The sequence below is a fragment of the Bufo bufo genome, chromosome 2 (assembly GCF_905171765.1).
Source record: "Bufo bufo chromosome 2, aBufBuf1.1, whole genome shotgun sequence".
Lineage (NCBI taxonomy): Eukaryota > Metazoa > Chordata > Amphibia > Anura > Bufonidae > Bufo > Bufo bufo.
In genome coordinates this window covers 308,569,420-308,641,508 of record NC_053390.1, presented here as the reverse complement: position 1 = coordinate 308,641,508, position 72,089 = coordinate 308,569,420, and the positions used below count along the sequence as shown (strand labels likewise).

Sequence of the window (72,089 nt, the reverse complement as noted above, 5' to 3'; positions counted from 1 at the left end):
AATACCCCCTTTTAATGCCCCCAGTTAAGCTAATGTCCCCATAGTGCCCCCATAATGTGCCAGTATAAAATACCCCTATATAGTGCCCCCAGTAAATGCCCCATAGTGCTCCTCTCCCCCTTCTTCCTAGTGCCCCTCATAATGTACCAATATAAAATGCCCCATATATAGTGCCCCAGTAGATGCCCTTAGTGTCCCCCATAATTTGAATAAAAAATACCCCTTCTTAGTGCCCCCCATAATTGAGCCCCTAGTACTCCTCTCTCCCCTTCCCCATAGTACCCACCATAATGTTCCCCAGTAAAAAATACCCCTATACAGAGACCCCCATATAAAATACTCCTTCTTTGTGGCCTCAGTAGAAGCCCCCATAGTGTTCCTCTCCCCTCTTCCCCCATATAAAATACCCCTTCTTTGTGGCCTCAGTAGATGCCCCCATAGTGCCCCCAATAATGTGCGAGTAAGAAGTGCCCCATAGATGCCCCCATAGTGCCACCCAATAATGTACCAGTAAAAAGTGCCACCAATAATGTGCCAGTAAGAAATGCCCCCATAGATGCCCCCTAATAATGTGCCAGTAAGATGTGCCCCCATAGATGCCCCTCAATAATGTGCCAGTAAGAAGTGCCACCCAATAATGTGCCAGTAAAAAGTGACATCAATAATGTGCAGGTAAGAAGTGCCTCCATAGATGCCCCCACAGTGCCCACCAATAATGTGCCAGTAAGAAGTGCCCCCATAGTGCCACCCAATAATGTGCCAGTAAACAGAGCCACCAATAATGTGCCAGTAAGAAGTGCCCCCATAGATGCCCTCACAGTGCCCCTTAATAATTTGCCAGTAACAAGTGCCCCCATAGATGCCCCCCAATCATGTGCCAGTAACAAGTGCCCCCATAGATGCCCCCCAATCATGTGCCAGTAACAAGTACCCCAATAAATGCCCACCAATCATGTGCCAGTAACAAGCACCCCATAAATGCCCCCCAATCATGTGCCAGTAACAAGTACCCCTATAGATGCCCCCCAATCATGTGCCAATAAGATGTGCCCCCAATCATGTGCCAGTAACAAGTGCCTCCATAGATACCCCCTAATCATGTGCCAGTAACAAGTGCCCCCATAGATGCCCCCCAATCATGTGCCAGTACCATATAAAAAAAATAAACACTTATACTTACCTCCATCAGGCTGGCAGTGATGTGCGCCTCTTCCGGCCTGTGTCCTGCGCTGTACGGCTCAGGCGGCGATGCCTGCAGCCTATCAGAGGAACGCGGAAGGGAGACGCCTCTCCCTCCCCTGCAGCACTTCTATCTGTATCACTGTCCTGATGACGGCGATGCAGATGACTATGGAGATGAGCGCTTCCACAATGGAAGCGCTCATCTCCCTGTGCCCTGCCGCCGCCCCCTACGTCACCCTGGCCAGCGGGGCTCAAGAGGCAGCTGCCTTGGGCCACTGAAAAGAAGCAACTGGGCCCGGGGCAGCTGCCCCTTTTCCCCGCGTTAAAGAGGGCCCTGGTAATCTCCCCGTCATGCGGATGAAAACACTCAGCGTCGGGGGCGGGGGGAGCCAATAGCAAGTCGTGACAGGAATGAGCCTTTCTAGCATCGCTGGTGACACTAGGGAGGCTCGTCCCCGTCACGGCCTGCTATTGGCTCCCTCCGCCTCTGAGTGTTTTCATCCGCATGATTGGGAGAAGTGTAGTGCCCTAGAGCAGGGAGTATCTTGACATTTGGACATTTGCCTATATCCCCTATGCAAAGTTAAAACTTCTTACTTTATTTCTCTTGAAAGGGAATACTGTTTACTGTGTACCTGCATTTTTATCTATGTTGTGATATATATACTGTTCATTATCACTGTATTTACATGGCTCTGTGGAAAGGGTTAATGAATACTGAAAGACTGTAAGGGCTTTGATTGAGAAGCTGGTAATTTTCCACAGCTGCCATAGGGTTTAACCCCTGAAAGACCTATGACGTACATGTACGTCATATCTGGCCGTGACTTAAAGACCAGTGACGTACATGTACATCATGCTGATCGGGCGGGTGCAGGAGCTGCACCCACCCGATCAGTGGCAGCCTTCCGGCAGTCACTGATAGCCAGACCACTGCTATATGCCAATGCTGGCTGACCGCGGCACTTGCGGAATCCTTCCGGGTGTGGGGTGGCCAGCGGGGGGTGGCCATCGTGGCTGCCTTCTGTAACAGCCTGTGAGATCCAGCCCCCTGGATCTCACAGGCAAACAGGCTGTAAGCATATTACACTGTGTAATACACTTACAGCCAATGCATTACAATACAGAAGTATTGTAATGCATTGTAAAGGGGATCAGACCCCCAAAAGTTGAAGTCCCAGAGTGGGACAAAAAAAAATTGAAAAAAGAAGTAAAAAAAAAAGTTTAAACCAAAAAATTCAAGTTTCAAGTAAAAAATAAAAAAGCATCCTTTTCCCAAAATAAAGTAAAAAAAATAGGGAAAAATAGGGAAAAAAATAAATGTAGACATATAAGGTATCACTGCGTCCGTATCGACCGGCTTTATAAAAATATCACATGACCTAAGCCCAGGTGAACACCGTCCAAAAAATTTAATAAAAACTGTACTAAAAAAATCATTTTTTTGTCACCTTACATCACTAAAAGTGCAACACAAAGAGATCAAAACGGTGTATGCCCCCCAAAATAGTACCAATCTAACTGTCACCCCCTACCTAAGACAATCGCCTAAAAAATAAAAATAAACTATGGCTCTCAGACTATGGAGACGCTAAAACATGATTTTTTTTTTTTTCAAAAATGCTTTTTTTGTGTTAAATGTAAAAAAAAAAGTATACATATTAGGTTTCGCCGCGTCCGTGACTAACTGCTCTATAAAAATACCACATGACCTAAACCCTCAGATGAACACCGTAAAAAAAAAAAAATAAAAACGGTGTCAAAAAAGCCATTTTTTGTCACTTTACATCACAAAAAGTGTAATAGCAAGCGATCAAAAAGTGATATGCATCCCAAAATAGTGCCAATCTAACCGTCATCTCATCCCACAAAAATAATACCCTACCTAAAACAATCCCATAAAAACTTAAAAAAATCTATGATTCTCAGAATATGGAGACACTAAAACATGATTTATTTTGTTTAAAAAATGCTGTTATTGTGTAAAACTTAAATAAATGAAAAAAGTACACATATAAAAATGGCTGCTGTATAAAAATATCACATGACCTGACTCCTAGGATGAACACCGTAAAAAAAAAAAAAAAAAAGTGTGTCAACACTAAAATAGTACTAATCAAACAGTCTGTCACGGCCTATGGTGTATGCCGTGACACTGTTGCCACGCTCGCTGTTGCCGGTGTTGCTGTTTTGGCATGTTGTGGCAGTGTCACGGGTTTTGCTGTGTGAGTTGCTGGCCACGCATGCTGTTGTCTGCGGCAACCTGTTGCCTTTTGCCTGTGTGTGCAATACCCCTTTAACTCCGGACCGCTGTACGCACAGACGCGTCCTGGAGGTGGTTGATTCATTCCGAGTGGACGCATATACGCGTCATCTCGCGAGACGCGAGATTTCCTGTGAGCGCGCGCACACAGGCGCGCGCGCTCACAGGAACGGAAGGTAAGAGAGTTGATCTCCAGCCTGCCAGCGGCAATCGTTCGCTGGCAGGCTGGAGATGTGGTTTTTTTAACCCCTAACAGGTATATTAGACGCTGTTTTGATAACAGCGTCTAATATACCTGCTACCTGGTCCTCTGGTGGTCCCCTTTGTTTGGATCGACCACCAGAGGACACAGGTAGCTCAGTAAAGTAGCACCAAGCACCACTACACTACACTACACCCCCCCCCCGTCACTTATTAACCCCTTATTAGCCCCTGATCACCCCATATAGACTCCCTGATCACCCCCCTGTCATTGATTACCCCCCTGTCATTGATCAACCCCCTGTAAAGCTCCATTCAGATGTCCGCATGATTTTTACGGATCCACTGATAGATGGATCGGATCCGCAAAACGCATCCGGACGTCTGAATGAAGCCTTACAGGGGCATGATCAATGACTGTGGTTATCACCCCATATAGACTCCCTGATCACCCCCCTGTCATTGATCACCCCCCTGTCATTGATTACCCCCCTGTAAAGCTCCATTCAGACGTCCGCATGATTTTTACGGATCCACTGATAGATGGATCGGATCCGCAAAACGCATCCGGACGTCTGAATGAAGCCTTACAGGGGCATGATCAATGACTGTGGTTATCACCCCATATAGACTCCCTGATCACCCCCCTGTCATTGATCACCCCCCTGTCATTGATTACCCCCCTGTAAAGCTCCATTCAGACGTCCGCATGATTTTTACGGATCCACTGATAGATGGATCGGATCCGCAAAACGCATCCGGACGTCTGAATGAAGCCTTACAGGGGCATGATCAATGACTGTGGTGATCACCCCATATAGACTCCCTGATCACCCCCCTGTCATTGATTACCCCCCTGTCATTGATCACCCCCCTGTAAAGCTCCATTCAGACGTCCGCATGATTTTTACGGATCCACTGATAGATGGATCGGATCCGCAAAACGCATACGGACGTCTGAATGAAGCCTTACACGGGCGTGATGAATGACTGTGGTTATCACCCCATATAGACTCCCTGATCACCCCCCTGTCATTGATCACCCCCCTGTCATTGATCACCCCCCTGTCATTGATCACCCCCCTGTCATTGATCACCCCCCTGTCGTGATCACCACCCCTGTCATTGATCACCACCCCTGTCATTGATCACCCCCCCTGTCATTGATCACCCCCCTGTCGTGATCACCACCCCTGTCATTGATCACCACCCCTGTCATTGATCACCCCCCCTGTCATTGATCACCCCCCCTGTCATTGATCACCCCCCTGTCATTGATCACCCCCCTGTCATTGATCACCCCCCTGTCATTGATCAACCCCCTGTCATTGATCAACCCCCCTGTCATTGATCACCCCCCTGTCATTGATCACCCCCCTGTAAGGCTCCATTCAGACATTTTTTTGGCCCAAGTTAGCGGAATTATTATTTTTTTTTCTTACAAAGTCTCATATTCCACTAACTTGTGACAAAAAATTAAATCTCACATGAACTCACCATACCCCTCACGGAATCCAAATGCGTAAAATTTTTTAGACATTTATATTCCAGACTTCTTCTCACGCTTTAGGGCCCCTAGAATGCCAGGGCAGTATAAATACCCCACATGTGACCCCATTTCGGAAAGAAGACACCCCCAGGTATTCCGTGAGGGGCATATTGAGTCCATGAAAGATTGAAATTTTTGTCCCAAGTTAGCGGAACGGGAGACTTTGTGAGAAAAAAATAAAAAATATCAATTTCCGCTAACTTGTGCCAAAAAAAAAAAATTTCTATGAACTCGCCATGCCCCTCATTGAATACCTTGGGGTGTCTTCTTTCCAAAATGGGGTCACATGTGGGGTATTTATACTGCCCTGGCATTCTAGGGGCCCCAAAGCGTGAGAAGAAGTCTGGTATCCAAATGTCTAAAAATGCCCTCCTAAAAGGAATTTGGGCCCCTTTGCGCATCTAGGCTGCAAAAAAATGTCACACATCTGGTATTGCCGTACTCAGGAGAAGTTGGGGAATGTGTTTTGGGGTGTCATTTTACATATACCCATGCTGGGTGAGATAAATATCTTGGTCAAATGCCAACTTTGTATAAAAAAATGGGAAAAGTTGTCTTTTGCCAAGATATTTCTCTCACCCAGCATGGGTATATGTAAAAAGACACCCCAAAACACATTCCCCAACTTCTCCCGAGTACGGAGATACCAGATGTGTGACACTTTTTTGCAGCCTAGGTGGGCAAAGGGGCCCATATTCCAAAGAGCACCTTTCGAATTTCACAGGTCATTTACCTACTTACCACACATTAGGGCCCCTGGAAAATGCCAGGGCAGTATAACTACCCCACAAGTGACCCCATTTTGGAAAGAAGACACCCCAAGGTATTCCGTGAGGGGCATGGCGAGTTCCTAGAATTTTTTATTTTTTGTCACAAGTTAGTGGAAAATGATGATTTTTTTTTTTTTTTTTCATACAAAGTCTCATATTCCACTAACTTGTGACAAAAAATAAAAACTTCCATGAACTCACTATGCCCATCAGCAAATACCTTGGGGTCTATTCTTTCCAAAATGGGGTCACTTGTGGGGTAGGTATAATGCCCTGGTATTTTAGGGGCCCAAATGTGTGGTAAGGAGTTTGAAATCAAATTCTGTAAAAAATGACGAGTGAAATCCGAAAGGTGCTCTTTGGAATATGGGCCCCTTTGCCCACCTAGGCTGCAAAAAAGTGTCACACATCTGGTATCTCCGTACTCAGGAGAAGGTGGGGAATGTGTTTTGGGGTGTCATTTTACATATACCCATGCTGGGTGAGATAAATATCTTGGTCAAATGCCAACTTTGTATAAAAAAATGGGAAAAGTTGTCTTTTGCCAAGATATTTCTCTCACCCAGCATGGGTATATGTAAAAAGACACCCCAAAACACATTCCCCAACTTCTCCTGAGTACGGAGATACCACATGTGTGGCACTTTTTTGCAGCCTAGGTGGGCAAAGGGGACCATATTCCAAAGAGCACCTTTTGGATTTCACTGGTCATTTATCTACTTACCACACATTAGGGCCCCTGGAAAATGCCAGGGCAGTATAACTACCCCACAAGTGACCCCATTTTGGAAAGAAGACACCCCAAGGTATTCCGTGAGGGGCATGGCGAGTTCCTAGAATTTTTTATTTTTTGTCACATGTTAGTGGAAAATGATGATTTTTTTTTTTTTTTTTTTTTCATACAAAGTCTCATATTCCACTAACTTGTGACAAAAAATAAAAACTTCCATGAACTCACTATGCCCATCAGCGAATACCTTGGGGTCTCTTCTTTCCAAAATGGGGTCACTTGTGGGGTAGTTATACTGCCCTGGCATTCTAGGGGCCCAAATGTGTGGTAAGGAGTTTGAAATCAAATTCTGTAAAAAATGACGAGTGAAATCCGAAAGGTGCTCTTTGGAATATGGGCCCCTTTGCCCACCTAGGCTGCAAAAAAGTGTCACACATCTGGTATCTCCGTATTCAGGAGAAGTTGGGGAATGTGTTTTGGGGTGTCTTTTTACATATACCCATGCTGGGTGAGAGAAATATCTTGGCAAAAGACAACTTTTCCCATTTTTTTATACAAAGTTGGCATTTGACCAAGATATTTATCTCACCCAGCATGGGTATATGTAAAATGACACCCCAAAACACATTCCCCAACTTCTACTGAATACGGAGATACCAGATGTGTGACACTTTTTTGCAGCCTAGGTGGGCAAAGGGGCCCACATTCCAAAGAGCACCTTTCGGATTTCACTCGTCATTTTTTACAGAATTTGATTTCAAACTCCTTACCACACATTTGGGCCCCTAGAATGCCAGGGCAGTATAACTACCCCACAAGTGACCCCATTTTGGAAAGAAGAGACCCCAAGGTATTTCGTGATGGGCATAGTGAGTTCATGGAAGTTTTTATTTTTTGTCACAAGTTAGTGGAATATGAGACTTTGTAAGAGAAAAAAAATAAAAAAAAAAAAATCATCATTTTCCGCTAACTTGTGACAAAAAATAAAAAGTTCTATGAACTCACTATGCCCATCAGCGAATACCTTAGGGTGAAACATGACAGGTGCTCAGAAAGTCAGAGCTGCTTCAAAAAGCGGAAATTCACATTTTTGTACCATAGTTTGTAAACGCTATAACTTTTACCCAAACCATTTTTTTTTTACCCAAACATTTTTTTTATCAAAGACATGTAGAACAATAAATTTAGAGCAAAATTTATATATGGATGTCGTTTTTTTTTGCAAAATTTTACAACTGAAAGTGAAAAATGTCATTTTTTTGCAAAAAAATCGTTAAATTTCGATTAATAACAAAAAAAGTAAAAATGTCAGCAGCAATGAAATACCACCAAATGAAAGCTCTATTAGTGAGAAGAAAAGGAGGTAAAATTCATTTGGGTGGTAAGTTGCATGACCGAGCAATAAATGGTGAAAGTAGTGTAGGTCAGAAGTGTAAAAAGTGGCCTGGTCTTTCAGGGTGTTTAAGCACTGGGGGCTGAGGTGGTTAAGTAGTGTCTCCCTGCTGTGTGGCGTGTGTGGGGTTAATACTCTGGCTGGAGCAAGGTGGTGAGTTGGGTGTGGTCTCAGATCTCCTTATATACTCTTGCTTGGAGACTGAGATCAGTTTTGGTTTGTCTGCCTTGCATGTGAGATGCTTGATCTGTACTTGGATGAGATCTGATGGCCATCCAAGTTTGACATCAAGTTTATTAGCGATGTCATCCTGAGTGTTTCCTCCTTGTCTTCCTTCCCCTCCTGGTGTGTCATTTACGGTGCGGGTTTAAGTTGGAGATTTGGTGTACGTCTTGTTTGTGGTTGCATGTCTGGGATGTTGTTGGTGTTTGTCCCCGCATGTGTGTAAGACGTCTCCCTTGTGTGTGGTAGCTCCGAAAGGGGGTCCCATTGGTTTCCTGGAGGGGTAAACCTAAAGACATTAGCAGCCTTACCTGGAGCCACCTTGCTTCGGTGTCCGCATGGGGGTCGAGGTTGCTTTGGTGTGGTTATTCCATCTTTGCTGCGGCAGGTAAGTGTTTGATGTTTCGTTGTTACATTGTGTTCTTACCTGCCGTGCAGTTGCTGCATTGTCTTTCTCACTGTCAGCTACTGGGCTGCTGGAGACGCCTTTCATCCATGGTGATGGATGAACAGGAGGTATCTGCCCTGTCACGATGTTGAGGGCGATGCAGGGATTCCTAGACTTCTAGGTTTGTGGGTATGAGCCCCCTTACCATTGAAGGCGGCTCATACATCCAGGAGACTAGGGCTATTTTAGGGAAGCTTTAGGAGTTGACCAGCTCCCTTTTCCCTGCCTATGGCTTAGTACTTGGAGACATTGTACGGTGGGGAGTTTCCCCCACTCCCCACCGTGACACTGTCATCTCATACCAACAAAAAAAGAGCCCCTACCAGGGCCAGTGTCATAACCCGGCATCCCCGGGGCCCAATGCTCCTGGGGGGCCCACTGAGCTGCTATGAGCACTTCCATCAATACAGATGGAAGCTCTCACTGCTGTAATTTCACTTACGCAGTACCCCTTTGGTGGGCCTTCTGAGTCACATGAGGCCGGCTGCTGCAGAGATTCAGAACACGCCCCTTCTACACAGGACATGCTGCCTGAGGAGAGACCGGCAGGGCTGGAGCAGAGAAGTGTGAAGACAGTCTGTGAGTAAGTCTGCACTGTGACTTTCTCTTATCTGTGGGACAGGAGGGAGGGAACTATTAGTGCTGCTGCTGGATGCTGCTTCATTCTATTTAGTTGTTTTACTGTTTAATTAAGCAATTTGCCTCCATGACGTCCCCCCCCATATCCTGTCCTATCTCATCCTCATGGAGCCCCTGCTGTCTCCTTTCCTCCCTCATGTATCCAGAGCTCCTGTTCCACCCTCCTATCGCTGCCCTGCACAGACCTCCTGTCACTACTTCTTGTATGAATCCCCCTCAGAGCCCCTTCCAACTACTTTCTCTGTCCACCCCTCCTGTCCATCCAGGACCCCGGGCCCGTGTCTCACTCCTCTGCCTCTCATTATGGTGGCATCTGAACTGCATTCACCATAAGAACCTTCTAACGTAACAGGGTCATGTGATTGTGCCCCCCACCCAGTACTGTGCTCCTTTATACCCTGCATTGTGCCCTCTTACCACACCCTGTGTAGTGCCCCTAGTCATTCGCTGTACTGTGTCCTCTTATACCCTTTTATTCAGTCCCTGTATGGTGGTTTTATCATTGTATGGCGGTGGTATCCAATAACTGTATCCCCTTACCTGCTCACGCCACTTTTTTTTAGACCTGGCATGTGCGGGAAAGATACAGATTGCAGTGCTAAGGACCTTAGGCATACAAAAATTTGCTGTGGGGCCCAGTCAGTTCTAGCTACATCACGGCACATCTCCTTCTCTCCTCCCGGCCCAGGGGTGACGTCATGACGTGCGTCTCACTGCTGCAGCGGGCCGGAGGAGAGAAGGAGCGCAGGGAGCTGCGGTTAGTGAATGACAGGACCGCCGGCTCCACTACGCTCCAGCAATGATGGCTATGTGAGGGGGCCACTGGGGGGGTCATTACACTGTGCGGGCCCCTTGCACAGTATAATGACCCCCAGTGCCCCCCATTTAGTATAATGATCCCCATTGACCCTCCATTTAGTATAATGACCTCCAGTGCCCCCTCCATACAGTATAACCCCCAGTGTGGGGTCATTATTCTGAATGGAGGGCCACTGTGGGGTCATTATACTGTGAGGGCCCTTTAGATAGTATAATGACCCCCTGTGTCCCCCATTTAGTATAATGATCTCCAATGACCCTCCATTCAGTATAATGACCCCCAGAGCCCCCTCCATACAGTATTCCCCCAGTGTGGGGGCTACTGGGGGTCATTATACTGTATAGGGGCCACTGGGGGTCATTATACCGTGTGGGAGCCACAGGGGGACATGTAAATGTAAAAAAAATGCCTCAAGGGGGCCCACTGGGATTTATCGCCCCAAGGGCCCACATGAACCTGGAGCCGGCCCTGGCCCCTACATAAGACAGTTGCCCAAAAAAAAAATATATATATGGCTTTCAGAATATGGAGACACTAAAAAATCATTTTTTTCAAAAATGCTTTATTATGTAAAACTGAAACAAACAACTAAAAAAAGTTGTCATATTTGGTATTGTCGCGTCCGTCACAACCTGCTCTATAAAAATGCCACATGATCTAACCTGTCAGATGAACATTGTAAATAACAAAAAATAAAAACCTGTGCCAAAGCAGCTATTTTTTGTTACCTTGCCTCACAAAAACTGTAGTATAAAGCAACCAAAAATCATATGTACCCTAAAATAGTACCAACAAAACTGCCACCTTGGCCCCTAGTAGTTTCCAAAATGGGGTCTTTTTTTGGAGTTTCTACTCTAGGGGTACATCATGTGAAATGGCAACTTAAAATTATCCCAGTGAAATTTGCCTTTCAAAAACCAAAATGGGGTCACTTTTTTGGAGTTTCTACTCTAGGGGTGCATCAGGGGGTCTTCAAATGTGACATGGCAAATTAAAATTATCCTAGCGAACTCTACCTTCCAAAAACCATATGGCTTTCCTTTCCTTCTGCGCCCTGCCGTGTGCCCGTACAGCAGTTTACGACCACTTATGGGGTGTTTCTGTAAACTACAGAATCAGGGTAATTAATATTAAGTTTTGTTTGGCTGTTAACCCTTGCTTTGTTACTGGAAAAAATTGATTAAAATGGAAAATCTGCCAAAAAAGTGAAATTCTGAAATTTCATCTACATTTTCCTTTACTTCTTGTGGAACACCTAAAGGGTTAACAAAGTTTGTAAAATCAGTTTTGAATACCTTGAGGGGTGTAGTTTCTAAAATGGGGCCATTTTTGGGTGGTTTCTATTATGTAAGCCTCACAAAGTGACTTTAGACCTGAACTGGTCCTTAAAAAGTGGGTTTTGGAAATTTTCTGAAAAAGGTCAAGATTTGCTTCTAAACTTCTAAGCCTTCTAACGTCCAAAAAAAAGAAAATGTAATTTACTAAATGATCCAAACATGAAGTAGACATATGGAAAATGTAAAGTAATAACTATTTTAGGAGGTATTACTGTCTGTTTTAAAAGCAGAGAAGTTGAAATTTATTAAAATATTTTTTACAAATTACTGGAAGATCCCATTAATTGGATGCAGAAGCGTCTTCAGAGCTTTCTTCATAAATTCGAGAAACGGACAGAACATTTTTAATAAAAACTATTTTTTTCTGTTCAAAATGAATACAATGCAATATTTTTTTTTAAATGGCCCCAAAGGTGTTAACTGACATCTTGTACAGATTTTTTTGCCTTTTTGTCTAAATTCTGTGTTTTTCCTTAATAGAAAAAAAAAAAAACGGTTATGCCTCAGAGGCGTGCACAAGGTGAAGATTACACACGTGTTTTTTTTTCTGCTTAGATTATTTGTGGGAAAAACTGCAACATAAGGGCCCATGCATACGACTGTAGTTTCTGTCCGCATCCGATCCACATTTTTAGTGTTTCGCTGACAAGGATAGGACTTTTGAAGTTAAAAATAAATGGTGGAATTTGTGAGGCAGGCCTAATACAGTACCATGTACACTTTGGTCACTATTCTTAGGTGTGGTAATTTTGAAATCTGCAGCATGCCAATACTCCCCCATTAGTACATTAACTCCATGTTGAGACTGATTCCCCACATGAAGTGAGGGATTCATGACTGCATGTTATTATATGCAAATCAGCCTCTAGGAGCAATGAGGTCATTGTGGTTACTCCTGGAGGTTACACCTTCTGCACTTTGATTGACAGGGCCAAGTGCAGATGGCGCAGCAGTTGCAGAGAGATCAGAGCCTCTAGATGTAACGGCAACACCTCTGTTGCTCCTAAAGGCTCATTTACATATATTAAAATTTCATTTTTCTCAGCAATGCGGGCACATATGAACATGGGACCAACACAGATGCCTTCAGCTGCCAAGCACACATGCAAAAGGTCAGCCAGTATCATAGGTACAAACAGTGCTTTAAGTGGGCCAAAAGAGGTGCCGGTACTCTATTAGGCGCCGGTGCTCCCCCCCCCAATACTGAATTAATGTGTGTGTGTGTGTGATGAGGGGGGGGTCTGATGTGCAGGGGGGTACTGGTTCAGAGAGGAACGAATGTGCGGTGGTGGGGGGGGGGGTCCTGGTACATAGAGGAACTAATATATATATGTGTGTGATGGGGGGGTCTGATGTGCAGGGGGCCCCTGCACATCAGACCCCCCCATCACACACATATATATTAGTTCCTCTATGTACCAGGACCCCCCCCCCCCACCACCGCACATTCGTTCCTCTCTGAACCAGTACCCCCCTGCACATCAGACCCCCCCCTCATCACACACACACACACATTAATTCCTCTCTGTACCAGTACCCCCCTGGCAGGGGGGTACTGGTACAGAGAGGAATTAATGTGTGTGTGTGTGATGAGTGGGGGGGGGGGGGGGGGGTCTGATGTGCAGGGGGGTACTGGTACAGAGAGGAACGAATGTGCGGTGGTGGGGGGGGTACTGTACTGGTACATAGAGGAACTAATATATATATGTGTGTGATGGGGGGGTCTGATGTGCAGGGGGCCCCTGCACATCAGACCCCCCCATCACACACATATATATTAGTTCCTCTATGTACCAGTACAGTACCCCCCCCACCACCGCACATTCGTTCCTCTCTGTACCAGTACCCCCCTGCACATCAGACCCCCCCCCCCACTCATCACACACACACACATTAATTCCTCTCTGTACCAGTACCCCCCTGCCAGGGGGGTACTGGTACAGAGAGGAATTAATGTGTGTGTGTGTGTTATGAGGGGGGGGTCTGATGTGCAGGGGGGTACTGGTTCAGAGAGGAACGAATGTGCGGTGGTGGGGGGGGGGGGGTACTGGTACATAGAGGAACTAATATATATGTGTGTGATGGGGGGTCTGATGTGCAGAGGGGTACTGGTACAGAGAGGCACTAATGTGTGGTGGTGGTGGGGGGGGGGGGACTGGTAAAGAGAGGAACTAATGTGTGTGATGAGGGGGGGGGGGTCTGATGTGCAGGGGGGTACTGGTACAGAGAGGAACGAATGTGCGGTGGTGGGGGGGGGTCCTGGTACATAGAGGAACTAATATATATATGTGTGTGATGGGGGGGTCTGATGTGCAGGGGGCCCCTGCACATCAGACCCACCCATCAGACACATATATATTAGTTCCTCTATGTACCAGTACAGTACCCCCCCCCACCACCGCACATTCGTTCCTCTCTGTACCAGTACCCCCCTGCACATCAGACCCCCCCCCCCCCCCTCATCACACACATTAATTCCTCTCTGTACCAGTACCCCCCTGCCAGGGGGGGGGGGGGTACTGGTACAGAGAGGAACTAATGTGTGTGGGGGGAGGGGGGGGGTGCCTGTCACTCACCAGTACTCTTCAGAAGTTGGATTCCAAAGCAAAGTCGATGTTCTTTGCTGCACCGTCCGACTCCTGACTCCAAGGAGGACCAGTCACTGGTCGCCGCACTGATCGCTCCACACAGGCGCGCGGGAAGGAGTTGACGTCACCTAACGTGAGGTCAACTCCCTGCCTGCGCCAGCCTGAGCCGTACTCTGCAACGACCCGCCCCCCTCCACTAGCTGCCCAGCCAACGACATTAGGGAGGAGATACTGCCAGCTCTCCGCTGCGCTCCGGTACCGGAAACCCACGTACTGGGCGCACGGAGAGGTGCTGGTACTCTCCAGGGCAATTTTTGGAAGTGGCGGTACTGAGTACCGCCGCGTTCCGGCCCACTTCAAGCACTGGGTACAAATCTACTGACAGATGCCCTTTAATACTCGTGGCACTATAGGGGCATTATTACTACAGGGTGCACTATTTTTTTTTTTTTTTATGTAGTATAGTATTTGGAGGCATCGGGTAGCACAGCAGCCACAGTATAGGGGGAGGCAGCAGTATGACACTGTTGGGGTGCAAAGATGGGGAGGATGATTAAAAAAATGAGGAACTGAAGATATCTGTGTGGAACGCTCTGCAGAGACAAGAAGTGGCTCAAACAAGTCATCATGTTGGTCTCAGCCAAACTGAGAAAATGAATAAAGAGAATGTCTACAACAGAGGAGATCACTGGATGTAACAGGTATGTAGTGCAGTATTCTCCTGTATGTTTGGTAGCACTGAAAGACCAGACAGAATGCTGAAGGTAGGGCTTTAAAGGGGTTGTCCGGGTTCGGTGATTATTAGTAAATAGGCTGCTTTTCACTAACAGCCTACATATATGTGGGTTCTACCTTTATTTCTTTATTCTGATGCCCCCTTTCCTCAGACTGGATTTGCGGACCGGAAGTGTTATTTTTGTTCAGCTGGTGACGTACCGGACCCCTTACTGGTGTGCTAAGCCTCGTCTTCCGCTTAGCAGAGAGCCCGGTGACGTCACCGGCACAGAGAGGCGTTCTGGAGTGCTCAAGGAGGCTGTTTTGTAGGAGGGAACTGGCATCGCTAAAGAACGCCCCTCTGTTACGTCACCGGGCACAGAGGGGCGTTATTCTGGGCTGAAGGAGGTTGATTTGGAGGCAGGGAACGCTGCTGTTTAAGCATAGTGCACGCCTCTCATCTGCATGTACACCGCATGAATTTGGTAAGCACGCCTCCCATGTCCTGTAGACATGCCTCCCATGTCCTGTAGACACGCCTCCCATGTCCTGTAGACACTCCTCCCATGGTTGGGATCGAGACGTCAATCTACAGAGTCGCACTGCCTTGCGGGACCCATAAGGCAGTGCGGCAGGAAATGACATAGAGGGAGCGCTGCAATGTAAACATAACCGAGCGCAGCTTCGGGGACCCGGAGGAGTGAAAAAAAAAAGGGGGAACTTACAGATACATTTAACGGTGAATACTAATGTTAGTTAAAAAGACTGTGATCCCGGACAACCCCTTTAAATAAATATATATACAGTACAGAGCCAAAAGTTTGGACACACCTTCTCATTCAAAGAGTTTTCTTTATTTTCATGACTATGAAGGCATCAAAACTATGAATTAACACATGTGGAATTATATACATAACAAACAAGTGTGAAACAACTGAAAATATGTCAAATTTTAGGTTCTTCAAAGCAGCCACCTTTTGCTTTGATTACTGCTTTGCACACTCTTGGCATTCTCTTGATGAGCTTCAAGTGGTAGTCACCTGAAATGGTCTTCCAACAGTCTTGAAGGAGTTCCCAGAGATGCTTAGCACTTGTTGGCCCTTTTGCCTTCACTCTGCGGTCCACCTCACCCCAAACCATCTCGATTGGGTTCAGGTCCGGTGACTGTGGAGGCCAGGTCATCTGGAGCAGCACTCCATCACTCTCCTTCATGGTCAAATAGCCCTTACTTTCAAAGTTTTCCCAATTTTTCGGCTGGCTGACTGACCTTCAGTTCTTAAAGTAATGATGGCCACTCGTTTTTCTTTACTTAGCTGCTTTTTTCTTGCCATAATACAAATTCTAACAGTCTATTCAGTAGGACTAGCAGCTGTGTATCCACCTGACTTCTCCTCAACGCAACTGATGGTCCCAACCCCATTTATAAGGCAAGAAATCCCACTTATTAAACCTGACAGGGCACACCTGTGAAGTGAAAGCCATTTCAGGGGACTACCTCTTGAAGCTCATCAAGAGAATGCCAAGAGTGTGCAAAGCAGTAATCAAAGCAAAAGGTGGCTACTTTGAAGAACATAGAATATGACATATTTTCAGTTGTTTCACACTTGTTTGTTATGTATATAATTCCACATGTGTTAATTCATAGTTTTGATGCCTTCAGTGTGAATCTACAATTTTCATAGTCATGAAAATAAAGAAAACTCTTTGAATGAGAAGGTGTGTCCAAACTTTTGGTCTGTAGTGTGTGTATGTGTATATATATATATATATATATATATATATATAGAAAAAACTGTTAACAGTTCCTGCTATGACCACTTCATGGTAGAATATTTCAGATTCAGTTTTTACAGTGAAAAAAGCTTAGGTGCCTCTAGAGCTGATTTACTTATTTATTTTCTTCTACAGATGGAAGCAGTGCCCCCTTATCTTTTGATTTTCACCATATGATTTGTACAGGCCATTTATATAAGCTGAGTGACACTGCATGTTTTTAGTCTGTGATCTACAAATACCCCCAAATCCTTCCTCTACAAGTGACTCTCCCAGTGTTACTCCTCTAGGCCTTATGATGTGTTATGGATCAGTATGTGTGGCCCCACTGTGCCAACTAACTGGTTAGGCTTTGGGCTAAACCCTAAGGCCCCTTTCACACGGGCGAGTATTCCGCGCGGATGCGATGCGTGAGTTGAACGCATTGCACCTGCACTGAATCCTGACCCATTCATTTCTATGGGGCTGTGCACACGAGCAGTGATTTTCACGCATCACTTGTGCGTTGCGTGAAAATCGCAGCATGCTCCTCTTTGTGCGTTTTTGATGGGGACCCGATCATTATTATTTCCCCTTATAACATGGTTATAAGGGAAAAATAATAGCATTCTGAATACAGAATGCTTAGTACAATAGGGCTGGAGGGGTTAACCATGGTGATGGATCATGTGATTAACGCAGTGACATCATCAAAAGGTCCTATTGCTCACAGTTAAAGACAGAAGAGATGCCGGCTGCGCGAACAAGTGGATTAAGGTGAGTTAAAACATTTTTTTTAACCCCTCCAGCCCTATTGTACTAAGCATTCTGTATTCAGAATGCTATTATTTTCCCTTATAACCATGTTATAAGGGAAAATAATAGCAATCTACACTACAACTAACCCAAATCTGAACTTCTGTAAAGAAGTTCGGGTCTGGGTACCACAGTCTGTTTTTATCACACGCGTGCAAAACACATTGCACCCGCGCAATAAAAACTGAACATCCGAACGCAAATCGCAGTCAAAACTGACTGCAATTGCGTTCCTACTCGCGCAGGTTTGCCGCAATGCACTGGGACGCATCCAGACCTAATCCGGACACGCCGTGTGAAAGAGGCCTAAAGGTGTTATTCCAGCACTTCCCTTTAACGACTGTACAGGGATCTGGACCGCTACCTCTTGGGATAGTACCAGTATAGTTGCCAGATGACTCACTGGGATCAGGAACTCTAAAGAAAGCACCAGGAGCCCACAATAACAAACACACAGGCCTGAACAGTCACTTAGAATTGAATGCTGAATTTGAGGTCCAGGACGCACACTAGAAGTGTGGATGTATACAGACACAGGATAAATTGGTAGTCATGGTAGTAGTACAGACACAGGCAAGCTCAGTGTTTGGCAAGTATACAGACACTGATAAACTAGGTTAACTTAAAATACATTCAGAGCAGGTCAGGACTGGAGACATACTGGATACACAGACAAGAGATCACGTAGGAAAATCGTTGAAAAAACGCTAAAGAATCACTGAAGCACAGGACTTCAGCACATGTTTGCTGGTCGCCAAGGAACCTTGAAGCTTAGACACCCTCTGTCTGGAGAGGGTACCTTAAATACCCAAGGATTAGCATTGGCCTAAGTAGACAAGAGACTGGAGCACCGGGCAGCAGCACATAGGCAAATCACCAAAAAGGCACAAAATTCATTTTATTACATTCAGAGACAATAGATCCTAAATAAAATAAAAATATATATAAAACATGTAGAGTATTCTGGAGAATTAACACCTGGTAAATAATCACCCAGAGATCCCGGAGTGTGACTAGAACATTTGGGTAGTAAGAGACTGGAGTGCCCTCAGGAGGTTATGGTTAACCACAGATTTAAATTGAAATAAGGACCAATGTGTCCTAGAACAGTCTGGGGAAGGAGAACCTGAGACCACAGTGACCTCCTTTGTAGCAAGTCGCACCTTTAGAAAGCTAGAAAGTCCACATGTGGCCTGCAGAAAGTTCAAGGAGTAATTTTTGTGGAGGTCTCATTTAGCAGTGAATGTTATTTTGGTGATGCCATATGAAATGTTCAATACTAAGCAGCAGGGTCATGGAAAGAGCGCACAGGCAGTTGATCAGCGAACTTTTCAGGTACCTCAATCCAGCAAATGTAAAGTCCATTGTGGCTCATCATGAGGAACAACCTATCACTTGAAGCCTTAGAGGTTTGCTGGGGGTCATGACAGGGACACACTTAGAGCTTAGATTTCCTATCACAAGGTGCATAGACATTAGGTCATCAGTTAGGCAGAGCAGTGTTGCATTTCCTTTTGTTACCCACCAGGAAAACTAGTATATTATTAAGGGCACTGTATGTAGTGGTGATAAAAAGAACGGTTCAATAGTACAGAAGATATTGAGCTACATAGAAACAATGCACAACTGCATATGTAACAAATACAATTACGTAGCACTGACTTTAAACCGAGTGATTGTACCCTGGGACACCACTATTACCTGAGGGCAACGGAGACAAGAAGTATAATGACCAGCATAGTCTATGTGCACACTGAGGTGCACGCACACATACACAGATACACCACGTTCCATCCACAGTATGGTCCTGACAGCAAGGATTTTTAGGGGCAGTGGGATTGGAGTGAAAGCTCAGCAGAGGTGTAAAGGAGCTCAGTCGTGAGCACCATCTCCAGCCTCAGACCCTGGCTTATATATTGGAGCTCTCTGCTCTTTTGTCTCCTCGCTGACATCTTCTTCTTTGTTGTCCATCTGAGGATAAACCACCACACATAGCTTCTGGCCTCCACGTGTCATTGCATCTGGAGAAGGGGAAACACAGAAGAGACTACACTTACTACACTTTCTATGCAAAGTATAAGTACATGTCCAAGTAACAATATATCTAACACTATGGACTGAGATGCCATCAAGTGCTCACCAACAAAGTTATTGAAGCATTGGGGCTTATTTTGCCAATGAACCCCAAGGAAGTAGACAGGGACTCCAGTCAACATGATGGCTAGGCCTATTCCGCAAACGATGGGTTCCGACCACAGGCTGAAGATAAGCAGAAAAGCCCAGAAGAGGAGGTAGATCACTGGAAATATGAGGTTAACCTGCGGTAAAAGAAGAGTATTACTACAAATCAAGCCACTGCTTCTCTTCCTTTTCTTTCTGCTTCTCTAAATGTGTCTCTTCTCTCCTCTGCTTCTCGTGACATTTCTGACCACGCTTCCTATTTTCTAATGCAGAACTTCATGTTTCTCTAAAAGATACATTAACTTACCTTAATGATCTAATTCTTCTGAACAGTTTTACTTTTTTACTCATATATTTAACATTCTCAGGTAAGTAGTAAAGTTGTCCAAGTACCCCAAATCTCCACCTTAAAGGGGTTATTGAAAGTCTAAAACATGCCCCCCAATGCCCGGGCCCCTCATAGATTATACTTACCCCGCTCCACAGCACGCGCGTCAATCCTGATCCCTGCATGGCCGCCACTGCATCTTCGTCACCTGCGATGCTACAGAGGAGATGCAGCGCAGCCATGCAGGGATCAGGAGCGACGCAGGCACTGGCGACCAGGGTAAATTTAATCTACATGAGGGGCCCGGGCATTAGGGAGGGGGCATGTTTTAGACTTTGGATAACCCCTTTAAAGGGAATGTGTCATCCATTTTTTAGATATTCTCTTCACTTGTCCATAAATATGAAAAGTTAAATAACATTTCATATTTCCCACTGTTGACCAGCAGAGGGAGCAGACATGAAAACTTGATGAAATCAAGCTACCTGTAAACTGGCTCCTTGCAAAATTAGCCCCTCTCCTTGCTGGTGACCTCACCCTTCCCCTGTTGCTGTGCACACACTATTTTGTTGGTGAAGTACAGTGAATGTTCAGGACAATGTCTTAATATATCAAAGCTGTTCTCTGTTCAATATTCAGTCAAGACCGTGAGGGAAGTATTTAAACTTTTAGCAACAGAATGCAGTGTGAGGTGTGTTTTAGGTATTCTCTTTAGGACACATCTACATGGCAGTATCTACAATAGCAGCAAAGTGGACAAGATTAATAAATCTCATTCACACACTGCGGGAACAAACTTACATAAATCTGCACTATTTATCTCAGTTTTGGTAAAGATTTTTTGTTTAAGTTATGAACCCCACTGAAGTTTATGGAGAAAACCTCTACCCAAGGTGCGGAATCGCACAAACAATTGCTGCAGATTTTCAAAATCCACATGGCAGGTCAATTTCCACACGGAAATAAAACGCAAAGTGTACATGAGATTTGTCAGTTTTCAATCACTTTGCTGGTACTGTACTATATTGAGATTTTTCTGCAAGAAAATCCACACCTGAGGAGAACTTGATTATCGGAAAGGAAGTGTTCCTTCCCGACAGTTGGCTGCTAGCTCAGTGGAGGTGAAGATCTGTATTTACATGCAGCAATCTCCTTCACAGTATGAGAACAAGCGATCGCTAATGTCATCACTCGTTATGTTACAGCTGCATTGTTTTTGGGTAGCAGATCGCCATTTAGACGCCACAATCTGCCACCCAGAATCGATACTTAAAAGGAGGAGTTCTCCAGGAATTAAAAAAAATGTATACTTAATTATTTTATAATATATTCACAAATACCTTTATTTACTTAGAATGGCTTGTTTTGTCTAGAGAGCAATCATTAGGAGAAATAAAATGGCCGCCGTCCTATCAGTACACACAAAACCTGTCCTAATCACACAGGAGGACAAGTTACTTCACCACAATGAGTGCTGCCTCATTTTCCTCTCTGCTTGTCAGGAAACAGGATCCTGAATACAGGTGAATCTCTGTCGGAATGGAGATGATGAGGAGACATGAGAGGAGGGTGAGGTGTGGATAATGAGCAGCAGCACTTGTTTACAGTCTCCATTACTACAGCAACACATTACCAGTCTGTCCTGTTCGTTCCCTCTGTACTTGATGTCTCCTCATGAACTAAATTCCCCAGAGATTCAGCTAAAGTTCTTCTCATGTGTATTCAGTATCATACTCCCTGACAAGTAGAGGGGAGGAGGAGGCAGCTCTTTACCTCAGTGTTGTGAAGTAACTTGTCCTCATGTGTGATCAGGACAGGTTTTGTGTAAACTAATGGGACAGAGGCCATTTTGTTTCCCCTGATGATTGCTCCCCAGACAAAACGAGCCATTAGAAATAATGAAAGGTATTTATGAATATATTTATAATAAAGTAATATTTTAAGTATTTAGATTTTCTTAATTCCCAGAGAACCCCTTTTAGGTGCCTGCATGAAAGACTGTTTCACCCAATGAATGAGCTTTTCACCCGTTTATCAGGTGATTGGCTGCACCTTTAGACAGCCAGATTATTGGGAATAAGCATTCGTCGAAATGATTGTCCCCGATTATCTGCCCAACAATTGGGTCGTGTATACCCAGCATTACTGTACTGTGCATTACTGCTGCAGCCACAAAAACAAAGACTCTGCTTTTAGTCATTTTGGACATCCCCTGTGGACTACTCTCTTATAATAAAATACTTCAAATCCACATGGTTGCATAAAGCTTTAGGAAATTTGTGAATAAGGCCTCATGTATACAGTACAACCATATTTCAGATCCTAGTCTGATCCGCATTTTTTTTTGGGGGGGGGGGGGGGGGGGGGGATTGGGCAACGACCTATTCATTTTTATGGGTCCCCATAAAAAAAATCTGATTTCATCCGTGTGCTGTCTGCATCCGTACATCTGTTCCACAAATTACAGAGCAAGTCATATTCTTGTCCGTGTAGCGGACAAGAATAGCCATTTCTATAAACGAGACTGGCAAAAAATGTGGTGTTGCACACAGAAGGTATCTATATTTTGCGGATCGTTGGTTTGCAGATGCAAAACAGATATGTTGTATGCATAAGGTCTTACTAGGAAGATATATTCTCAGGAGACCATGAATGCTAGATGACACTTTGCTTGGATCTATAATGCTAACTGTATAGTTATTACCACCCAACTTTCCAAGGACCAGATATACTATAGAAATGTATATCTTCAGCTTTCTACAGCATTTTTAGCTACCTTCTGCATGATTTAACTAAGAAACTGTTGCTAATTTACAACTTTGATATCTTCTCTGGATGAATGGAGTAGTTAGGCTACTTTCACACTGGCATTTTGAATTCCGTTTGTGAGATCCGTTTCAGGGATCTCACAAACTGTTCAAAACGGATCAGTTCAGCCCCAATACATTCTGAATGGATAAGGATCCGTTCAGAATGCATCAGTTTGGCTCCATTCCGCTCTGGATGCAGACACCAAAACGCTGCTTGCAGCGTTTTGGTGTCCGCCTGGCCATGCGGAGCCAAACGGATCCATCCTGACTTACAATGTAAGTCAATGGGAGCGGATCAGTTTTCACTGACACAATATGGTGCATTGAAAACAGATCCGTCCCCCATTGACTTTCAATGTAAGTCAGGACGGATCCGTTTTGACTTTGTTTCTTCATAATGCAAACGGATCCGTTCTGAACGGATACAATCGTTTGCATTATAGGTGCGGATTAGTCTGCGCAGATACCAGACGGATCCGCACTAACGCAGGTGTGAAAGTAGCCTAAGAGTTATTATTATTTATTATTAAAGCGCCATTCATTCCATAGCGCTGTATGGAAGAGGTGTACATACATAATACAGACAATTGCACTAATCATACACAAGACAGGTTACAAACTGGTACAGAAGGAGAGGGCCCTGCCCGGCAGGGCTTACAATCTACATGGTATAGGAGAAGGACACAGTAGGAGAGGGTAAAGTTGATCATGGTGGTATAGAGGCAGCAGGGTCACTGGTTGTAGGCTTGTCTGAAGAGGTGGGTGTTAAGGTTTCTTTTGAAGGATTCCACTGTAGGTGAGAGTCTGATATGTTGGGGTAGCGAGTTCCAGAGTGTGGGGGATGCACAGGAGAAATCTTGGAGGCGATTGTGGGAAGAGGTGATGAGAGGAGAGGAGAGAAAGGAGGTCTTGTGAGGATCAGAGATTGCATGTGGGGATGTATCGGGGAAAGTAGCTCAGAGATTTAGGGAGGGGACAGGTTTTGGACAGCCTTGTATGTATTTGTTAGTATTTTGAACTGAATTCACTGGGCTATGGGGAGCCAGTGAAGGCATTGGCAGAGGGGAGAGGCAGAGGAGTAACAGGTTGAGAGGTGTATTTGTCAGGCAGCAGAGTTGAGGATAGATTGGCGAGGTGCAAGAGTGCTATATGGAAGGCCACAGAGGAGGATGTTGCAGTAGTCTAGGCGGGAGATGATTAGGGCATATACAAGCATTTTCGCAATATCAAAGTTGAGGAAAGCGTGGACACGGGAGAGGTTTTTAAGTTGGATGCGGCAGGTGGTGGAAAGGACTTTGATGTGCGGTCGGAAGGAGAGGGCAGAATCCAAGGTCACTCCAAGGCAGCGGACTTGGTTGACCGGGGAGTGTGTAGCCATTGATTGTGATAGGTCTGTTGGGGGTTGAGCAAGATAGGGGAAGATGATGAATTCTGTTTTATCCATGTTTAGTTTTAAGTGAGAGAAGGAGGAAATGGAAGATAGGCATTGTGGGATTCTGGATAGTAAGGTGGTGATGTCTGGACCAGAGAGGTAGATTTGTGTCGTCAGCATAAAATTGATACTGAAAGCCATAGGACTCTATTAGCTGTCCCAGGCCTAAAGTGTAGTTAGAGAACAGAGCCTTGCGGGACACCAACAGAGGGAATGAGACGACGAGGAGGTGGTGTGATGGGAGACGCTAAATGTCCGCCCTGTGAGGTATGATGTGATCCAGGAGAGGACCAGGTCAGTGATGCCAAGAGATGAGAGTTTGTAACAAAAGGGAGTGGTTGACAGTGTCAAAGGCAGAGGACAGGTCAAGGAGAAGGAGGACAGAGTAATGTTTTTTGGTTTTGGCTGTTAGTAGGTCATTGGTGACTTTGGTGAGGGCAGTGTCAGTTGAGTGGTGGGGTCGGAAGCCAGATTGTACCCGGTCAAAGAGGGAGCAGGAGGAGAGATGAGAGAACAGTTCAGAATGGACATGTTGCTTAAGTAGCTTTGAGGCATATGGAGAAGTTAGGAGTTAGGGAGAAGACTGCAGATGCTGGCTGGAGCAAGTGTGTATAACAAGCCAGCAGAGCTCCTTGGCCATGTAAGTGTCCAAGTCATGCGGAGTGTTGGGCAGCAGGTCACAGCTTCCAGATTTCAAAGTTATGTAGTCAGGCTCCCCCTCCCAATGGGATCACAATGTCAACTTTGCATTCAATAGAGTAGGCGGCGTGCACTGCTGCTACAGCTCAGGCATAGGAAATAGGGTCGTCTTCCACCCGTACTCTATGCCCTGTGTGTGCGCCATACAGAATCTGTGTAAGTGTCGTGAAGAGAGACACTACACAGATGCTGTTACAAATGGTAGCCCCCATAAAAACTTTTAATAGTCCTGCTAACCTTAATTGGTCGAAAGATGTCTGGCTTCTTCCATCTCAAGACAATCTGTCCAGCAACAGTAACACCGTAGAACAGGTAGTTGATGAAGCCAACATAATTGATCAGAGTATACATGTCACTAGTCACCAACATGAGTAAGGTGGAGAGGCACTGTTTGGGAGAGAAACATGAGATATTGGAATATTAGAGAAAATACAAAAGGCTTACAAAAAGACCTGCTGTCCCATTTTACATGTCTGATTTAGTAAATGATTGTAATATGCTTAAAAGGGATAATTAACTGATCATTGGGGGTCCAAATGCTGTAACCCCCACCGATCCCATGGGTCACGTGATATGATGGATACACAGGATAGGTCATCAATATCAGACTGGCGGCAGTCCAACATCCAGCATCCCTGCCAATGAGCTGTTTGAAGAGTAGGCAGAGCTCCATGTGAGCACCGCTTCCTGTTCATTACACTGCCCTTTGTCTCAGAAGTGCAGTCTAAGGGTCCATTCACACGTCCGGCACCCCAATAGAAATGCCTATTCTTGTCCGCAGCTGCGGACAAGAATAGGACATGTTCTATTTTTTTACGGAGCCACGGACTGGAAGTTCGGGGCCGCGGACCGAAAATGTGGATGCGGACAGCACACTGTGTGCTGTCCGCATCTTTTCTGTCCTCATTGAAAATGAATGGGTCCGCACCCGTTTCGTATAATTGCGGAACAGATCCGGACCATTCATACGAACGTGTGAATGGACCCCAATACAAATATTTGCTCCATTCACTTAATAGAGCGAGTACTTGTAATTACACTATGCCACCGCTCCACAGGACACGACGCGTAGTGTAATGAAGATGAAGAGGCACTCGCATGGAGCGCCATCTCCTTGTCAAACAGCAGGGTGGGGTGTCGGACCTATGTTGATCAGACACGGATGACCTATCCAGAGGATAGGTCATCAATATACACTGCTCAAAAAAATAAAGGGAACACTTAAACACCACAATGTAACTCCAAGTAAATCCCACTTCTGTGAAATCAAACGGTTCACTTAGGAAGCAACACTGAGTGACAATCAATTTCACATGCTGTTGTGCAAATGAGATAGACAACAGGTGGAAATTATAGGCAATTAGCAAGACACCCCCAATAAAGGAGTGGTTCTGCAGGTGGTGACCACAGTCCACTTCTCAGTTCCTATGCTTCCTGGCTGATGTTTTGGTCACTTTTGAATGCTGGCGGTGCTTTCACTCTAGTGGTAGCATGAGATGGAGTCTACAACCCACACAAGTGGCTCAGGTAGTGCAGCTTATCCAGGATGGCACATCAATGCGAGCTGTGGCAAGAAGGTTTGCTGTGTCTGTCAGCGTAGTGTCCAGAGCATGGAGGCGCTACCAGGAGACAGGCCAGTACATCAGGAGACGTGGAGGAGGCCAACAACCCAGCAGCAGGACCGCTACCTCCGCCTTTGTGCAAGGAGGAACAGGAGGAGCACTGGCAGAGCCCTGAAAAATGACCTCCAGCAGGCCACAAATGTGCATGTGTCTGCTCAAACGGTCAGAAACAAACAGACTCCATGAGGGTGATATGAGGGCCCGACGTCCACAGGTGGGGGTTGTGCTTACAGCCCAACACCGCGCAGGACGTTTGGCATTTGCCAGAGAACACCAAGATTGGCAAATTCGCCACTGGCGCCCTGTGCTCTTCACAGATGAAAGCAGGTTCACACTGAGCACATGTGACAGTCTGGAGACGCCGTGGAGAACGTTCTGCTGCCTGCAACATCCTCCAGCATGACCGGTTTGGCATTGGGTCAGTAATGGTGTGGAGTGGCATTTCTTTGGAGGGCCGCACAGCCCCCCATGTGCTCGCCTAAGTGGACAGTTTGATTTCACAGAAGTGTGATTGACTTGAAGTTACATTGTGAGACCATATGCTGGTGCGGTTGGCCCTGGGTTCCTCCTAATGCAAGACAATGCTAGACCTCATGTGGCTGGAGTGTGTCAGCAGTTCCTGCAAGACGAAGGCATTGATGCTATGGACTGGCCCGCCTGTTCCCCAGACCTGAATCCAATTGATCACATCTGGGACATCATGTCTCGCTCTATCCACCAACGTCACGTTGCACCACAGACTGTCCAGGAGTTGGCAGATGCATTAGTCCAGGTCTGGGAGGAGATCCCTCAGGAGACCGTCCGCCACCTCATCAGGAGCATGCACAGGAGTTGTAGGGAGGTCATACAGGCACGTGGAGGCCACACACACACACACACACACACTACGGACCCTCATTTTGACTTGTTTTAAGGACATTACATCAAAGTTGGATCAGCCTGTAGTGTGTTTTTCCACTTTAATTTTGAGTGTGACTCCAAATCCATGGGTTGAAATATTTGATTTCCATTTTTTATTTTTGTGTGATTTTGTTGTCAGCACATTCAACTATGTAAAGAATAAAGTATTTCAGAAGAATATTTAATTAACTCAGATCTAGGATGTGTTATTTTTGTGTTCCCTTTATTTTTTTGAGCAGTGTATATGGCCAGACAATACCTTTAAGTTGTTTGAAATTACAGCAAAGTAAGGACTTACCGTGAAGAGAAGTGCTGGGATTGGGGTGCATCGTTTGATGTGGATCATGGCTAAGATACTTGGTAGATGACCCTCTCTAGCCCCAGCAAAAAACAACCTGTTAAAGGAACGAGACCATTTATGTATTTTTCTATGCATGTCTACCATCGTTGTATGGGATCCAATGATATGTATGGTAATAACTCCTACCTGGAAGAAGTAAAGAGAGATCCATTGACTCCTCCAAATGTGGAGAGAGCGACAGATATTGGCATTATCCAGGCCATGACACCTAGCAATTTTTCACCAAATGTCTAAATATTGGAAAAAAAATATATAAATAAAACACACACACACACATGAGTGAATGGCTAGCTATATGTTAAAAGGTTAGTTTGGCAACACAGGACATACATGACACCACACCATATGTAAGTAGTGAAATGATTAACACTGATGTAGTAATACTCACCACAGCCACGGCATTGGAAGCCAGTAGCTCCTGAGGGGACATAGCTGTCACATAGGCAATGTTTGCAAAAACATAAACAAAGGTGACAAGTGGAATAGAGATGAAGATGGCACGTGGGAGATTCCTGGTGAAAGACACAAGAATTAGCCAGGTCTTGCCACTAGAGGGAGACCTACACATGTTCATATTCCATGAATGTGACCAATTCTACAATGGCCATGGATTTTCGCATAGTTCTGAGAAATACTACAAATGATGTATGAACAGGTTACTGGTGTCAAAGGTGAATGCAGAGCGGTGACCTGTAACCTGTACAAGCACCGGCATAGTAACCTGCGTCACACATGTGACATGTTGTGTATAAATCACATGTACATGTGCATGTGCATTTACTGTGGCAATGAAATGTGCTATATTATAACTGAGATGAACCAGATGTATGTAAGCTACAGAAGCAAGCATTGCAAAAATAGAAAAGAAAATTGCCTGGACAAAAGAAGCCCCCCATTTATTTAATATCATCTTTGCTGGATGCCAACCAATAAATTCACAGTTCTGATAGGGGTTATTCCTTTATCATACTCTTTAACGATAAATCAAGTTATGCATTATCTGCTTTCATATAACAGCACATCACAATTGATTTATCATATTACACAAGAGCAGCTGAGTAGCCCTACAGCAGCAGTGAAGTACCTGCAGCTCCCATCTCTCCTACTTGGCGAACTCTAAGAATTATGGAGGAAATTTGCAAACCCTGTATACTTATTTCCTGCCATAAAAAAGTCACAACTTATCGGCGCTCCCCTTTTTTTTGCATAAAAATGTTATTTTTTATTTTTTATTTTACTCCCTCCAACACTTTTTAAAATGTGGGCATCCTTAAAGGGGTTATCCAATTTTAGAAACAGCCCCCCCCCCCCCCATGTGCCAGGCCCCTCAGAGGGAATATACATACCCCGCTCACTGCGCTGCTCCTGGTCCCCGCACCGCCGCTTCTCCCTGTGCAGGGATTAAAACATCGCGGTTGACGCTAGGTAGGCTCGTCCCTGTCACCACCTGCCATTGGCTGCTCCCCCATTCCAAAACCGGATGTACAGGGAGAAGCAGCGGCGCAGGGAGCGGGGTAAGTATATTTCCTCTGAGGGGCCTGGCACCTGTGTTTGTGAAATTGGATAACCCCTTTAAGTTAGGTTCACACCTGCGGTGGGAATTCCGGCAGCGAACAGCCTGCTGGAATTCACCGGATCCGGAACTGCAGAGGGAATGCCCACCAGTCCCATTCAGTATAATGGGGACTGGCAGAGATCCGGCCACATTCCAGCAGACTGTGCAAAGAATTGGCCTGACAAATCGCTGCCGGAATTCACACTGCAGGTGGACGAGTGGGTGTACACTAGATTTATAAAATGCTAATTAAGTCAAAAAACATTCAGCAATATCACTCCAGTAGTGGGTGGTGAGGAAAATAGAGTAACAAGACAAGTGTTAAAAATTAAGACGCACCAAATTTATCAAATAATATATGTGACATTTGATAAATTTGGTGCAAATTATGGCAAAGCAGACCCAGGCAGAGCTGACAGTGATCAAGCTCACCCCATGTCTGATCTGTTTTAGAGGCGGCATCACAGAGTGAGCGGTCACCTCATTTGGAGGAGACTGTAGCATGGGAGAGGTAAGCTATTCTACTTCAAGGTAAGAAGGGCATGTTCATATTGGGCAACAGGTTTCACTGTATGATGGGCATGATGCTGTACTCTAAATGGGGTCATATGCCTGCACCTGGGCGAGTTATAGGGGTTTTCCCAAGACTAATACTGATGACCTATCCTGAAGATCGGTCATCAGTATCTGATAGGTGGGGGTTAGATACCCACCGATGAGCTGTTTGATAAGGCAGTGGCGCTCCTGCGAGCGCCGAGGCCTTCTCACAGCTTTCCTGCAGCTCAGGTGAGTGCAATACCAAGCACAGCCACTAGACAATGTATAGCACTGTGCTTGGTAAGCTGGAGAGACAGAGGCACTCACAGGAGCATCGGTACCTTCTTAGCTGATCTGCGAGGGTCCTGGGTCGTATCCCCACTGATCAGATACTGACTACCTACCCCAATGGGTCATCAGTATTCAAGTCTTGAAAAACCCTTTTAAGTTGCAGCAATCTTGAGTTGGGCAAGCAGCTGCACTCCGGTCTCCGGAAACATGGTTGTGCTCTGCATGGCGAGGGTGGCAGCACAAAGGAGGCCCATGCAGCATGCTTGTACTGTATAAGGGTGCACTCACAAGCAACATCAAGACGTCACTCATGTTGTCCTATGCGGCTGAAAATCATCTATCCCTGTGTCGTGTTCTGCTGCAGAATATACAATCCGCAGCATAAATGTTGTTATGTTGTGGATTTTCTGTTTGAGAATCTATCTATTCAGTTCAATGGGAAATTGATTCTAAAGTGGAAAACCCTGTGGAAAAATCCACATAATGGATAGAGCGTTTTCCACTGCAGAACAAACGTTCATACAAAACAAAATGTTTGTTGGGTGATCACATCTTTCATCTAACACCTAAAAGATTATTTTGCTGGCAGCACGTTGCCCTGTGTAAACAGACAATATACAGAGTGAATTCACTTTGGTATCGAGCCTTCTCAAATGCACACAGGCGACAATTGACTTGTATACTGTTGATCATGCTTGTTTATTGCCTGGTGTTGGCCCATGTAAGAGGACCCTTAGGGCTCATTCAGATGGACGGATGTTTTTTGCGGTCCACAAAAATGTGGATCCGTTTTTTTATGGTCAGTTCAGCATGTCCACAAAAAAAACGTATTGCATTCTGCATTTTTGCAGACCCATAGACTTTAATGGGGCAACGTCCAGATTTTCACTGACAAGTATAGGACAGGTTTTATTTGTTTTAAGGGGCAGTGGAACGCAAGAAATGATGCGGACAGCACAAGGAGTGCTGTCCGCATCTTTTGGGGCCCCATAGAAGTAAATGCAGAAAGCAACATACGGCCAGCCATCTCAATGAGCCCTTAGGCTAAGTCCATAAAGCTCAAAGCTCAAGTATATACTGTATTTTTCCTCAGATGCATCCCCCCCCCCCCCTAAAAGTGTGTGTGTGTGTGTGTGTGTGTGTGTGGGGAAAATGGCAGTGCGTCTTATGGATTGAATACTGGTGAGCGCTTCCATAATTATGGTAGTGCTCACTAGTACAGAGTAGGACCGGGAAGCGGTGCATACAATGCTCATGAAGCTGGCTGTACGCAACACTCCCTGGTCTTCTTTGGGCACCGTGCTGCACTGTCCTGACTGCGTACAGCGTCAGGATGTAGTGCGCACACTATGATCTGATGTCACAGTGCAACAAGGTGCCCGGAAAAGACCAGGGAGCGGTGAGTGCAGGTGTCTGATGAATAATTTTTTTTTTATTATTTTCTTCCTTTAAATGCTAGGAGGGTCTTACGGAGTGAAAAATACTGTATATTAAACAAAAAAATGAAGAAAAAAAATTATATTGGCCACCAGGACCAGAATGTTATCTACATTGTAGACTAGTCACCAAACTGTATCTACGCTAAGAAAGTTATTGACCGTGAACAATGTCATTTGAAAGAAATACAAGATATGTACCTGAAATGGTATGAAACATATCTTTCAAATAACACAGAATTTTCCATTCCACCATTGTAAGGCCAATGGTTGGCACTGCTTGTCATTCTTACTTGTAGGGATTCACCAGCTCCTCTGTGACGTAGTTAAGAAAGTTCCAGCCACCGTACGCAAAGGATCCTTGAAGGAATGCCAACGCAATGAGACCAATGTCTGGCTCCTGGAAATTCTCAAAAGCGTTCTTTGGTTCCAGCCAGAAATATTCCCCTGATGTAAAACAAGCAGCATGGTAAGGCATGGTAACAGAAACCAAACTAGCCAATAAATGACCCTTCCACTCAAAGTAGATTTTCTGGCCTGTTTCAGAATGAACCAATATTTCTACCTCCAGCATTACCTATGCACTTACATTACTGTCCGAGACTCCATCCACTTGGCAAAACCATCTAGTTATAGATGGCACATATGCACTTTCTGTGCAGAGATATGGTGCCTACATACGGTACTATATAGTTGCAATGCTTCTAGAAGAGAATACCTCCATAATCTATGTGGCATCTGATGGAGCCTGACATCTGTTTAGATTCATGTAAAATCTGGAGAAAAAAAACAAACTATGTCCCCATATAAAATTTGAAGCTAACAGCGCTGTATTAGCACAACACAAGCCCTTATAGTGATATAATTTAATCTAAATATATTTCTGATACCATAAAAAAATGCAGTAGGATAACTTAAAGGGGTTTTCCAGGCTTCTGATATTGATAGGCTATTAATATGGGCAGCATGGTGAATATTGATGAGCTGGGCGGCGCTTCAAAACGGCAGTTGGGGCGAGGCTGGCTGGGCGCAAGTGGAGATGAAACACCGCCCCTTGGGCAGAAAGAAGACGATTCCAGCAGGTTATAAAACTTCATTTTACTGTATTTATAAGGTGGACAGGGGGGATACTTAGATGATTCTAATACACTTTATAAGACCTGTACTGTCATATATATATACCTAAATATGCTTATTGGGCCTGTCAGTGTCCCTTTAAGTTCCATTTACATGAACATTCAAAAGAGGGTCCAATCATGGCAGTAACTTTTATGTGGGCATCATTGTCGGCAGCACATCTCCATATGTAAACAGGGATGTGCTGCCAACAATATACAAACTATAAGGTGAGCGAACGATCATCTTTATCCCCATGTGGGAGGCATCAAATGAGCGCTGATCGACTTGTTAGAGTGACGATTGGTGCTCATTATGGCCAAGCATCGGCCCCTGTAAAAAGTCCAGAAGAATAAGAACCCTTACCTTTACAGATCTGGACAAGTCCCATGATTATAATCAGTCCCAATGCAAGCAGCTTCCCAGCTGTGAATATGTCTTGAACTCGGGTGGCCCATCGTACGCTGGCACAGTTCACCCAGGTGAGCAGCACTTAAGAAAGAACAGACAAATGGTTGGAAACAGATCGCTAGCACAGATGATGCTGACAAACAAACAGTTTTACTGCCTATTCCTGCTACTACTTCTCCGTAACATATGGCTTCATTCACTTTTATTGTATATAGGTGCAACATTTACTGAGATTCACAGCAAATGAGTCAAAACTAGCCTTTATTTACTTAGCGAAGCTTGAGTGAGGGCCGGCAGGTCATCAATTACTTTACTGCATATTTTGCACCTAAATGCAATGTTTGCAAAGGAGCCATAGTATACAACACTGATGTAGTAAATGTGAACCGCATCTGGAGGCCACAAACAGAATAATGGCCAGAATTGATCATTTCTACACTAATGCTAAAAGCTGCATGTGGTCACGTTCATTACCTGCCGTTTCCCTCCCAATAATGTATACTTGCATAGGAAGAAAAAAAAACAAAAAAAAAACACATACTAAGTAAATCTCCCAACTTTGGAGAAATATAAGGAAGGGAAAACACCAGCGGCAGGCATAGCTACAATTTTTTTTTTACTTTACGGCAAGCTACACCTTTAGGCCTCGTTCACACGAATGTGCGCGCTCCGTGGCTGTATTGCAGACCACATTTGCAGATCCGCAATACACGGGCGCCATTCCGTGGGCATTGCGCATCACGGATGCAGACCCATTCACTTGAATAGGTCCGCAAATCCGGAGATGCGGAACAGAAGAACTATGGAGTGCTTCCGTGGGGTTTCGTCCCATACTTCCGTTCCGCAAAAAGATAGAACATGCCCTATCTTTTTGCGGAATGGCCGGATCGCGGACCCATTAAAGTGAATGGGTCCGCGATCGGCTGCCCCACGGACGGTGTTCGTGCATTGCGGCCCGCAGCATGACCACGGGGCGCACAAGTTCGTGTGCAAGAGGCCTTAACCTCACCCAGTCCCTATCCGTATACACACACACACACACATATATATATACTCAATGAAGCCCAGTCCCTAGAAGCCAGAAGGGCTTCCATGTGCCTCCGGATCTGTGTGGCAGCACCGCAAAAGATAGGACATATCTTATGTGGCTGAAACATGCAGATTGCGGGTCTGCACAGCGATGTGGGGTACACACGGCCAGTGTCCGTGTTTTGCAGTTCTGTGGTTTGCATGTGAATGCACCCTAAGAAAGTCCCCTTAGATGATATCAGTGTGCTGTCCGCATCCATATGTCCAATCTGAAAATTGTTGAACATTTCCTATTCCGGTCTACAAAATGCAGTCCATGGACCCACTGGAGTCAGGGGGGCACATTTACTAAGACCAGCTTTTTACATAGTTATTAGTTTCCTCCTTCACTGCCGTATGCTTCATCTAGTTTATGACAAGGCATAAATGTTAGCCCTGGCATGGCCCTCGACATGACCCGATTCATCCCTGTCCCACCCAACTGCCAAACAAGGTGTGAAACAAGCAGTGTGACTAAATATTGTTGCACGGCTAATAAAAAAAGGGACATCCGACAACTATTTTTGTCTACAATAGTTGCAAGTCACTTAATAAATGACCCCCAATGCATCCTGTAAAAAATGCAGATGGGACATGGACGGTATCCGTGTGAATGTAGCCTAAGAATTCTGAGACCTTTGGAATAGTAAATCTGCCCCATTGTCTCTGATCCTCTATAGGTCCTCGCTGAACAATTTGGACAAACCTAACCGAGGGAGAGGATCAGGTGCATGATATAGCAGTGCCAGAAGGATTGAAGGCTTCCATACACATTACTGTATCGTTTGGCAGAAGCCACCATTTTCATTGTGACCTGCTGACAATGTATATGTGGAGCTCTCGACTCTCCCTCGTCAGATGTCGGGCGAAACAAGGATTGGGCACATTGGATTTGAATGCCCCATCCCTTTGTTTTTCTAGGACAGTGATGGTGAACTTTAAGAGACAGATTGCCCAAACTGCAACCCAAAACCCACTTATTGATCGCAAAGTGCCAAAACGGCAATTTACCCTGAATACTTCAGTCCAATATATTATATCTTCCATGTACTTTATCATTTAGCTCTAATAGCATGCCTACATTCAATGTGCTGCCTGTGCAGTTCATAGTGTGCCCTGCGCCGATGAATGGCAGGAAAAGTCTAAGGCTACTTTCACACTTGCGGCAGAGAGATCCGGCAAGCAGTTCCGTCGCCGGAACTGCCTGCCGGATCAGGCAAAATGTATGCTAACTGATGGCATTAGTAAGACTGATCAGAATCCTGATCAGTCTTAAAAATGCCTGATCAGTCGAAAAAATGCATTGAAATGCCGGATCCGTCTTTCCGGTGTCATCCGGCAAAAACGGATCCGGCATTTATTTTTTCACCTTTTTTTCAGTCTGCGCATGGGCATACCGGAAGGACGGATCCGGTATTCCGGTATTCTGAATGCCGGATCCGGCACTAATACATTCCTATGGGAAAAAATGCCGGATCCGGCATTCAGCCAAGTCTTCAGTTTTTTTAGCCGGAGATAAAACCGTAGCATGCTACGGTTTTCTATTTTGCCTGATCAGTCAAAACGACTGAACTGAAGACATCCTGATGCAAACTGAACGGATTACTCTCCATTCAGAATGCATGGGGATTAAACTGATCAGTTCTTTTCCGGTATAGAGCCCCTGTGACGGAACTCTATGCCGGAAAAGAACAACGCAAGTGTGAAAGTAGCCTAAGGCATATTGGTACACCATAGACTTTTTCCAGGGCGTGGGTGCCCACAGAGAGGGCTCTGAGTGCCGCCTCTGGCACCCGTGCCATAGGTTCACCACCAATGTCCTAGGAGATAATGCATGGAGGAGTTGGCGAGACAGGCGTTGTCGATCACTTTTAAAGGTGTATGGGCATCTTTGGGCTAGTGCTAGCTGGTGAGGTCTGTATTGAAGCAAGGCGACGCTGCCACTTTGCATCTCACTTGACTGCACACAAATGAGATCTAATACCTGTGCCATGACCAGAAACGCAATCTATGTCATCTTGCCTATCAAGCCTTGGCTCAAAGCTCCAAAATAACACTTAAGTGAATTGGAAAGAATATTTATCATTTAGAACTGAATGTGCTCTATAATTCTAACATCAGTAGCAATGTCATCCTCCGGCCAAATGTTGCTCAACCCTCAGAGATGCACTGTGTTGCGGCAGAGCACACAATGGCATACATACTGCTTGGCTGCATATATTCAGTAGAATACCGCATAGCCTAAGAGGAATTGGATCAGATTCACATATTGATGCGAATGCATCATTCTGTAAGAGCCCAGCTCTACAGAATACATAGCAGTACATGAAGCACTTCTTACAGTTTCCTAATTCCTTCTGAAGAACTGCACAGAAGGGGTGGCATCGCGCCATCCTACTAATCATTTATGGCCCCTTTCCAGTGCCCATGTTCAGACAGGTGAGACACGCCACCCTGAAATAAGGAGGAAGTCTGAAAGTCAGCAAGGACGCTTCCTAAGTGTCAAGTCTGTGCATGGTGTGGAAGGGCAAACCCCATATGGAGGCTAAAAACTGTTCTTCCATGCCTCCACCCAATAACGTGTTCCTGTGACATTGAGATAATGAGTATGAATTGGGAGAGCCCAGTTACTAGGCGATAACATGTATGACGTGTGTGTATAGAATACTATGTGCACAGACTGATAAACTGAGATGGTAATGGGGGAAGGGTTGTGCCATTCCCACCCCCGACACTTCTCTATCATATCCTTTGTAGGATGCAGGAATAGTCATCCTGTTATTTACTGTCCGCATCTATTCACTGCTTTTCTGCTCATTATCCATGTACATAGTAGCTACATTTTATACTATATTAGCTAACGTTTTTTTAAAGACATTTATAATGCATAACCTAAAGGACCCTACATGCGCTGTACAAGGACTAGCAAAGAATACATTGGTATGCAGCCTCTGAATGAACAATGGGTTAATGGGCGAGACCTTTTCTGAATCTTTATATGGTTCATATAACATGTGTATATATAAATTACTACATATGGCAAAGGAAAACTGCAACCAGATTTCTTCTTGTGACTCACTGGGTACGATACTATTCCAAGCCGAATGCATGCAATCAGACTGAGAAAAACACATCACATCTGTAGACCATAAATGCATCAATAAAACAAAAACAAAAAGGACATTTGGGCAGATTTACCAAGTTAAATCTGGGCTGCAATCTGTGGCCCCCCTCACAGCATACCAAGCACAGCACAGTACATTGTATAGCGGCTTGTGCGTGGTATGGCAGTACAAGGTCCAGTCACTTGAATGGGACAGAGCTACGGAGAGGCCACGTGACTGGCCTAGGAAGAGGCTGGAGCATTCACCAGTACGCCATGGCTTCTTCAAACATATGATCAGCGGAGCCCCCACTATACAGATACTGATGACCCCTTTACCTACCCGTTCCATCTCTTTTCATAGTGAGAATTTAGATGGTATAGAAATGTACACATACAGATTAGGAACGCTTGAACTAACACAGAAAGTTATCCAAGGGTCAATCTGTAGAACAATGTTGACCATTTGCCAAAGAAAGTTTCCAAGGAATTGACAGAAGGATTGATTTTGGCAGCACCGAGCCATGTTTTTAGCAGCCATCACTGGTCTATGGGTCATTACAAAGGCTTGTTTTCTTTCAGATCTGCTTTATGGTTGCTTTATGTAAAGTTGTGATGTCTCCTGCCATAAGGATACATACCAAATGTATCTGGTGAGGATAAGGGGTTAAAGGCCGCTTACATTGGCCGCTTATCAGTGACTGAAGCATTAACTGCTCTGTGTGAATGGAAGGGAAGATGGAGAATACAACCATAATTTATTGTTGAACTCGATTAATTGTCCCACCATAAAAATCACCGCTATCGGCACAATCAGTGATGTTTACAAGCTATTGCGGCATAGTGTATAACTCTAGGCTGTTAGGCAGCATTTATGGTTCCCATTGGCAGTGAGGATTAAAATGATGGAAATATCCATTGCAACCTCTGCAAAAAAAAATTAGATCGAGGATCATTCGACGATGATTGCAAAATAACTATGTAAATAGTCCTTTAGACCTATCTACTTCTTGTGTGCTTTCCTAGAAAGACAACTGGAGGACAGGTAGTGGTCACACACTTGTAATACCACTCCATTCAAAGTCTATGGGATTGGCAGAGAAAGGCAAACGATGTCTTTGTTTCTGAGGGGGAAGGGAGACTGCAGATGAAATCTTTACCTTGGGTGAAGGGAAGCCTAGCTATACTTCTAACTACTCATACTTTACATGGTGAGCCATAAACATAAAATATTAGATTAAGTCCCCCATGCACATTAGTGTAATGTCTTGTCAGCCAACAGTCTAATGTTTATGGGGAGCTCCTAACTGTTCCCGGACAGTAGTTGTGGGAGAGAATAGGACAAAGTGAGTATTTTCTTCTCCCAGGAGATAGGTTTCTCCTCTCTCTCCATTGTGGAAGAACTGAACCAAACATGTATCTGTTTGGGAAAGTCAGGAGAGATAGCCATCGGCATGCTCGGACTGGCCCACCGGGGAGGCAGGGGATTCCTCGGTGAGCCCCCAGTCTCCTGCACCCAGAGATAAGGCAAAGGAGTAATTATTTATCTTGTTTCTCAGGAAAGATAATTATTGTAGCCACTAGGTGGCAGTATCGCACAGTGATGAAGCCTCCTACTGGTGTAAATTGTACAGGAGGCCATGCAATATCTTCTAAATTTCAGGGCGGCTGGCAGTGAAGGAGGAGAGAACATGTCTGGCCATCCTCCTGCCCTCCCTGCTGTCAGAAACTGGTTGCTGGAGAGAAGGACTCCTCTGCGGTGCTGGGCTGATTTCTCAGGTGTGTGACAGTAGTGAGCTATAGGAGACTAAGGGGGAAATAGGGAATTTGTTTATAGTAGACTCAGATTTGTGTATATGTACTGCTCTCTACAGAGTTCAGAGTGGCATTGGGGGGACTCTTCCCTAGGTCCCCCCCAATGCCTCTGCTTTAGGTACACCCCCATTAGTGCCACAGCTCCAGATGCCCCCACTCTAAATGCACCGCTAATATTGCATCTTCTCCAGTTACCCCTGCTCCACAATCCCCACTACCACCCTACCTCAGGTGACCCTAATGCCTCTGTTATGACCCTCCGTTTGTGCCCTTTGCTTGGGCTTTGTTAAAGGTTATGACCTGCTACACTTAATAGGGCTATGCATAAATGTCTTGGTGTGTTACCTTTATGGAGGGAAGCTGCTAGACATCTTGGGTCAAACAGATGAAAAATCTAGATATATTGGTATCAAATAGATCTGCAGACAAAAACCTCATGCCTGTGGCTAACTCTACAGACATTGGTCACTAGGACATTTTTAAGAAGGAGTTTGATCATTCTCCTTTGTATTAGGTAAGAGAGAATGACTGATCTCAGGATCCCTGCATACTATCCATTACTTTTCATCATCATACGGGCAGAAGTTCAGCTGAATTAATAATGTGTGAATGGTCACCTGGGGTATGGATGTGCAGAATATGTTGGATTGTTTAGTTCAGCTGGACACTATATATGAATGGACTAATACTTATAAGTAACATTACCTCCTGCAGTACAATGGAAATACGCCGATAAGGTAACATGTATTACATAATGCTCTCTTCCAAGTATTCTCCTCACAAGAGTCGCTGTATGACCTCAAGTAGTGATTTGTTTCTCCTGCTCCAGTTTAAATAACACAATAAAGTTCTCACTAGGCTGCATGCATAGCTGCTGGTGATGTGATGTCACTGGCGCCCATGGTTTAGTTTGTCCTATCCATACTCCAATACTTGGAAATCACTCATGTATGTGTACAATGTCCTGAGGATCACGGCATTCTGCCAGGCCAGACAACTTGTTTTCAAGCTCAGAAGAAATTGGAAGACAGATGGGAGGGAAGAGAATATTAACCAAAAATAACCTGTGGGAGAAGGAGGAGGAGTAGTAACTCAGAAAACTGTACAAAAAACACACTTGAAAAAAAAAAAAAAAAAAAAAGAAGTAGAGCATTGAAAACAAGGACAAAAGAGGAGACGAATAATCTCAAAAACACTGACTACAATAGATACGACTGAACCACCTCTTCAGACAAGCCTACAACCAGTGACCCTGCTGCCTCTATACCGCTATGACCAGCTTCACCCTCACCTACTGTGTCCTTCTCCCATACCATGTAGATTGTAAGCCCTCTCTCCTTCTGTACCAGTTTGTAACTCGTCTTGTTCATGCTTAGTGCAATTGTCTGTATTAGGCTACATGCACACAACCGTATGTGTTTTGCGGTCTGCAAAAAAAACGGATGACGGATCAGTTTTTTTTGCGGATCCATTGTAATCATGCCTATCCTTGTCCGCAAACTAGAAAAAAAATAGGACATGCACTGTTTTTTGAGGAGCAACGGAATGGACATACTGATGCGGACAGCACACGGTGTGCTGTCAGCGTTTTTTGCGGACCCATTGAAATGAATGGGTCCGCATCCTATCCGCCAAAAAAACGGATCGGACACAGAAACAAAATGCGGTCGTGTGCATGAGGCCTTATGGATGTACACCCCTTCTCATATGTACAGCGCTATGGAATGAATGGCACTTTAATAATAAATAATAATAATAATAATCATCAACTCAGAAACAAAGTGGCTACAACAAGTACATCACATGTGTCGCCATGCCGAGCTTCATATACTTTTACCTTGAAGTTATCGGACAACCTATGATATCTCCAACAAAAGTACACTGCTCAAAAAAAATAAAGGGAACACTTAAACAACACAATGTAACTTCAAGTCAATCACACTTCTGTTAAATCAAACTGTCCACTTAGGAAGCAACACTGAGTGACAATCAATTTCACATGCTGTTGTGCAAATGAGATAGACAACAGGTGGAAATTATAGGCAATTAGCAAGACACCCCCAATAAAGGAGTGGTTCTGCAGGTGGTTACCACAGACCACTTCTCAGTTCCTATGCTTCCTGGCTGATGTTTTGGTCACTTTTGAATGCTGGCGGTGCTTTCACTCTAGTGGTAGCATGAGACGGAGTCTACAACCCACACAAGTGGCTCAGGTAGTGCAGCTTATCCAGGATGTCACATCAATGCGAGCTGTGGCAAGAAGGTTTGCTGTGTCTGTCAGCGTAGTGTCCAGAGCATGGAGGCGCTACCAGGAGACAGGCCAATACATCAGGAGACATGGAGGAGGCCAACAACCCAGCAGCGGGACCGCTACCTCCGCCTTTGTGCAAGGAGGAACAGGAGGAGCACTGCCAGATCCCTGCAAAATGACCTCCAGCAGGCCACAAATGTGCATGTGTCTGCTTAAACGGTCAGAAACAGACTCCATGAGGGTGATATGAGGGCCCGACGTCCACAGGTGGGGGTTGTGCTTACAGCCCAACACCGTGCAGGACGTTTGGCATTTGCCAGAGAACACCAAGATTGGCAAATTCGCCACTGGCGCCCTGTGCTCTTCACAGATGAAAGCAGGTTCACACTGAGCACATGTGACAGACGTGACAGAGTCTGGAGACGCCGTGGAGAACGTTCTGCTGCCTGCAACATCCTCCAGCATGACCGGTTTGGCATTGGGTCAGTAATGGTGTGGGGTGGCATTTCTTTGGAGGGCCGCACAGCCCTCCATGTGCTCGCCAGAGGTAGCCTGACTGCCATTAGGTACCGAGATCAGATCCTCAGACCCCTTGTGAGACCATATGCTGGTGCGGTTGGCCCTGGGTTCCTCCTAATGCAAGACAATGCTAGACCTCATGTGGCTGAAGTGTGTCAGCAGTTCCTGCAAGACGAAGGCATTGATGCTATGGACAGGCCCGCCCGTTCCCCAGACCTGAATCCAATTGAGCACATCTGGGACATCATGTCTCGCTCTATCCACCAATGTCACGTTGCACCATAGACTGTCCAGGAGTTGGCAGATGCTTTAGTCCAGGTCTGGGAGGAGATCGCTCAGGAGACTGTCCGCCACCTCATCAGGAGCATGAACAGGCGTTGTAGGGAGGTCATACAGGCACGTGGAGGCCACACACACTACTGAGCCTCATTATGACTTGTTTTAAGGACATTACATCAAAGTTGGATCAGCCTGTAGTGTGTTTTTCCACTTTAATTTTGAGTGTGACTCCAAATCCAGACCTCCATTTTTGTGTGATTTTGTTGTCAGCACATTCAACTATGTAAAGAACAAAGTATTTCAGAAGCATATTTAATTAATTCAGATCTAGGATGTGTTATTTTTGTGTTCCCTTTATTTTTTTGAGCAGTGTACAAGACCTCAGATCTTTAGGAACATGTATTCTAGCATGTGTCCTATAATTTTATAAAAAAAGAGCACTTATTTCTCTTCGGAAAGGATTGTATGGTGTAACATTTATATGATTAAATGTTCATTTCAAAAGTACATGAATTCGTAAGCTTGGTGCAACAATCGGAATGGGAACCTCATAAGCCCACCAGAGTTCTGCACATCAGGCTCCGTGCAATGGTTTCCATTCTAAACAGCAGCCACAAAACATAGTAGATCAGGGCTATACTCATTAATCCAGAACACATGTATGTGGTGTACGTGTGAGTTTACGGCTGGCCATAGATAAGATTTATGTTGGCTAAGTCCAAAGGACAAGACGACCATCTAATGCAGTGTTTCCCAACCAGTGTGCCTCCAGCTGTTGCAAAACTACAACTCCCAGCATGCCCACACAGCCTAATGTATACCGGTCATCCCAACTTCCCACCAATATATCTGTAAAGAATAAATCAAGGCAACTGGACTTACTGTAGAATTCTTGAAAACGTTTCACTCATTCTTCCAACGAGCTTTCTCAATTCTGAGTGACTCTACAAGAATTCTCTGGTAATAAATATGTAACTGAATCAACATCTGGTAATTATACCCAGCATGAGGTCAGAGGTGTGGATTCCACTATCCTAATTGGAGTCAGTAGGTGATAATGACCTACCAGAAAAAGGTGTCAAGACAGCATTGTATGTGGCAGACAATAGATGTCTCCTCCCCCCCCCCACCTCTATTCAAGCTTGGCTTCTCCATTTTTACGTAGATGGCCTCCTTCACACCTCGTTTGTACCAATCAGCCTCCTTATCCAAAACACGTACTTGACTGTCTTCAAAGGTGTGACCTGTTTCTTTTAGATGTAAGTACACGGCTGAATCTTGACCAGAGGTTTTGGCTCTTCTATGCTGAGCCATACGCTGATGTTGTTGTTGTTTTGCCGATATACAGTTCTGAGCATTCCTCATTGCGCTGGACTGCGTGCACAATGTTGTCCATCTTGTGTTTAGGCGTTGGGTCTTTTGGGTGAACCAGTTGTTGCCTCAGTGTGTTGCTGGGTTTAAAGCAGACAGGGATGTGATGTTTATTAAAAATCCTTTTGAGTTTCTCAGACACCCCAGCTACATATGGGATAACCATATTCTTGCGTCTGTCATGCTTCTCGGCCTCACTGGTAGTCTTGGTGCCCTTTCTTCTCCTTCCTTCTGTTTTGACAAAGGCCCAATCTGGATATCCACAAGTTTTAAGTGCCCCTCTGAGGTGTTTGAATTCCTTCGCCTTGGCCTCTGTGATGGTGGGGATTTTCTCTGCCCGGTGGTGTAGAGTCTGGATGACTCCCAGTTTGTGGTCTAGAGGATGGTGGGAATCAAATAGCAGGTACTGGTCTGTGTGTGTTGGTTTTCGATAGACCTATTCCCAGCTTCCTTCCCTCTTTCACTGTTATAAGACAGTCCAGAAACGCCAGTTTGTTGTACTGCATATCTTTCCGCGTGAAATTGATGGTATGATCCACTGAGTTGATGTGGTCGATTAAAGCCTGTAACTCTTGTTTATGAATTTTAACCCAAGTGTCAACCACATATCTAAACCAATGACTCGGTGTAATTCCCATGAAAGTGGTCAGGGTCATTATCACCTACTGACTCAACACCTTTGACCCTATGCTGGGTATAATGACCTCTGACCCCATGCTGGGTATAATTACCAGATGTTGATTGTTACATATTTATTCCCAGAGAATTCTTGTACAGTCACTCAGAATTGAGAAAGCTCGTTGGAAGAACGAGTGAAATGTTTTCAAGAAATCTACAGTAAGTCCAGTTGCCTTGATTTATTCTTTACAGATATACCATGACCTGGATAAATGAGAACCTTCACAGACACTTCCCACCAATAGAACAAAGGGTCAGGCACATTAAATTTTACCAATCCTGATCTTTTTGTTCTCAAGGGAGATAAGAGGCTGTCAGAGGAGCTGACTCACACACACTGAACACACATGAATGCTCTGCCAAGCATGCATGTATGTGTATGGAGGAAGCTGGGAAGGGTAGCCGTCAGCCTTGGTCTGTACTACAGATAAGTGAATCGATTCTTCACTTGTCGGGGGCTGTTCCCGCAGGCAAAAAAGGCACCCACCTGCCGCAAGATTGACAGGGCCGGACATTTAGTCCCGCCCTGACAATTTCCTGCCTGCGACGCTGGCCTGATTAGCAGAGCACGGGCACTGGCTCTGAAAACTGAAGCAGCAGCGCAGGCAGGAAAGACAGACCCCCAAAGCTTAAGAAGTCCTGCTAATGAGATTAATAGATTCATTAGAATTGACTCACTCATCTCTAGTCTGTACAGATCACTTTACTACAGTTATCTGCTTATCATTACAGGCAGGATTATGATGTCAGATATCACCTACATCTAGTTAAGACCGGATCCACCATTCACAATAGGTGATATCACGGCTTCACTACTCCCTCCTGACCTCTGCTCCCTCGCTGTAAACATCCAGTTTGAAATCTCTGCATCCAATCACTGGCCGCGGTGGAGACCGGATGCACTATCCTCTGGATAGATCTGTATCTGATAGACGGGGGTCCAACACCTGGCAATTAACTGTTTGAAAAGGCGGTGGGGCTCACAGTAGCAGACTGTAGGGACACACCATGTTATACCTTTATTCATAAACTTCTAGCAGGAATAACAGAGGAATGACCAATATACAAGTATAAGAACAGATGCTACAGAATAGCCCTTTTATGTGGAATACAGCTATTTACTAAAACAGGCCTGTCAGGATAGGCGACAGGTTCACTTTAAGATTGTGTGCGTCACTGTTATTATCAGTTCCCGGAGATACAAAGAACTGGAGGACGGAAAGAAGCCACATCCACCAGAGCCGTAATACAGGCTGGTTATAGAAGGAGATCCATATACGTGCTGTCACTGGCAGATCTCATGCTGAGCTGAACACAAACACGCGTGACGCTCCTGCCTCAGACAGGCATTATCTCCCCTCACTTCCCTTCCTCTACCTGTCTGCTGACTCAGCCCTGAGTAATCAGCCTGTCTGAATAAGGGCACTTGAGGCCCAGCTGTGCTTGCACAATCCACTCCCCCCTTCCTCTATGTTTTCAGCTTCCATGGAACCAGTTTAAGCAGGATCGTCTCCTCTCGGCTGCCAGGCACTATGTCTAGAGCACAGTCCAAAACAACCCATCCCCCTCATCATCTGAGACAAGGGCTGTAGCCACAACCAAAGCCCAGTCCTTGCCTAGTAACTGCTCTCACAAGTATGTGAGCTGAACCCTGACATCTTGGCCTCATCATATCGGGGGTTGTTTATTAACAGTTATATGCCAAGTCACAAGACCCCTTTTTTCCGACTTTTCCAACACTCTTGCGACAGTATTTTGGAGTGGCCTGACAGGGGCCGGTACATCTGCCCTGAAAAATTTACTAACGTTACCAAATATTCACTAATGTTTGCAAAAAACCACTCCAGTCAGGCAGGGGCAGGAATAGTTTTCACTAGAGGCGCACGGACTGCCGAAGCTGCGCCTAATTTATGACACATTATACGCATCTCAGGATCAAACGGCCATTGTTCAGTTCCAGTTATCGCCCCATTATGGTGTCTGGAAAGTAGAGTCATAGGACGCTGGGCTATGTATACGTTGTACCTTGCATGTATGTACTATGTCATGGCGTGAAGCTTCCTATGTGCTAGGTCACGGCAATGCTCAGGGAAGTTGATGCCTTCTCCTGTGTCCTGTACGTGAAAGCTAAAGAATCTGATGATTTCCCCATCTTACTCTACCACTACAATGCACAAGACCTGACTTTATTAATATACACCACCAATGTGTCTAACGAGTGTATATATTAGTACGGATTACCCATGTTAACACTGCCCCATTCCTGTGTTACTACACCGCAGGAGAAATGCTAGCACAGGCTTCCAGTATCCGTAGTTTCAGGTGCTGCACATCTCGTATCATCTGAAGGCAATTGTCTATGCTGTGAAGATACGAGATGTGCAGCACCTGAAACTACGGATACTGGAAGCCTGTTCTAGCATTTCTCCTGCGGTGTTGCTATCAGTGTGTGAAGAGTGGGAGAAGAGGGTTGCATTGACAATCCAACACAATGGGCAGCACATTGAACACATTTTATAAGTGGTCAGAAACTTGTAAATAACTCATGAAAGAATAAAGTTACGTTAAAACCAAGCATACCATTGTTTTTCTTGTGAAATTCCCAATAAGTTTGATGTGTCACATGACCCTCTTCCTATTGAAAAAACTAAAGTTGGATTCAAAATGGCCGACTTCAAAATGGTCACCATGGTCACCACCCATCTTGAAAAGTTTCCCCCCTCACATGTGCCACAAACAGGAAGTTAATATCACCAACCATTCCCATTTTATTAAGGTGTATCCATATAAATGGCCCACCCTGTAGAGTTAATATCCCACTCTAGAACCTCCATACTAATGGATGAAATATCTGGAACTCTAGATTTCCATAATTGCTTTATTACCACACAGATTATTATTAACAGATTATTAACACAAAAGCTCATAAAAAGGGCATTTGTAATCTACAGGTAAAAGAGCACAGAGAGGACTTCAGCAGACAACACAGGTAGCCCTTATTATACTCACATAGACAAACCGCTGCCAACAGACGGAGTCCCGACTCCGGTGCGAAACAGGTTGGGAAGAGAGGTTGTAGTACATAGTTTGAAAAGGTCAATGCAATGACTGCCTGGTTTGTAGGATAGATGACCAAAACCGCAATCCAGAGTCGGAGGAAACTGCAGAGCAAAACACATGTGGTTTAACACTGAAAATCGGAATATTGGCTTGTTCTCCATTTAAAATGCGAACTCTTACCCCGCTAGTCCACCAAAGATGTCCTTAACATATGAATAGTCTCCTCCAGATTTGGGAATGGTGACTCCAAGCTCGGCGTAACATAGGGCACCCACTGCAGTGATTACTCCAGTGACAATCCACACGATGAGGGCCATACCCACTGACCCAGCATTTTCAAGTACTCCCTTTGGAGATACAAATATCCCAGAGCCGATAATATTTCCTACAAGACAGGATTTTATTGCATGAGTGAAGTCATGGGGACGACGATAATCAAAGTTACAGAAATGGAAAAGGTTGTAAAGGAAATTATGATAAAGACAAACCACTAGAAGTCTAGCGCATATATATGTTACCACTACACACTTATGGGGTCATTTATCAAACTGGTGTCAAGAAGAAATGGTTTAGTTGCCCATAGCTACCAATCAGATTCCTCCTTTCATTTTCCAAAGGAGCTGTCCAAAATAAAAGGTGGAATCTGATTGGTTGCTTTGGGCAACTAAGCCAGTTCTACTTTACACCAGTTTGATAAATGACCCCATTAGTACACATACTTCTACTTAACCTCTGGCCATGTCACCATAGAAGATTCCTCAGGCAATCTTATAAAAGTTTCATTATTTTTTTTTACATTTCGGATGAGACATGTAATTAAAGGGAATCTGTCACCTGCTTTTACCATTTTAAGCTGGCACCATCGCTATGTTGACTAAAGTACCTTATTTCCAGCAGTCTTCTTTTTACTTTATTTCGTTTTGATATAAAAGCGCTTTTTATGTTATGCTAATTAGGGTCCAAGGAGCCCAGAGGGGTGTTTTTTTCACTCTCCGGAGCCCAGTGACGCCCCCCCTGCAGTGCCCAGCCCGCCTTAATTTGAATTCCAAGGACGCCTCCTGATCATCAAATAACCTCCCACAGCCCCGTCAAACGGTTCCACCCCCTCCCCACGTCATAGTCTACCTTATAGAAATGCCCCGTCCTTCTTCCTGTCGGCGGCCAGAAAACTCGCGCAGGCACAGTACTGCCAGCGGCCTGCGCGATCATCAACCTCCTGAGGGCAACAGCCTCAAAAGTCTCACTTGGCATGCGCCGAGCCCAGTGATGTGACCTGAGCGCTGTTGCCCTCAGGACGTTGATGATCGCGCAGGCCGCTGGCAGTACTGCGCCTGCGCAAGTTTTCTGGCCGCAGACAGGAAGAAGGACGGGGCATTTCTATAAGGTAGACTAGGACGTGGGGAGGGGGCGGAACCGTTTGCCGGGGCTGTGGGAGGTTATTTGATGATCAGGAGGCGTCCTTGGAATTCAAATTAAGGCGGGCTGGGCACTGCAGGGGGGGCGTCACTGGGCTCTGGAGAGTGGAAAAAACGCCCCTCTGGGCTCCTTGGACCCTAATTAGCATAACAGAAAAAGCGCTTTTATATCAAAACTACAAAACGAAATAAAGTAAAAAGACTGCTGGAAATAAGATACTTTAGTCAACATAGCGATGGTGCCAGCTTAAAATGGTAAAAGCAGGTGACAGATTCCCTTTAAGGACTTATACATTTTCAGCTTGACGTACCAATATTTCCGGTTAATTGCCTCCTAATACCAATATGAGATTTGCTGACTTACATTTTTCCAAAGTATATAAAAAGGTTACATTGGCATTAAAGTACTTGTCATGGAAAAGTTCAAGAAAAACTAAAAAGGATTTCTCACTGCTCCCAGAGAGCACAGAATCCTATTAAGGTTCAGCATGCCATTAGATCTAAACCCAGACAGTCTTGTGACAAGAATTAACAGCCTACAGCTTGGGCTATCATAAGACTGACTTTACTTACCTGAGGATAATCCTAAAAGCTACAAACCTACAGAAACCAAAGTAAAATATACTATAAAAAAAAGCATGGGAAAAGTTGTCAAAAATGTTGGATGCTCAGCTGAGAGTTATTTCTTATGACCCCCCTCCCCCATATACATTAGACGCTTGGCACGTTATTTTAACTCCCTAATATACCAGTTGTCTGCTTTCAGATCACTTAGCACAAGGGTTCATTTACACCGGCAGATCAATTGCCCAAACTAGTGTGAGAGAAGACATATTGGAAGTTGATCGGTGCTCGCGTTTACTTTCATTTTTAATTGCCAATTATCAGGAAGGGTTTGAGCAAACTACTGTTCTAGTGATTGTTCCAACCCATCCTCCTACAGTAGAATTACATTAATTGTGGAGATGTGCTGCTGATACATGATAAAAGATGCAAACACATGGGCATTCTCTGGTTTGTTTCCTGATCTCTGGGCAAGCTTACATGGGGCAATGAACAGGAACCAACGTTCATTCAGCCAATCATACACTTGCGTAAAAGGTTTAAGAGGTCCATACACCTTCAACTATTTTTCCTGACTCCTCCATACATGTGTATGCTCGGTTCAGTCAATGCCAAGAGAGGAGAAAGCTGCTGTCAAACACCTCTCATGGTGCCTCTTATCTCCTTCCAGAATGACAGGATCAGGCAGTAAAATTCAACTTGTCCAGTCCTTCTTTCCCATTATATCATCTGTTGGGGAGAGTCAGGAGACCCCACCAAAATCGGCACAGTTGACTGACGATAGTCTATCATTAGCAAATCTATACCCTTGGAGAAAAATTAAAAAAAATTCTGCTGGCCATTAATACACACTAACAAAAAAATAATGCACCAAAAAGAAAAGAGTTTATTGGGGAAAACTGTACAAGTGAAAGAAGGCTGTTATACCTCCCCTAGCCTGGATACAGGATGATATATGATTGGGCATGGAGGCACACAGGTTCTGTATGGTATCCTGCAGCACATGGTCTCCCAGATGTTACAGCTGGACCTGTAGATCCTGTATATTCATAAGGTGCTGGAGCTGGAATCCCTGCTGTGTGTGGGTGAGCATTGTCCTGCTGATAAGCCAGTTGGAAGCCCTGCCACAAGAGGCAACACATGGCATCAGGATGTCCTGCACATATCGCCAAGCTGTTAGTGACCCTTGTATCACTACTATGGGGGACTAATAGTAAGGTAGGATGGCGTGGCACTCTTGGATGGGTGCTTGGGTTGTGGGTTCCTAGCCCACAGAAATGTCGACATGGAAACTTCAGCACTCCAATGCATATGGTGATATTAAGGTGTTTTTATTTTGTATTGTTCTTATGCAAGGCAACTTAAAGGTGACAGTGTGACATTTCAGTCAACATAGACCTTTTTCAAAAGGTCTATGTTGACCGATTAACGCAGCGTTAATCATGGTGTGGATACACATGTCTACCAGCTCAATACATCCTCCATCCTTTTCTCTTACTCTCTCACTGGCAACTTGTGTTTAAAAAAGGTCTATGTTGACCGAAACGTCACACTGTCACCTTTAAGTTGCCTTGCATAAGAAAAATAGAAAGTAAAGACACCTTGATATCACCATATCCACGAGTGCTGAAGCTACTATGGGGGACCGACTGTCATATGTGATGGCTCCCCAGATCATCCTACGAGTGTGTCGCTCCACAGCAAAGGCAGGATTGAAATACTCACCACTAGACCTCCATACTCATACAGAACCTGAATTTGTTGCTACAGACAGTAAAGATTCATGTTTAGCAGTCCAGGTTTCTCGTTCATGGCACCAGTGGAAACTAAGGCTGCCAATTCATCAAAACCATCATCCTGCTTTTCAGAGTCTAATGGTGCACCCCCTCTCAGTCTGTCAACTGGGCAAAATGTCTTCAAGTGCATTGTAAAGGTATGTCAAGCAGTCAACAATCTCTTCCCAAAAGGTACACTAGCCAAAAGTAGCATCTGAGAGCCTTTTCATAGGTGGTAAAACCCACTGTCTAATAAGACCACACCTGTAATCATCCACGTATCTTCCTTAGACCTAATCACATGCCGAGTTTTACGGTAAGCCAACATTTCAATTTGGTTGATTTTTTTATTTTTATTTTTCAATGAGTGTGTATGTCAAGTAACTTACTACCATTATAGCCACAGTATCATAACACAAGGATCTCTTCATATGCCTAGGAATGAGTTAGAGTACAACTACCATTTCCAAGAATGAGAAGAGCACGACACTGAGCAATATATTACATGACATAGGAGGAACTGGAAGCTCCTGGCCCAATGCAACATCTGTAACAGGACACTCACCTGCCATTTCTAATACTAGTGTCTTCATATGTGGCAGATGGGCCTCTGGGCCCACTTAGGCTCGAAGGCCTGGGTGAGCACGCTTCCTCTGCACCCCCTATGGCCCCTACATGGAAATAAATAGTGTTTTTGTTCTTGGAATAAAGACTACTTTAGTTAAGTTCCCAGAAATAACCAGATAAGACAATACGCTTTGGGCAGAAGTAGTTGCTTCTGACTCCTCTTACTCTTATTCTCTGAAATAGACAGATCAAGGCCCTACTGTTTCTGACATGAATGAGTAAAACAAGACACTACTTTTGTCTCCATAAACATGTAGACCAGGGTGCTGCTCCTGTTACCAGAAACTAGAACAGGAAGACATTCCTATCTTAAAGTGACAGAAGATAATTCTGTCTAAATTCAACAAAACAATACTTTCCAAGCCGGCGAGAGGCTAAACGCTGACGTTCTCGTTACGGTTAGTAAAGCTGTACTCCACCATAAAAAGTGAGCGTTGATATGGACATAACATGTCAGGGAAATACTGTTATATGCTACAATTGTCTTATGTCAATTAATGCGACAGTATTAAAATATAGCCACAAATCTGAAATACGCTACAAATGCTTAGAATTACCAAGCGTACACAGTCCCTTCCTATATATCAGTTAAGAACGGAGAGCCTCTATCAAGAAGTACTATGCTGAATCATATGGACAACCATGCATTTAGAATGCCAGGGTGTAATACTACATTTTAACCTGTAGTGGCCGCTGCTGGGGAAATGAGCAGCTGATAGTAACTTCTCTTGGCAAAATCAGGTGATCACCAGGTGGCTCTTATATTAAAGTCATTGGCTGTGATGGAACAATCCCTTAAGGCATCTTGTGTAGAAATTATACATGAACCACTTAATGTAACATTTGGTAATAATTCTACCATCAGGAATGAATGGCAATAATACATTTTACAGACGGCTGAAGGTACATTGCCTGTTCAATCTCCCCTCAGAGAATGAAATGCAATAACATGGCTATCAGCGGCAGAAATCAGAACTGATAACAGTTTAATAAAATTCACTAGCCTGCAAGACGAAAGGTAACTCTTATATTGCTGAACCCAAATCACAGCAAAAGTAGACAGCAGCAGGAAAGTATGTCCGCAGAATAAAAAACATAAGTTGAATTGCAAGTTCTAATGCTGTAGCTCACATCCAGTCATCTTAGGTCCCAGCTGGACTGGAAGAGATAAGGTCTTATGACCGCTGCAGCCAATCACTGGCCCCAGTTGTCACATGCAGGGCTGTGGAGTCGGTAGATAAATGGTCCGACTCCTCCGTTTTTGGTACTTCCGACTCCCCGACTCCTCTGTATTTAATATGCAAATGTATTTTATACATTCCTTGAAGGAAAGAAAGGCAACATACATGTCATTACCACAGAACTACTGGCTAGGAAGCTGCTTTCTCCTTTGTGTGCTGATCTTCTGCTGAAGATAGGGCAGTGGGGGGATCCAGGAAGGGCCATTTATTGTAAAACCTGATTTCCCTAGTAGAATCCCATAGTCATGTTTAAAGTTTAAGCTAACAATCTGAGTTTACAAGTTTTTATAGCCTTGGCTGAATGACAGGAGTTTTTCAAATGGTTTACAGCTTCAGTCTTGAGCTATTGACTATCCATTCCCTTCAGTTATACAAGTGTCTCTAGTCCTGCAAAAAACACATTTACTTAATAAGTTATCAGTGAGAGGCTAGGTTAACCATTGGGCGTTGCGTTCCCTGTAACAGCGGAACACAACTCAATGGAAAGTATAAGTATTGCCGCTCCTTAATTGTGCGTTGCGTGCCATATAGTGAAGCATATGAAAAGCATGCTTCTTCATGGTCACTTAACGTGTTTGTTTTGCGGTAACGTGACGCACTGCATGCATTGGCCTTTATTCTTACAGTAGAGAAGTACCGGATTTTTCGCAAAAGTGGGGGAAAAATAGCAGTGCGTCTTATGGGGCGAATGCTGCGACCGTCCGGTGAATAGGCTGAGAGGGAGGAGGGGCTGAGGGCCGGCATCTGTTTCTGTAATGGCAGCGGGGCCCAGTGCAGTCTCTGTATTCTACTACACCGGGCCCCGCTCACTGTAGTATACGGTAATCATATCTAACTTGAGGGTATTGTTAAAAGTATTCCAATCATATTAAATCTAGCGCTGTACTACTTACTACTAACTTCTTGGCAGTCAGGAGGCCGGGTGGGCGCTCGCAGCGTGGCTCACTACGGCACGCGCCTGCTCCACCCACTTTATGAATGAAGCAGGCACTGGGCCCCGCTGCCATTACAGAAACAAATGCCACCCCCCTTTCACTACACAAGGACACTGTTATGGGGGGGGGGGGGGGATCTGTGGATGACACATAAGATAAGATGCTATATAAGTGTCATCCACAGATGCCCCCACAATGATCCCCCATAACAGTGCCACCCACAGACCACCATTAGTTCAAAACCCACCAAAAGCACACCTTTTGGTTCAAAATATTTTTTTTCTTATTTTCCTCCTCAAAAACCTAGGTGCGTCTTATGGGCAGGTGCGTCTTATAGGGCGAAAAATACGGTAATTAATTATAACTTTGTGAATTGGGACATTTAAACTTGCTTTTTTTTATTTTATTCCAATTTAAATCTAGTAGGAGTCGGTTAATTTTTTGCGGACTCCGACTCCAGGTACCCAAAATTGCCTCCGACTCCTCGACTCCGACTCCACAGCCCTGGTCACATGTACAAGACCACGGCTCTTATTACGATTGTTTGTCCCCCATTTGTTTTGTATACTGGTGGTTGACAAAAGGAGATTCTTGGTACCACATGAAAGATGTGATCACTCGACAAGCTAAGGGTGGCACCTTTACACAGGTCGATTATAGAACAATGACCATTTGTTCCCAAACACTGGCCCAATACTTGCCCTTCTAGACAACTCTCCTTTGGCAACATTCGGCTGATGCTCTGCCAGGCCGCACACCCATTACTTTGTGACTGATACAAATCAAAATTAGAGGTAACCACCATTGGAAATGTAGGGGGTCATTTATCAAACTGATGTAAAGTAAAACTGGCTTAGTTGCCCATAGCAAACAAACAATCAGATTCCACCTTTCATTTTCCAAAGGAGCTGTCAAAAATGAAAAGTGAAATCTGATTGGTCGCTATGGGCAACTAAGCTAGTTTTACTTTACACCAGTTTGATAAATGACCCCCCAAATGTCCATAGCCACATAATCAGTAATTGGAGAAGACCTATCACTCCAAAGTACAGTGGAATCTGTAAACGGCAATTTTTACAGCAGGAGGAGCCGAGCAGAATGAGATATATATTTTTTTTTTAAACTCGTTTTATTGAAGTTTAACAACAGCATGGTGCATCACATTCTGGAGCAGTGACAACCCACGCAGGGGAGCCGCCAGCTCCACAGCAGACAAAATAAAATAAAATACACTGTGCATTGGGTCATATTCACATTATTCCACAGCCCTTCGACAAGAGGCATCATAAACCTTCATACTAGCCCTCAGACACTCATCGCAGTGGGATCTTCTGACACAGAGTGCAAATGCGTAGTTTGCAAGGAGTGAATAGAAGAGCACCACTCCCCCCACACTTTCTGAAATTTCCCTGGGCATTTTCTATGAATGTACACCACTCTTTCCATTGACATAGCATGATTCATCAAGGTCTTCCACTGGCCCACTGTAGGGGGTCTTTCCGCCATCCACCTCAACGCTACCGCTTTCCTAGCCAGGAATAGAGCCTCCCCCAGAAATACTCTCTGATAATGTGACCACTGCTCCTCCTCTATTATCCCTAGGATGCATATCTTTGGGCAAACCCCTATCGAGACAGGTACCATTGTGGAGAGTATTTCAACAACTTTACCCCAGAAAACCTGTAGATGTCTGCATCCCCACATCAAATGCCAGAAATCAGCACCCTCTTCTTGACATCTATGACACCCGCTGCTGGGCGATCTCCCCATCTTAATGAGATATATTTTTATGGAAAAAAGTAAAACTTGTTGCATTGATGCATTTAAAAGGGTATTCCAGTTGTAGAAAGGTATCCCCTGTCCACATGATAGGGGACAACTATTAGATCGTTCATGGTCCTATTGCTAGACCTTCACGGATCACATCAATGGGGACCCAGTCCCAGGTGAGGGGCCAGATGGAGCAGCAGGTCAAGCATGTGCGCTGCAGCTTCATTTAAAGTGGCTATTTCAGGAACTGCCACAGAGATCAATGTGCATGGCGCTATACTCCTTTCAGGGGGGTCTGTGGGTTACAGGTTCCCAGGACTCTCACTGATCTAATAGTTATCCCCTATCCCAAATACCCCTGCTGTACATCTGACTGACAGCTATCTCTGTATACACACTAAGGCCTCATGCACACAACCGTTTGCGGTCTGCAAACCACAGATCCGCAACACACGAACACCTTCCATATGCAATCTGCATTTTTCTCACTCCCTTTACTAGAAATTACTATTCTTGTCCGCAATACAGAAAATAGGGCATGTTCTACAATTTTGGAACAGACAAGGATGCAGACAGCACACGGATCACATCTGTGTGCTGTCCATTTTATTAGCAGATCCACAAAAATGAATGGGTCAGTGCGTGATCCCCAAAACATTTTATTGGACTAGGATCCAAAATACTTTCGTGTGCAGAGGCCTTACAGAATGCTATCAGTTATACTAGCCAAAAGTGCTCAATACGAGTAGAGATATACAGTAAATGTGTAAATTACAGATTTTACTGAATCCCTCACCATAAAACTTGATATCAATCTGCTCAGCTCCTCCTGCTCTCCAATATGCTGCCTGCAGACAGCACTGCATTTCACGATGACAGGTCCTCTTTAAAAATATAGTTCTTTTTCTTATACATATACATACTGAGGCTATTTCACACTTGCGGCAGAGTGATCCGGCAAGCAGTTCCATCGCCGGAACTGCCTGCCGGATCCGGCAATCTGCATGCAAACAGACAGCATTTGTAGACTGATCCGGATCAGTCTTACAAATGCATTGCAAGATCGGATCCGTCTCTCCATATGTCATCCGGAGAAATGGATCAGTTATATATTTTTTACACATTTTTACCGGTCTGCGCATGCGAAGGACGGATCCGGCATTGCGGTATTTAATGCCAGATCCGGCACTAATACATTTCAATGTAAACTAATGCCGGATTCGGCAACTGATCCGGAATTTTGGACGGAGATGGTACCGCAGCATGCTGTGGTATTTCCTCCATCCAAAACGCCGTTCAGTGACTGAACTGAAGACATCCTGAGCGGATTTCTCTCCATTCAGAATGCATGGGGATAAAACTGATCAGTTCTTTTCCGGTATTGAGCCCCTATGACGGAACTCAGTGCCGGAAAAGAAAAAACGCAAGTGTGAAAGTACCCTAAACTAGATTAATATTTTACCTGCTGTGTCACCCTTATGTGCTTGTAAATTGTAAGCTCCTGTTTGTTACCATGTAATGTCTAATTTTCTCTGTACAAGTATCACCTAAATTGTAAAGAATATACTGCAGCTATATAAATAGATTATTTTTATATTACTCTTATTGGGAGACATAGGGGGAGATTTATCATAAGGGAAATGTTTTTTCTGCCTTGATGTAATTTACACCAAATTTATCAAATGGTAAAAAAGTAAAAAAAAAAAGTTTAAAAAAAAAGTTATATTTTGTAACTATGCTACAAACTATGTTACTATGACTTTTTGAAGCTAGTATTCTGTAGTGCAGGGCTTCATGACTTCCCCCCAAAATCTGTGTGCTCACCTAGTCTAAAATATTCTACATTTTTCGGTTTAGGCTAGTTTCACACTAGCGGCAAGGAACTCCGGCAGGCTGTTCCGGTGAAACTCCGGCCCGCCCCCATTATAGTCAATAGGGCCAGAGCGGTAGTCTAGGGGCACGCGTGCACTAGCAGCAGCACAGAGTTCCTTGCCGCTAGTGTGAAAGTAGCCTTAAACTGACTGACCATGTTAGAGAAATATCAGACGAACATGCTGATTTCTTCTGGATCAGCAAACATAAGCCCAACAGCCTCCCCCAACATCAGGAAATAGTGAATTTTGGATTTCAACACTCCCAATATTTTATCCCTCTAGATGTCTGGTGGCAGCCTATCCCTTCTATCCTTGGTTAAACATGCATGCTCGGCTGAGAAAAACCCACATATAGGGGTGTTGAGAAATATAACCATTGACTCATTGTTTGGTCAAAAGGGGGTTGTCCATGATTTGATCTTGATGGCCTATCCTCAGGAGAGGCCATCAATAGCAGATCTGCAACAGTCCAACACCCGGCACCCCCGCTGATCAGCACTGGAAGCAGGCGCCAGTACTACACAGTTCAGTCTACTGCGCTGTGGATAGAGCTAGTAGCTGCATCGTTGCTCCCATTCACTTCAATGGGAGCAGCACTGCACTTACCAGCAACATCCACTACGCCATGGATTGAGTTGTGCAGTTTCTGAGGATAGGCCATCAATATCAAAATCCTGGACAACTCCTTTTAAGGCTACACGGTCATATGACATGTCACCTGCAGTTATTTGTCACAGTAGTCTAACTGGGGCGCTCTAAGTGATGGTCCACTACCTGAGTACAAAAATTACGTGTCTATTTCTCATATTAGACACAGACGTGCAGCGATTAGGCCTATTCAGCACTGATACGGTTAAGAATTTACAACTGGTGACTTTGCCCTTAGCATTAAAATGTTGTACTTTAAATTTGCTTGATATCGCTTTTTGTTAACCTTTGTTCTTTTCTATCACTAAAGTATAATCCTACTTGAATCCTTTAAGAATGTGACACCTACATCTGCCAGGTGATCATGTACTCTATAATGGACTTCATACCTTGGAGTTATTAAGGCAGTTCACCAAAGTCCAAACACTGACTAAGGAATATTTCTCGTTATAAGCAGAAAACAAATCCTAGTATTTGGAATGTGATTTCTAAATTAGCATACAATTCAATCTATGCAATAAAGGAACCCAAAAACGACATTAGATCTTGTCTACTTTGGGTGTAATCTAGTCTCTGCCTCTTCCCCTTGCTGTTGGGGTTCCTCAGGGTTCAGTCCTAGGTCTTCTCTCTCTACACAGCCCCTACTGGACAAACTATCAGCAGATAAGTCTTTCAGTACCGTCTCTCTGCTGAGAGCACCCAATTAACACCCATGACATCTCCTCTGCATTACTACAAAACACAAGGGTAGTCCGTCTCTATCATGTTCTCTATCGGAAACTGAATCTGTCAAATGATCCTACCGAAACCTGATTGATATTTCTTCTGTTTGTGGCACTACCATAACTCCTATGCAGCATGCCCTCTGTCTTAGTGTTCTATTTGAGGCTGATATTTCCTTCACTCTTGATATAGGATCGCTCACCCTCACATGCCATCTGCAACTAAACATCTACAGAATCTGCCCTTATTTTATGGTGGAAACATCAAAAACTCAGTGTTTTTCAGTAACACAATATAAATCAGTCCTCCCTCCACTCCAGTGTATCCTAAATGCAGCTCATCATTTTATCCAACTGCTACTCCACTGCCTCCACCATGTGCCAGTCTCTGTACTGGTTGCCCATGCAGAATATAATTAAAACTTCACTCAACGGTCTCCGCGGTGCTGCAGCACCCTATATCTCCTTCCACATCTCTGCCCATCACCCTAACTATGCTCTCTGTTCTGCTAATGATCTATAGGCCCTTTACATGGGTCAACGATCAGGCAATTATTGGGAAGGAGCGTTCCTAAAATTCACATCCCCACCTTTCCCTTGGTTGAACATGGACTTGGTGTCTTTTTTCAATCGTATTAACTATGTAACTAGTTCCAGATAACTGTCCTGTTTAAAAGTGCAGCCAATCACCCGATGAATGAGCAAATGCTCGTTCACTGGATGAAAACATCATTAATGCGGACAACTCATTGTTTCTTGACTGCAAATTGTCCTGTGTAAACAGATCTGCTTCCCAGAAACAAAGAATCGATATGGGGCCAACCAACTGCAGAAGCGATCGCTCCTCACCTTACAGCAAATGTGATTGCAGCTCACAATCAGGCAATTATCAGGATCAAACTGTGTCTGCACAGTCAACTACTGTAAAGGGGCCTTAAAGGGCTGTCCCTTCTGGGCCATTTATGGCATTAGGGGTGCACAGTGTATCAAAGTATCGATACTTTGATGCCCTGTTCAGTTCCATACCAAGATGCATTTTTCGATACCAAGCTGCACTACTGTAAAGCTTAATAGAAGTTCCCATTAGAGAACATGGCGCGTATTACCCAGCACATGCCATGTTCTCATCAGTGGCCGCATGCATCAATGAAGCAAGGGGAGAGCGCAGCAGCAGAGAAGGCAGCAAGGGTAAGAGTGCTGGGAGGATGGAGCTGTCCTGTCTACAGTGCCTCCTCTCTTGCTCCTAGCTGCACTCGGAGATGGGAGCAGGGATGTTCGTATGGGGCTAAGGCCCAGGGACAAAGGACAACAAAGGGGACTGCTTTCAGCACAGGAGGGTGGTGGTGAGGCTCTGACATGCAGCTGGTAATTGTTGCTAGGCGAGTCCTGTTTGGGACCATTCACATTCTGGTGAGCTGCTGTATGTGATGATACTTCACTGTGGTATATGTATGGTTTTAATTATCTTCACCATTGTGTGAGTGTCATGGAGCTTCACTATGGTGTTTGTCATGGGTGTGTTTGTGTATGTCTTATGGATCTTCACTATGGTGTGTGTGTGCACATGGCTACATGTATGCCTAGTGGAGTCAGGGGAAAAGCGCACAAGTTGAGAAGTCTGCGGGGTAGAGCAAAGGGATCAAGGGGGCTGCAGGGGTGAGAGCTGGGTAAGGGAGCAGGATCAAGGAAGCTGAGGGGGTGAGGGCAGGGGGAGACTGCAGGATCAATGAGGTTGCTGGGGTGAGAGACAGAAAAAGAGTCAGATTTAGGAGGCTGTGGTGGTGTTAGGGACTTATATTTTTGTTTTTAGTTTATTTACTAGGTATCAAATTGGTATAAAGTATCGCAATATTTTTCTCGGTATCGAAACTGAACTCACAATTCTGTTATCGTGAGAACTCTATATGGCATGTTGCTATTATATGCCTAAAAAGTTAGATAGATGCAGGTCCCACATGTGGTACTTGTGCCTATATTCAGAAAAGGACCCCCAAGTGAAAGAAGAGCAGACCATGCATGCACAGCATCTTCTCCATTCACTGCCATAGTACGTTTGATAATAGCAGAGTGAGCTTGATTGACTAGTTTAAGAAGTACATAGCAGTGAATGGAAAGCAACCTCCAAAAACATCTGAGCAAGCTCTCGCTACAGTGAGGAATGTAGGGTGGCCGTACATGCTTTTCTTTCTCATCACTTTGGGGTCCTGTTCTGGAAATAGGAGCAAGTCCCAGAGGTGGGACCTGCACCTATTTGAAATTTATGGCATATCCTAGTGATATGCCACCAGTGTCCCAGATTGTCCATTTTAAAGGAAATTTACTTTCTCTATAATCCTAATCTCTCATTCCATCTCCAAGACTTTTCTCTGGAATGTGCTACTCCAAACATCTCAGATTCCAGGTCTGAAGACCTCCATCCATGTTTGCAGCTCTTTTTATAAACTGTATACTTGTATGTGGTCCTGTTAATGTGACTTGCATCTGTATTCCAAGGAACTAAGTGACTGCAAAAATCAAAACACATACAAGGCTGGATCTTTCCTTTGTGTGACATATCAGCACCTTACAATTACTGCGTGTTTTTTCTAGGACATTGGAATATGCCCTTGGAAATCTCACCGGAGACATCTCACTATGTCAACTCTTCAATGTCACCAGCCTTCATATTTTTTTCCAGTGGCAGTGTATGACTATGGAATGATTGTTTAGGCCAGAAAATGGTAAGGGCATATTAGTTACAGTCACATCCTCTTAGAAACAGCTGTAACTTAAGATGGGTCATATATGAGAATAATGTTGGCTGAACCTAAAGATTTTGGGTGTAGATTCGGCAACTAGGGGCTCGAAAAACTAACCATGTATCCCGCCCAGGTCCTCCGTTCTGCCCGCTCCTCTTGATTGATGTCTAAGTTCCATGCATCGTTGAGGAAATCCCGCGCCTGCGCCGTCCACCTCTGTATTCGGCGCAGTGAGTGAAGGCCGCGCTCCTGGTGCCGGCTTCCTCACTGTGACGTAGTCGGCGCAGGCACAGTGAGGAAGCCGGCACCAGGAGCGCGGCCTTCACTCACTGCGCCGAATACAGAGGTGGACGGCGCAGGCGCGGGATTTCCTCAACGATGCATGGAACTTAGACATCAATCAAGAGGAGCGGGCAGAACGGAGGACCTGGGCGGGATACATGGTTAGTTTTTCGAGCCTCTAGTTGCCGAATCTACACCCACATAGCACACAGAGGCTCATTAGCATATTGTAAAAGTGCGTATTTTAGCAGAACGGCTGCAGGGAGAGATGTCAAAAACAGTTACGGTATGTACTGCTGACATTAGCGCATCGCCAATGTCAGTCAGCTACATAACAGAAATTCTGATGGTAGAAACCCTTTAAGGAATGAGGGATTAACATAATAGGTTTATAGGTTGGACTAGATGAACCAGTATAACTAAATAACTATGGTTTTCTGTTAGGAGGCAATGCCTTTTAATAATGTCTAATATTTTCGTACCTGAAAAATGAATGCACTGGTACTGGTCAAGGTAAATGAATATAGCTTACAAATAACAGGCCTGTCTTGAATGGAGATTACATGCTGCAGCAATATCTACATGCAGATCATTACTGGAGCGGTGTCGCATAGGACACCATTTAGTCTCTGTCACCGTCAGTGCCGTATAGAGAATTACATCTGCCGACGTCACGGGTCTCTAAAAATAGCCATCACATCACCCACTCATCTATTATTCAGAGTAAAAAGAGGAGAGTAGGGCCGAGTGATACTATGGGAGATATAGGGGATGGGAACGAGGGAATGCAGAGCAGGGGGAAGGAGGAGATAATAGAAGTAGCTGTGGTGCTGAGATACTGCAGAACAAAGGTGAACGAGCGGGGGAGGAAAAGCAAACAAGGGTCCCCGCGCTGCAGTGAAGCCCTGTGTAATTCTATAGAATACAATAATGATTTCCTATTATTTATATAGCACATACAATGCCACATCACATTGTAATCACGCGGTTGGCACGACTGTAGAAAGCAATGGCATATATTTATGGTTTAGTTGCCATTTATGCAATTCCGTTATATAAGTACCGTTTCAGAGAATTCTACCTTTATGAGTCAACACGTTGGATTATTATGGCAAGTCAATAGTTAAACAGGGATGAAAAAGGACTATCAAAATAATTCAATGCACAGGGTAATGTTGTGTTCGGCTTTCTGTAACAGACATTAGTCCTTACACACTGCTGCCCCAGGACATGGCAGGCCGCTGGATCTGACGGAGCGGCAGACGTGTGTCACAGGATGGGTCAATGGAAAACACCACTGACAGACAAAGGGAAGAAAACTACAGGTGCGCGCTGCTGAATAAAGGTCGGCATCATGTTCTGTCAGCCATTTTATGAGCGGTGTAACTACATATTCATGAGACTATCCGCTACTACAAGCCAATGATATCTGCCAGCATTTTACTTTGGGCCAATTTATTATTATCTTACGCATTTAGGCCTCTTTCACACTACCGTTTTTTTTTTTTCGTTTTGCGTGCAGTTTTTTGCGTTCCGTATACGGAAGCATTCATTTCAATGGCTCCGCAAAAAGAAAACGGAATGTACTCCGTATGCATTCCGTTTCCGTATTTCCGTTTTGTTGAACGATAGAACATGTCCTATTATTGCCTGCAAATCACGTTCCGTGGCTCCATTCAAGTCAATGGGTCCGCAAAAAAAAAACGGAACACATACGGAAATGCATCCGTATGTCTTCTGTATTCGTTCCGTTTTTGCGGAACCATCTATTGAAAAATGTTATGCCCAGCACAATTTTTTCTATGTAATTACTGTATACTGTATATGCCATACGGAAAAACGGAACGGAAACACAACGGAAGCAAAAAAAGGAACGGATCCGTGAAAAACGGACCGCAAAACACTGAAATAGCCATACGGTGGTGTGAAAGAGGCCTTATATAGCGCTGACATATTCCGCAGCACTTTACAGAGATCACGCTGTACCCAATGGAGCGCACAATCAAAGGTCCCCATCAGCGAGGGACATTTAAGCTAATTAGGCCACTATTGTGGTGTAAAAAAATAATAATAAAAAGTCACATTATGGCGCACACCATATATGTGCCATCATTTGCGACTTTTTAGGCTTCTCGACACTAGTCCGAAGTAGTGAGAAAAGGGTAGGGCTTAACGGAAGTGGGTTGAGTTTTGCGTGGCTGCCACATTTACTATAACATTCACCAGAAAGTGGCGGAAGTTATAGCTGAAGTCTACACCAGCCTGTAGCTGGCATAGACTTCAGTTTCTGGTGCACAGCAGGGCAGAGATGCACTTGATTTGTTAATAGGCTTCTGCCCAAGGGCGTAGCTATAGGGGGTGCAGAGGTAGCAGTCAATACCAGGCTAAGGAGCCTGAGGGGGCCCAAAGACCCTTGTGCCGCATAAGACACCAGTATTATAGAAAGTCCATGCTGGTTAAGTTACACGTCTGGCGCGAGGGGAAGGAGTTAGGGTTAGGTCAAGAAATTGGCATGGGGGGGGGGGGGGGAATGTGCCGTTTTTAATTTTTGCCTCAGGCAGCACAAGGGCAATGTGCTTCCTTGCCGCTGGCCACAAAGCACTGAGGGAAGGGGGCCCAAGCTGAACTCTTGCACCAGGGCCCATGAGGCTTTAGCTATGCCCCCGCTTCTTCATGCCAGTGTAGGGAGATCAAGACTGGTGAATGGATGCGCCAGTCTTGATATATCTCCACCAGTATGTCTTTGGGGTGTGGGAGGAAAACCCAGGGAGAACATACAAAACTCCATGCAGATGTGGTCTTTACTCAGATTTGTACAAGAAAGTAGAAATCTCTCTAAAATGTGATCTATACATATTGTATAGGTTACGTTATAGTTTTAAGGCCATTGCATGTACAGAAGCACATCACAGAAGTGCTCCACATGCCGGCTCAGTCCTTCGTGAAGGCAACGTCAGCCTTTTCCTAAAATGCAGGTTATGCAGAACGTGACTTCCTTCCCCTCTCCATCTGCACCCGCTGATAAAGAGACAGACCAGTAGGTCAGGGTTCAACAAGGACATTGCAGATGACATTACAGTAATGGTTAATGCGGCATATGTACAGTAGATGTCTTAGGTAATCCACATTTCTGTATTGATTTCCGATAAAGGAGCACAGGGACCACAGGTTACACCGTATCCATTGTATACACATTTTATCAATACAAGGTCCACAAAGCAGTGGGATAATGAAGAATACAAAAGCGTACATCTCCCTCTTCTCACTAATGCTGTCTCTAATCTCTGGGGTTGTCAGACAGTTAAAGAAAATGATTGTCTTGGCCTTTGAGATTACATAGCAACCACAGCAAACACGTAGAGACCTGATCCTTTCGTCAGATGAGCAGTTACACTGCGCACATGTTGGCAGCCATATAGTCAGGCCATGGAGCTCCCTCTCTCAGCCTGCCTCCTCCCACCCAAGTGGCAAGGATGTTGGAAATTACTAAAATGCCACAAAACAACATAGCGGGGGACATTTATCAATGTTTTTATACCACAATTGTGGTATAAAAAAGTCGCACCTCATGGCGCACAGCATCTGAGCACAATAATTCGCGACATTGAGCTTCTTGGCACTTTGAATGCCAATGAAAAATGGCGTGGCTTAGGGAAGTGGGTGTGGCTTCACACCGCCTTTGCATTTACTATAACTTTTGCCAGAAAGTGGCAATAGTTCTAGCTGGCATAGACTTCAGTTTCTGGCACACGGCAGGGAAGAGATGCGTCTGATTGTTAAGAGGCTTCAGACACATCTCAAGCCAGCGCAGGGAGATCAAGACTGGCGGATGGATCTGCCATGATTGACATATCTCCGCAAAACAAAATGTCGCGACTTTTTAAAAAAACAGGCGTAGAGCTATGGTAAATGACCTCCAGTGTTCGATGGAGACCTATAGTGATAAGTCCACTGAAATCCATGGGAGGCCCAAAAACCACATAAAAATCTGCGCCAAAAACTGCATAATAAAAAAAACAGCACAGAAATCATGTGGAACTTTGAAGCCAATTCCACGCCAAAATTTTCAGCGTGCTAATACGACCATGTGAACATATAGTAAGAAGGGCAAGAAGGGCATGGATTTCTGCAGGCCCCATTCACATGAATCGGAGAGTCGGCTGTTTTCACACCTAAACTCTGGAATATTTCTGGGTTATGAGGTCTGGAGATTTGCCGAAGTTGGCCTTTAACACATGTACGTAGCTATCACCCCAGAGATGTTCCTTGTCGGGTGCGTTCTCACTAGAGGTAATGTTCCAGGTCCTTAGAGAAGGGAATATTTCTGGAACATTTACTACAGTTTTCACACATGCTCTCACTGGGACAAAACCCAGAGCACTAAGGTTCTGGAGAGAAAAGGTCTGGGTAAAGTCCGGGACAGATATTGCGGATGTGTGCATTCACACATACAGTCCCATAAGGGTAAACTCCAGGAAATGTCTGGATTCCACTGTAAGGCCCCTTTCACACGAGCGAGTTTTCCGCATGGGTGCAATGAGTGACGTGAACGCATAGCACCCGCACTGAATTCTGACCCATTCATTTCAATAGGTCTGTGTACATGAGCGTTGTTTTTCACGCATCAGTTCTGCGTTGCATGAAAATCGCAGCATGTTCCATATTCTGCATTTTTCACACAGCCCTGGCCCCATAGAAGTGATTGGGGCTTCAGCGAAAAACGCATTGCATCCGGAGGGAAGTGCGGGTGCAATGCATTTTTCACTGATGGTTGCGAAGAGATACTGTTTGTGAACCTTCAGTTTTTTATCACGCACGTGAAACACCTCAAAACGCATTGCACTCGTGTGGAAAAAACTGAACAACTGAATGCAATCGCAGACAAAACTGACTGAACTTGCTTGCAAAATGGTGCGAGTTTCACTGAACGCATCCGGACCTAATCCGTCACGCTCATGTGAAAGGGGCCTAAGTGTGAATGGGGCTTTAGGCTCCTCTTACACGGGCCAATAACGAGTGCTGATCGATGATATACAAGTCTATCAATGCTCATGTAAAACAGCCGGATGCAAAGTGAGAGGAGGTCGAATGATCGTTTGTATGATCATTCATCCTCTATTGTTTACACCGAGCAATGTGCTGCCAATAAATGATGATTTTGGGTGCTGCATGAAAGATGCCATCGCCCGACAAATGAGCGTTTTGCTTGTTTGTCGGGTGACTGGTGGGACATTTACACGGAACAAATATTGGAAATGAGAAACGTTCAGTCCCGTTAATAGATCCGATCCTCGGTCCATGTAAAATGGTCCCATTTACTACAACCTCTACCATGTGAATGACCCCAAAAGTGTATGACCTCTCCTAACAGTAAGAGCATTCTGCAAGACAAATTGCAGTCCCTACGCCCTTGCTGTGAGCATTAGTGCATTCAAGAAAATTTCATAGTACGGGACAACTAATAGGGTCACACTGTTGGAGGGGCAGGAGCTGTACAGCTGCTTATATCTCAAACAATTAGGTTCCATCAGCAATATACAGAGGAGCACATGCATGGTCATGTCAGTACTGAATGGGGCTGCTGACGGAACTGAGAACATAGACTTCAGCAATGAACAATGAGGTCTGCACAATCCATAGTGAAATAAAATATCACACTCACCTACTATAATGCCACAGGCACTTACTAGCCCGATCTCCTTCTTAAGAGCCACCCCACCTCCTCCTCCTCCAGCACTTGAACCAGAGGCAGATTCCTGGGCCTGCTCTTCAGGAATCTTCTCAGCACTAGTTCTCAGACGGGCACCTTCTGCCATCTTGTTTGGCAAATTGACAATTGTATATCAGAAAAGAGTAGTTCTTCACCCGCAAGACCTGTGCAGAAGAAAAAGGGCACGAATCAGACCCAGTAAAACATCTCTAGAACTTTTGGTGGCCAAACTTAATAGATGAAAGTCAGCCAACCTGGTTGAATGACTTTTATAATGTACATGGAGGTGTCAAACTATGCCTTGAAAAGAAGTGTTGGGCATGTTGGATTTCAATATACGCAATCTGGCCTGTGGAAAAAAGATATTAAAGGGGTATTGTAGCTTTCTGATACTGATGATCTATCCTCAGATAGGATGTCAATATCAGATTGGTGGGGGTCTGACAGCTGACACCCCAACCATAGAGAGATTTCAGCTGCCAAAAAAAGAAAAGCAGAAGGCTCTGTCCATTGTGTATGGGTTGTGTCAGCGTACTGTGCCGTTCAGTTGAAAGTTTACAGTAGACGGGCGACACCACTACACAATGGACAGGGCCTTCTTTATTGGTTCTGGTGGCTGCGGCAAAACGCTGATCAGTGGGTTGCAGGGAGTAGGACCTCCACCGATCTGACATTGAGGACCTATACAGAGAATAAGTCATCAATATCAAACAGCTGGGATACCCCCTTAAAGTGTATGGCCAGGGGTGCATCTAGCTTTTCTGCTGCCTGAGGTGAAAACTGAAATGACACCCGCACCCCCCAGGCTAAATTCTCAACCTAACCCTATCCCTCCAGCCTTACTGTTAGGCCTAGTTCACACTAACGTTTTTTTTTGCGGGTGTACGGGCCGTTTTTTTGGGTTCCGTATACGAAACCATTCATTTCAATGGTTCCGCAAAAAAAAACGGAATGTGTTCCGTATGCATTCAGTTTCCGTATTTCCGTTGAAAGATAGAACATGTCCTATATTTGGCGCAAATCACGATCCGTGGCTCCATTAAAGTCAATGGGTCCGCAAAAAAACGGAACACATACGGAAATGCATCCGTATGTCTTCAGTATCCGTTCCGTTTTTTTCTGAACCATCTATTGAAATGTTGTGCCCAGCCCAATTTTTTCTATGTAATTACTGTATACTGTATATGCCATACGGAAAAAACGGAACGAAAAAACGAAAGGAAACGGAAACACAACGGAACTCAAAAACGGACGGATCCGTGAAAAACAGACCGCAAAAAAACTATAAAAGCCATACGTTCGTGTGCACTTGGCCTTAGGCTGCATTTCACACGTCCGTGGTGTGTTGCGGACCCGCAAATTGCGGGTCCGCAACACCACCAGCCCGGCACCCCATAGAAATGCCTATTCTTGTCCGCAAGCTGCGGACAAGAATAGGACATGCTCTATCTTTTTGCGGAGCTGCGGACCCAAAATCGGGGCCCGCGCTCCGCAATTGCGGCTGCAGACAGCACACTGTGTGCTGTCCACATCCATTCCGTCCCCATAGAGAATGAATGGGTCCGCACCCATTCCGCAAATTGCGGAAAGGATGCGGACCCATTTTGCAGACATGTGAATGGAGCCTTAAAGCATGCTTGGAAAACATTACATACAGTGCTACAAGACCTACTGCCTGATATAGCGATACGTTGAAATGCAGAGATGAACTCTTCCACAATGAAAGCACAAAGCCCAAGGCCTTTCTGCTGTTCTCACGTGTCTCTATCACCACGCCTCATTGCTGTGCACCCCGTGTGACTGGGACACCGTTGGGGCATACTTCTTGGTCTGTTGCTGCGTGCCACAAGCCATCAGCTCACTACTATTGTTTTCCAGCGCATTGACAATCTGATGGTGAACAGTGACAAACCTGACCTATGTGACATAACAGCTATCTAATGAGAACCAAATCGCTGCTACGGAAATGTTTCAGTAATCTACGTGGTTACACATCACCAGGGGTATGGAGAAAACACGCCTTCTCCCAATTTCACCATTTATCTCAAATATTCAGCCTATATCTTGGCTCTTAAAGGGAACCTGTCACCAGGATTTTGTGTATAGAGCTGAGGACATGGGTTGCTAGATGGCAGCTAGCACATCCGCAATACCCAGTCCCATAGCTCTGTGTGCTTTTATTGTGTAAAAAAACGATTTGATACATATGCAAATTAACCTGAGATGAGTCAGAGCTTGAAATATGACTCTTCTCTGGTCACACAAGTAAGATATGACTCTTATGTTAATTTGCATATGTATCAAATCGGTTTTTTTACACATAAAAGCACACAGAGCTATGGGGACTGGGTATTGCGGATGTGCTAGCGGCCATCTAGCAGCCATGTCCTCAGCTCTTTACACAAAATCCTGGTGACAGGTTCTCTTTAAAACTTTACACTTGTATTATTGGAATCCCCTTATTAAATCTCACGACGACAAACTTGGAGATCATTCTTAGGACCTGTTCATGCAGTTCACATCCGGCGGTTTAAAGCTGCGAACGCCGACCACAGCGGGTCAACACTTGCAGTCAATGGAGCCAAGCCAGAAACTGATGGATTCTACGGTGGTATTGATGGCGGATTATAACAGCGTCAAAATCCGGCATGCAAACAGCCCCTTATAGTGTAAGTATAGTATGGATAGTCCAGAGGAGTAACTTGCAGGCCCTGGGACCTAATGCAAGGTCTGTAACAGTACTGTGATAATGTGGTCTATGGGTTGCCATCTGCCTCCAGCACCAGGGGCGAGACTGCCCTATACATATGCCCCTGTCCCAATCATAATAAGGGGCCTCCCATATTAAATAAATCGTTTGCAGGAATAAGCCGAACTATAAATTCCAATGCTTTCTACGTCCGGAGAGGACCTCCTGACAATGTCCCCTCTCTAGCATGTGCAGCATGTCTAATTGTGCTTGTAGAGTCAGTCCTATAATTGTACACCCCATCAGCAAGCCGGGGGGCGGTATATTCAAATGCAACAAACAGGGTACATCTTATTTCCATGCGCTATTTAGTTACCCAAAATAGGTTGCAAATGACATTTTCCAATATACAAGAGTGATTCATTGATGATCACAAACCTGATGAACCTTCCACCCATAGACAATACATATATCTAACTGTGATATATAGCTTTATACCTCCGAGATCGATCAGCGGTAAAGTGAGCGGCACCAAATCTATAGGTAACCAGACAAGGACAGCGCGCATCATGATCACCATGGACCCGGCTATTATTTCTAGTCATATTTCCAATCATATAAAGTCATGGCTTATCACGAAGATACGGCAGTGGGATGCGATCTCTGAGGCCCCCATTAAGCTGGGCCCCCCCCCCCCCCCCTTTACGTTTTCCATGTACTGCAGCTGACCCTATTTACATGAATGGGACCACTGTGCAGTTAAAACAGTGAAGGGGCTGCAGATCCCATTCTTAGAGGGGGGGGACCCCAAGTGATGTCATCAATTTATAAGATGGGAATCCCCTCTAAAGGCTGGCACAAGGTATAAGTGAGTGCCACACATCGCATGCAGTCATCCCCCTCTATGGCACAGGTCCTCACCTGCTCCTGGTGGCTGCCCTCAAGGTGTGCTCAGCATGTCGGCGGGAGATGTCAGAGCTGGCTCATCCTAGCCCGGGCTCCGGAGTGCTGCCGCCGGGTCACGTCATGTATGAGGCTGATAGAGCAGCAGCAGCAGCAGCGGCGGCGCCTCCTCCTCTCACCTTGCACCCTCTGCGCCATGCTGTCCTCAGCTCTGTGTCGCTTGCTGCTGCTGCTGTCAGCCCTCTTATAGTCTCCGCAGGCCACGCCCCCTGGCTCGGTAATTAATCCGGATAAACACCCAGATGTTGGGAAAACACCATGTCCTGCTTTCTCGTCCAGATGCGCAGAGAGCCCTGGCAGTTCTCTAATTGGCAGCTCCACTCACTGCCCATCCTGAACGTTCCGGTTTGGAGTGCCCCAGAATAGCATGCCCTGTGAGCAGTAGCTGTTATTGCCATCAGAAGAAGCCCTGATATCAAGGGCATCTCTGCTGGCATATGAGGTAACCACCTAATGGCTCTTGTGGCAAAAAGGACAGATGGGGTCAGTCAACAGCAGCGACCACTTTTCTCAGTTACTGTTTATTGAGCAATTCAGATTTTTATGTTCTTTATTTAAATGGCCACCAGAAGCTTGTGATCAGAGGGGCTGGCATCTTTCTTGGCTACTGTATAGGTGACTCTGGAGATATGTCACATATGTGATCCCGGGAAAAGGACATTTGACATGGATTGTGGGTGCACCATTGTAAACGGAGACATGATGATGCCCTGCATATGAAAACTTTTGCATGTAATTAAAAATGTAGTATAGCCTCTGAGTTTAATGAAATCTATCTGTCTAGCGCCACCTGCTGTTTGTTCTTTCCTTATATCCCTGTTCCACTATGCTCAGGAGGTCGCACATGCTCAGTGCCATCTTGCAACATAATGTGACTGTATGTGCTCGA

At 44.9% G+C, this 72,089-nt stretch overlaps 1 protein-coding gene across 1 annotated transcript; it reads right to left on the bottom strand.

The window, feature by feature from the left end:
* Positions 1-18,304: 18,304 nt before the first annotated feature.
* Positions 18,305-71,315, bottom strand: LOC120989052 (large neutral amino acids transporter small subunit 2). Its single transcript, XM_040416909.1, has 12 exons — positions 71,159-71,315; positions 67,501-67,712; positions 47,428-47,632; positions 47,197-47,348; positions 33,059-33,184; positions 31,870-32,023; positions 28,146-28,269; positions 27,884-27,987; positions 27,695-27,791; positions 25,112-25,261; positions 19,565-19,742; positions 18,305-19,445 (listed from the first exon to the last, which is right to left on the bottom strand). Exons 2-12 carry the CDS (start codon positions 67,652-67,654, stop codon positions 19,297-19,299), a joined length of 1,593 nt encoding a protein of 530 aa, XP_040272843.1. The 5' UTR covers positions 67,655-67,712; positions 71,159-71,315; the 3' UTR covers positions 18,305-19,296.
* Positions 71,316-72,089: the final 774 nt, after the last annotated feature.

What these genes read in the sequence shown, in the direction of transcription:
- LOC120989052 (XM_040416909.1), bottom strand. Translation starts at nt 67,654, where the DNA reads ATGGCAGAAGGTGCCCGTCTGAGAACTAGTGCTGAGAAGATTCCTGAA. An exon ending in TGCCTGTGGCATTATAGTAG is followed by an intron (nt 47,633 to 67,500) that starts GTGAGTGTGATA and finishes CCTGTCTTGTAG; the next exon opens with GAAATATTATCGGCTCTGGG. An exon ending in GAGCTGGTGAATCCCTACAA is followed by an intron (nt 28,270 to 31,869) that starts GTAAGAATGACA and finishes GTCTTTCACCAG; the next exon opens with GAATCTCCCACGTGCCATCT.